This window comes from Mauremys reevesii, linkage group 13 (assembly GCF_016161935.1).
Source record: "Mauremys reevesii isolate NIE-2019 linkage group 13, ASM1616193v1, whole genome shotgun sequence".
In the NCBI taxonomy this organism is placed as follows: domain Eukaryota; kingdom Metazoa; phylum Chordata; order Testudines; family Geoemydidae; genus Mauremys; species Mauremys reevesii.
In genome coordinates this window covers 14,751,865-14,823,252 of record NC_052635.1, presented here as the reverse complement: position 1 = coordinate 14,823,252, position 71,388 = coordinate 14,751,865, and the positions used below count along the sequence as shown (strand labels likewise).

At 50.1% G+C, this 71,388-nt stretch overlaps 2 long non-coding RNA genes across 3 annotated transcripts; one reads left to right on the top strand and one right to left on the bottom strand.

Annotated features, from left to right (window-relative positions):
• Window positions 1-45,140: 45,140 nt before the first annotated feature.
• Window positions 45,141-56,071, top strand: LOC120380877. 2 transcript variants are annotated; one of them, XR_005587868.1, is made up of 4 exons: window positions 45,141-45,291; window positions 45,409-45,546; window positions 45,760-45,871; window positions 56,053-56,071. It is a non-coding gene; the product is annotated as an uncharacterized LOC120380877 (long non-coding RNA). The 2 variants fall into 2 exon arrangements; XR_005587867.1 differs by lacking the exon at window positions 56,053-56,071 and adding an exon at window positions 51,658-51,788.
• A 6,623-nt stretch (window positions 56,072-62,694) lies between these two features.
• Window positions 62,695-69,680, bottom strand: LOC120380878. Its single transcript, XR_005587869.1, has 3 exons — window positions 69,543-69,680; window positions 65,063-65,404; window positions 62,695-63,210 (listed from the first exon to the last, which is right to left on the bottom strand). It is a non-coding gene; the product is annotated as an uncharacterized LOC120380878 (long non-coding RNA).
• Window positions 69,681-71,388: the final 1,708 nt, after the last annotated feature.

The following is a 71,388-nucleotide window of genomic DNA, read 5'->3' as shown; positions in this document are numbered from 1 at the left end:
CCTCATTCTTCTCTTCTGTAAGCTAAACAATCTCAGTTCCCTCAGCCTCTCCTCATAAGTCATGTGCTCCAGCCCCCTAATCATTTTTGTTGCCCTCCGCTGGACTCTCTCCAATTTATTCGTATCCTTCTTGTAGTGTGGGCCCCAAACTGGACACAGTACTCCAAATGAGGCCTCACCCGTGCTGAATAAAGGGGAATGATCACGTCCTTCGATCAGCTGGAAATGCCCCTACTTATACAACCCAAAATGCCATGAGCCTTCTTGGCAACAAGGCCACACTGTTGACTCATATTCAGCTTTTCATCCACCGTAACCCCTAGGTCCATGTTGGCTTTCCCTCAGCCCTTAGTTTAAAAACTGCTTTATGACTTCTTTAATTTTAAGTGCCAGCAATGTGGTTCCATTTTGGTTTAGGTGGAGCCCATCCTGCCTGAATAGACTCCCCTTTCCCAAAAGGTTCTGCAGTTCCAAATAAATCTTACCCTTGTCCCTAAGCCATCGGCTCATTCATGCATTGAGACCCTGCATTTCTGCCTGTCTAACTGGCCATATGTGTGGAACTGGAAGTGTTTCAAAAAATGTTACCATGGAGCCTAAATTTGGCCTCCAGGATCTCTCTCCCATCCGTCCCTATGTTCTTACCCAGGGGGATTCTATGATTCTATGATAGACTCCACTGGGCAATGGCAAACAGGAGAGGAAAAACATTCTTTAGCCACAGGGAATGTGTTGTTCTAAAGCAGACAGAGGAGGAAATAAGGCAGGTGAACCACACCACACTGCTCACCACAATCCAGACAGGACAGGGGTATCCACCAGGAAACACCTGAGAAAGAGGAAGTCACTGAGTAGAAATTGACTTTATATGGGCAAAACCCACTTGTGTGTGTAGTGTTTTTCCTCAGTGGAAGGTTGATCTATTTGGAAGAAGCACATATGTGACACTGATTGGACCAGAGCTGTTCTTCTAGGAGGGGCCACAAGAAAAGGGGACCTGGTAAGACCCACACATGAGAGTGATCCTAGGAAGAGGAGCTTGCGTGTATTTCTTTGTCTCTCTTCACCTTGAGCTCATGGACACCAGGATGGGAGGACTGGAGAGCCCCAAGTCCTGAGGAGTCCCTCTCTTGAAGCACCTGCCATATGGGACCATCAACAAGGACCATCTGTCGGGAATCAGGGCCTGCAGCAGAGCCAGTCTCCAGGCAACCTAACGAGCTCAGGTAGCCTGTACCAAGCTGCCTGATTGGTGGGAAGGGTCGGTAGAGAGGCTCTTAAGCCCAGCAGTGGCAGTTCAGTAGCTGCTCAAAGCTTTTGCCCACAGCTATGGTAGCTCCAGCCTTGGTCCAGCCCAGCTCCTGCCTTGTCTCTCTCCAGGTAACCTGGTTTTGACCCTCAGCTCTGATTCCTCATCTCCAGCTTCGGCTCCGACCCCGATTCTGACCCTGGGTTCCGACTTCTGGCTCCTGCCCCTGGCTCTGACCCTTGGCGCTGGCATTTGGCTCCTGGCTCTGACCCACAGCTCTGGTTCTTGGCTGCAGGTCCTGCTCTGACCACTAGACCTGACCACCCACATCCCGCTCTCTGACACCATCAAGCACGGATAGTCATTAGCCGCCTCTTCCATCTTCTTCCTGTGTTAACCCTGTTACTACGGCACCACCTGGAACGGGACTGATGTTCTGTCTGTGTCTCCAAGATGACAGCTGCAGACAAGAGCTAAGGTCACAGCTGAGACTTGGATAGCACCAACTCATGCATAGGGAGCCACACTGTGAGCTGGATGAAGATCTGTTCTTTGGTTTGTTTCTGTTAAGAAGAGCTACTGCTCAGAATGTGACTTCGGCATTACAGCTGCACCACCTTAGATGACTGCTTAAAGCAAGACACATTAACAACCCCAGGACACTGACATCTTTGACCATTATGTTAGCAACCAGCCACTCAGTATGGGCACCTCTTCAGTTTTACTGAATGCAGGATTTAAAAGGTTAGTTGTGAACAGATACTTCACACTGGTTAATCTTAATGAGAGGGAAGGAACACTGGCCAGAATAGGGAAATAATAGATACAGAATATTTACTAAGTGAGATCTATGCAACTCTGCAGGGCCGGATGAAATTCACCCTAGAGTACTTAAGAAACTAGCTGAAGCAATCTCTGAACCATTAGCGATAATCTTCCAGAACTCATGGAGGGTGGGTGAGGTTCATAACAAGGACAAACTTCAAAAAAAAAGGTTCTCAGGGAAGTAAAGATGGGACAGGATAACTTTAATACCCAAAAAGATACTGGAAAAAATGATTAATCTACCAATTTATTAAAAGCTAGAGGATAATAGGTGATAAGTAAGAACCAAGATGGATTTGTCAAGAACAAGCAGGGGTGGCTCTAGGCACCAGCAAAGCAAGCACCTGCTTGGGGCAGCCCATTTGCCGGGGCAGCAGGGAAGCTGAGAACCAACAGGGGGCTCTGGGAGCTGTAGTTCCTTGGTTAGCTCCCTGCCTATAGAGCCCTGGAGCAGGGAAAGAACTACATTTCCCAGCATTCCCTTGGCCACTACCAACTGGGAAGGAAGGAGGGGGACCTCATGCGGCAGCGTGCTGTGAATAGTAGGGAGACCAGACTTTAACATTCAAAAAACAGGACACTCCATGGGGAGGGAAGCTCCCCCCCACCACCACCATCCACTCCCTCCGACTGCCCCCCACAGAAACCCCAACCCATCCAAACCCCCCCGCTCCCTGTCCCCTGATCACCCCCTGCCGGGACCCCTGCCCCTAACTGCCCCCCAGGACCCCACCCCCTATCTAAGCGCCGCTGGTCCTTGTCTCCTGATTGCCCCAACCCAGGACCCCTGCCCCTAACTGCCCCTTGGGACCCCAGCCCCACCTAAACCTCCCTTCTCCTTGTCCCCAACTGCCCCCTCCTGAGACCCTCCCCAACTTCCCCTAGGACCTCACCCCCTACCTGTCCCCTGACAAACCCCTGGGACTCCCATGCCTATCCAACCACTGCCTGTCCCTTGACGCCCCCCCCCCCGAATCCCTGACCTCTTCTCCAACCCCCCAGCCCCATTACCGTGCCACTCAGACGAGCATGTCTGGCTCAGCGCAGCGCCAGACACGCTGCTGCATACACGCTGCCGTGCTCCCCTGCAGAGCCCACAGCTCCCCCTCCACCCCCACTCCAGCACCTGCCTTCCAGATTTGAACACCTCAAAATTCAGGAGTGCTCAAGCTTAGTTTGGGCAGTTGCTACTTCTTTTCTCCCAAATCAAGTATACTGATCCACTGTAACTTGCTGTAGAAAAACTAGGATAAAATTGAGCAAGAAATGCTTCCCAGCAGTTATTAGGACTGGAATTGCTATTTTCAATAGCCGTTGCCTTTTGTTTGTTTGTTTGTTTAAAAGGAAGACAGTGATATTGCATTGGCAAATTCCCCATAGAAACAAAGAGTGGAACAAAAGAATAATAAAGGCACCTCAACTTTTCCTCATTTATGGAGGACAGTCTTATAATATGCATCCAGATATCCTCCAATCACACAAGCTGAAAATTGTTCCACTTTACTGCAGTTCTGTAACCATATGGGACCCAATCCGGTTTGTGTTCTGTGCACATCCAAAATGACCCACCCTGGGAGCAAGTTTCCAGTGACCCAGGGCTGTGGCGGAAGGAGGGTACGGGTAGGGGGGAGACCCCAGGGCTGGGGTGGCAGGAGGTGTGTGGGGGGGCACTGGTGGGGGGGAAAGCCCAGGGCTGGGGCAGCAGGAGGGTGCAGGGGGAGCCCAGGGCTGGGACGAGGGGCAGCTAAATTTTTTTTTGCTTGGGTCAGCAAAAAACCTAGAGCCGGCCCTGGCCACCTGAATACTACCATTCTGTCCCTCATCAACAGCACGAAAAAATAATGATGTTTCATTGGCAGTTACTTGCATGGCCTATGGCAATAGAGTAATCAAAATTGTACAGCAAAGTTTGTTGCAGTTGCAACTTTAGAATTGGCCATGGATATTAAACCTCACAAACATCTTGAAACAAATACAGCAACGAGGCATAAACCATATTACACCTGTCTTTCTACAATTTTCTAAATTTTAATAGGGTTCCAAGATTGGACAATGCGGACGGCAAAAGCGTATATCTCATGATGGCAGTTCCTAGACGGCTGCAGGAGCCAGTTAAGGTATATTAGGCAAATAGTGTGGGGACGCTTGTAAACAAGCCATATGTCCAGCATTACTCCTCTGTGACTGTGTGAGTGCTACGCCACAATTGATATTAATAACACAAGAAAAGGTTGGGCTTAACTAGGACAAAAAAAACTGGTTAATGAGGTAGTACAAATTCAGGATGGGATCTGTGCTATAGGTTTTCATAATTTTTTCCATAGCTGGCAACATTTGCCCTACAAGTGATGCTGGATTCTGCATACTTGTTACCAGCAGAATACCAAATAGGAGCCCAGGCCTCCTGGCCAACAAGCAAAGGCAGTACTGTCATTGAAATGATCATTCCACATGAACACTTACAAGACTTACTGATTGAGCTGTTCCCCCCAGTGGAACACTTGCAGTTGGATAGACATGATTTGGTGGCGAGAACCAAGGAACCTCTAATACAAATAACTTAATTGATCCAGCAGCAAATGAATGAAATAGAAAATGTACAAAGAGAGGTGGAAAGACTCTGGTGGGCAATTCTGGAGGATGTGACTTTACATCCAGTGGTCCGAACCCTTAGCGTAATCCTAATGGGAGTCCACGCCCTAACAATTGTTATTCTCATGAGAATGTGCTCTTACATGTTATGTCAAACCAAGAAAACTAAGCTACAGTACTGAGTGAAGAAGGGGATGCGAATGTGAATCAGTACCGCTGTGGCAATGAATAATCATTTTAAGGAGTAAGGTGTTAAAGCATATACTTCTAACATATACAGCATATAAGCCCCCGTCATATATGACATATGATCATTTATCAGCCACATAGTAATCACAACATATATTCATTTATATATATCCATATATTTATTTTATTTATAAAATTTAGATTTTTTTTCTTAACAAAGCCCCAAGTGTGGACTAACAAATACCAGCAAAGGCCATCTCATACCATTCAGTGAAGTTAACAACACACAAGCACAGACCCCACAACTCAGTCGAGGTCCCGAAACTAACATTCCCAGGCCCACCATAAGGGACTAATAATAATTGGATAATAAAATTTGTCTATCAGTCGCACGGGAATGTGCCGACTAAGGGACAGATGGGGCATGAGTGTATGGATGGTAAAATAAGGTAACCACATAATAATGTTTAGCCCACTGGGTTCTCTTTACTCCACGCATTATGATTTTCTGGGATGATGGGAAAACATCCTCCCCATAAAAAGACAAAAAGTGGGGGAATGTAGTAAGATGAGGTCCTGAAAGAAAAGTCCTTGTATCAAAGGCCCGGTCTGAGACCTAAGGCCTGAGCTAAGGTAATGGTCAAGACTTTGCTGATATAAAACAAAGTTCAGCTCTGAGCCAGAGGCAGGCCCTGCTCCCAGAATCTGGCATGAAGTGGGCTGATGCTGTAAAAACACACATACCGAAAAGGTTCTGGGCACAAGTGATGTAAAGATGTGCCAGGATGGTACCAGAAAACTCCTGCATGGATTAGACGGTCCAGTGCCAGTCAGCTTCTCCACCTCTGCTTTCCATGATCCTGTCCCATAGCTCAGCTCGCTGCAATAGCTGCCCAGCACGTAGAGCAGTGATACATGGACCTCAGCGGCTCAGGAGCTGAATTAGCCATCACCATTATGCTAAAGAGCCACAGTAGGTGAATTGATTGTTTCATTTCCTATAGTACTATTCATATTTAAACATTATGATGGGAAATATTTCGTTTTTTATCTATATCTATTATTCTCACAACAAATAAGTTAGTAGTTTAGTGCAAGTTGATAACTTAATGGGTTAATAACATAGTAAAAGCATCCACATTGGTTAATAACTTAGATCTGCTAATAATTAAATCACCATGTTTCAATAGCGTGTGCTGCAGAGCTGCAGGAGACACATTGAAAAGCTTCTTGCACCTCGCTAGCGGTAGTCTGAGAATCACTGCTATAGAGATAGCTCCTAAGCTGTCCCATGTGGGGCAGGCTGTGTGACACCCCCCACCCCTCCCATTCCTGTTGTGGATTCTGGGACTCAGCTAGCACTGCTGTTTGCAGATCCAGTGCTCAGTCACGGAGCAGGTGGCATCGTTCCACTTCCCGTCGAAGCGGAGGCTGCGACAGTCCTCCCCTTGCTGCCCAACATTGTTGGGTTCCCCGGGTCCCCAGAACCTGAAATGCAAACTGAAGCCCCATGGAATTAGAGGTGGGTATGGAAGTTCTACAAGGGAGGTGGAGTACCAAAAACTTTGGATGGAAGGACCTTGGTGGATGCCAGCTGCTTCATACAGCTCTAGCTGCCTTTAAATGTCACCATCCAAACAGCAGGGGTTGGCAGGCCTGGTGGTGCAGTCGCTGGGTAAGAGGAAGTTGGATGGATGGAAGAACGCAGAGGATGGGTGGCTGCTCATCACAGCAGAGAGGGCAGTCGGGGCACAAAGAGACCGATGCTTGACTGTGCCTGCACTGCAGAAACATGATTTAGATGGCTCTGCTCCTACTGCAACTCCCACCGGTGGATGCCTGTATCCCAGCACCCCTGCAAATGCTCCACTTGTTCCTGGCTTAAACAGGCTGCCCTGGTGATAATCATCTCCCATCCAATCCCCAGTGTGGCTGGAGTCATAGCAACAGAACAGAGTCCACATGCGTACAGTGTCTCTGGTTTGAAAACCTCCTCCATGCAGGTCGAGTGAAATGAGCCAGCTCCTAGGGGACAGGCCTCCATGTCACCAAGGCCAATGGGCTGTGACTGGTCTGATAGTTTTAGCAGAGAGAGTCAAGGTGGGCATGGACTGATCTACCTACTCAATGCTTGAGGTGGTGCCTGGAGGTCAGGGCCATGGCAGGTTGGTGCTAACCACTGAATAGGGGGAAGCTGGCCCAGCCACTGCTCAAGCCAGAGCTTTTCTCAGCTTGGAGGACATCAGTTTCCAGTGCATTTTACAGGGGAGGAAACTGAGGCATAAAGCAGGGAGAGACATGCCTCACAGTCTGCCAGCAGAGAACACTCATGGGGCTGGGACTAGAACCCAGGCGTGCTGCCTCCTTCTCCATGGCCCTGTCCCCATGGCCACGTTGCTGTTCTCCCCAGCACCTTTCCTTAGCATGACACTCAGAATGCCCCATTGTAAAGCAGCTTTTTGCTCCCCAGGAACATCCCAGGTCCAGTCCCTGCTCTGTGCTGACCCTGGATGACATTAGCATGGAGACAGTAGCAGACTCAACCTTCTTTACATGCTTTAGCCAATAAAGGGGACCAGAAACCCCTCTGGCATTAATTGCAATAGTATCAGTGCTCCATCTGGCTCTTTAAAGCAGAAACAGCTGATTGTAACGGACAGTTCTTTCTCCATAGAGGCCGAACAGAGAGGGACTTGCCTGACAGACAGGGGCTGCCATCCAGCCAGCGCCACTCCCCTTCCTTCGCTGAGTCGCTGAGGCCCAGCCAGTGCACGTTGGGCTCAGTGATGTGGTTAGACAAAAACTTCTATGTGGGAAAACAGGTGAGGGGGGAGGTGAGGAGGTTTCATGGGGCTGGTGTTTGTGGCCAGCAGAGTCTGTAGCTATAGATTGTCACTCCTCCCCGTTTTTCCAAACCTTTACATTAGGGCTGGCCACCCTACATTTCCCATAATGCACCAGGCACTCCCATGATGCATCACTTTCTCTCTTCAAGAGGAGTGACCGTTGTGCATCATGGGAGATGTAGACTGACTAAGTAGCCTGATCTCTAAAGAATAGGGCCTGAGGCATCCAAACTACAGCTCCCATGAGGCACTGCAGCAGCATTTCCAAGTTGAAATGTTTCGATTTTCAGCCAAAACATTGAAATATATATAAAGCTTTGCCCCCCAAAATGAAATTTTCTAAAGGAAAAAAAATGTTCATTTTCTGACCAGCTGTACTTCAAATGCCTCATCCCTGCCCTTTGTCATGCATATCTCCCTTCAGAAGGGAGGTGAACACTGGCCTGTGCGCTGTTTGGTGCAGGTAATTTTCAATCCTGGCTTAACTACATCTCTCGAGGGATGAATGTTTCACTCGAAGGGACACTGCAAGGTCGGCGTAAGTTTTAGTGTAGACTAGGCCTTAGAGCGTGAAACCACACACCATGCTACCTTTCGCGTTACCAGTCACTACTATACCTTGTCTACACATGGAAGCTGACTGGCGTTCAGTGATCCTTCCCTGAGTACTTCAGAATCTGTGACTTCAATTCCAGAATAATTCATGTGCTTCATAAGTGAAGAAATCCTGGAATAAAATCATGCTTGTTCTGAAATAGCCCCAACCTCATTGGGGCACTATCCCAGAATAGCTACTCTGGTCAGCTCTTCCTGTAGATAACTCCGTTTAGACCACTGTGGGCTTTTGCTTTAAATAGGATTAAAGGTTTGGTGTTTGTGGTGGCTAGTGTTTCACTCGACCAGTTTAACACATGCTAAAGTACAACTGCTTTGTCTTGACTCGTTTATTAAACTAAGCTGTATAATGCAACACTTACCAGCTTTAAATTCTAAACAAGGTGTCCAGTGGGCAGGGATCTGAGGGTGTGTGGTTAACATGTCAAATCCTACTATGGCCAAAGTATGCTGTAGCTGACAAGGCTGTGTCTGCACTTGGGGGACACTGGCAGGCTTATCCCCTGCTGAGCTCCTTTGCCCCACTGAGCTCCCACAGCTTCAATATTGTTGGAATTTGACATCAAGGCTCTGGGGCTGCAGGTTTAATATGGTGGCACTTTGTTCCAGGAGCTGAGGTTTCTCCTGTGCCTGCTGGCTTATCCAAAGCAGTGGGAATCAATTCCCTGAAACCCCATAGCATGGACAAGGCCAGATCCCCTGCTACTAAAATCAGTGAGAGCAACCACTGGCTCCTCCTGGACAGGACTGAGCCTTCCTGCTGGCTCCTGCATAAGTAGTTAACACATTTCAAGAGACCATTCATGGTGAAGTGGCCTGTTAACACCCCTCCAGTCATAAGGGGGAAGGCAGCTGTGGGGGATGGGGCATTGTTAGTGGATTATAGCTCCAGTCTCTCTCTCCAGTCCATGATTTTTAGTGTCTAGCAGAGTTAGGAATTTCAGCTTTCAGGCTCATCTTTTGCAGGGGTTGTGCAGGCTTCATCTGAGGACAAGAACTGAGAGGCTGGATACCGAGGACTTGTCCACGGCTTGTGTAATCACAGAACCGCGCTGGGAGAGAGCTCTCCTAATGCTCTAAAAAAACCCACCTCCCTGAGGGGTGTGGCTTCCAGTGCTGGTGCATAGGTTGTATTAGCATGTTACAGTGATGACCCCTGCAGCGCCCAGAAGGAGGGGAGAAGTGTTTTTTCACACTCGGAGCAAGAAAGTTGCAGTGCTGTGAAGTGCCAGTGTAGACTAGCCCAGAGTGTTCTTAGCTTATTTTCCTGTGAGTTCATTTGACAGCCTCATGGCTGGCTGGCTGGCTTCAGAGGTGTTTAATGCCTATCTGATCCGGCGCACATCTAGGACCCATGGATCTTTAAAGCAGAGCTGTGTGTGGGGTTTGCAACTGTTTGGGCAGGGTGTGGTGCTGCTTTGAGTTGGTGTCCTGGTCTGTGGGGAGCTTGCTTCTGATGATCTTGGAGAGGCTGGGGAGTCTGAAGATCAGAAAAGGGAGTTCAGAAAAAATCTTTCCTGGCGAGGTCTCCACTGAGTATGATTCTAACTACAACCCATAGAATTGTAGGAGTGGAAGAGACCTCAAGGTCCTCTAGTCCAGTCCCTTGCGTTCAAGGCAGGAGTAAGTATTATCTAGGCTAGGAGTGGCCAAACTGAGCCAGAAAAGGAGCCAGAATTTACCAATGTACATTGCCAAAGAGCCATAGTAATAATCTCTAAGGTGCCACAAGTACTCCTGTTCTTTTTGTGGATACAGACTAACACGGCTGCTACTCTGAAACCAGTAATAAATCAGCAACCCCGCTGATCAGGGCCTCCCCCTCCTTCCACACACCTCCCCATGAGCTGTTTTGTGGCATGCAGGAGGCTCTCGGGGGGAGGAGCAAGGGGCTGGGAAGGAGTGAAGTAGAGGCAGTAGGGCTGGCTCCAGGCACCAGAGAAGGAAGCAGGTACCTGCCGTGGCCAATAGAAAGGGGCGGCATGTCTGGGGACTTAGGCAATTCAGCAGGGGCCTTTCACTCCCTCTCCTCGAATTCGGTGGCAGCTCAATCAGGTGTTGGTGCATGTTTCTTCACCACTAGGGGTGGCAAAAAATGCTGGAGCCAGCCCTGTGTGTCAGAGCCAGCGGTTCAGCAGTGAGCACCTCCTGGCACACTGGAAAGTTGGTGCCTGTAGCTCCAGCCCCAGAGTTGGTGCCTATACAAGGAACTGCATATTAACTTCTGAAGAGCTGCATGTGCCTCTGGAGCCACAGATTGGCCACCTCTGATCTAGACCATCCCTGACAGGTGTTTGTCTAACCTGGTCTTAAGAATGTCCAATGATGGGGAGTCCACAACCTCACTAGACAATTTATTCCAGTGCTTAACTGCCCTGACAGGAAGTTCTCTCCCTATGGCTAACCTAAATCTCCTTTACTGCTATTTCAGCCCATTGCTTCTTATCCTAGAATATCAGGGTTGGAAGGGACCTCAGGCGGTCATCTAGTCCAACCCCCTGCTCAAAGCAGAACCAACCCCAACTAAATCATCCCAGCCAGGGCTTTGAGAACCCCTACCTTAAAAACCTCTAAGGAAGGAGATTCCACCACCTCCCTAGGTAACCCATTCCAGTGCTTCACCACCCTCCTAGTGAAAGTTTTTTCCCCAATATCCAACCTAAACCTCCCCCACTGCAACTTGAGACCATTACTCCTTGTTCTGTCATCTGGTACCACTGAGAACAGTCTAGATGCATCCTTTTTGGAACCCCCTTTCAGGTAGTTGAAAGCAGCTATCAAATCCCCCCTCATTCTTCTCCTCTGCAGACTAAACAATCCCAGTTCCCTCAGCCTCTCCCCATATGTCATGTGCTCCAGCCCCCTAATAATTTTTGTTGCCCTCTGCTAGATTCTTTCCAATTTTTCCACATCCTTTTTGTAGTGTGGGTCCCAAAACTGGACACAGTACTCCAGATGAGGCCTCACCAATGCCGAATAGAGGTGAATGATCACATCCCTCGATTTGCTGGCAATGCCTCTACTTATACAGCCCAAAATGCCGTTAGCCTTCTTGGCAATAAGGGCACACTGGCTCCTGTCCGGCTTCTTGTCCACTAAGCTCTAGGTCCTTTTCTGCAGAACTGCTGCCTAGCCATTCAGTCCCAGTCTGTAACAGTGCATGGGATTCTTCCATCCTAAGTGCAGGCCTCTCTGTGCACTTGTCCTTGTTGAACCTCAACAGATTTCTTCTGACCCAATCCTCTAATTTGTTTAGGTCCCTCTGTATCCTATCCCTACCCTCCAGTGTATCTACCACTCCTCCCAGTTTAGTGTCGTCTGCAAACTTGCTGAGGGTGCAGTCCTCCAGATCATGAATGAAGATATTGAACAAAACCAGCACCAGGACTGACCCTTGGGGCACTCCGCTTGATACCAGCTGCTAACTGGACATGGAGCCATTGAGCCTGACAATCTAGCCTGCTTTCTAGCCATCTTATGGCAAGAATACTGTGGGAGACTGTATCAGAAGCTTTGCTAAAATCAAGGAATAACAGATTACTACTTTCCCCTCATTCACAGAGCCAGTTCCTCTTCATAGAAGGCAATTAGGTTAGTCAGGCATGACTTGCCCTTGGTGAATCCATGCTGACTGTTCCATGCTTCAGAATTTTTCCAGGGACTGAGGTGATGCTGACTGGTCTGTAATTCCCAGATCCTCCTCCTGCCCTTTTTTAAAAAGATGGGCACTACATTAGTCTTTTTCCAGTCATCCGGGACCTCCCCCAATTGCCATGAGTTTTCAAAGATAATGGCCAATGGCTCTGCATTCACATCTGTCAACTCCTTTAGTACCCTCGGATGCAGCACATCTGGCCCCATGAACTTGTGCTCGTCCAGCTTTTCTAAACAGTCTTGAACCACGTTTTTCTCCACAAAGGACTGGTCACCTCCTTCCCCTACTGTGCTGCCCAGTGCAGTAGTCTGGGAGCTGACCTTGTTCATGAAGATGGGCAAAAAAAGCATTGAGTACATTAGCTGCTTTTCCCCTATGACTGGAGGGGTTTTAACAAGTCACTTCACCTTCAATGGTCCCTTGCTATCAGTAGTTAGCACATATTCTAAACAATCTGTTCCACCTTGTGTTTAGCTGTGATGCTCTGAGTACCTTTCCCAGCTCTGAAATGAGCTCTTTGTGGTTCCAAAGCTTGTCTGTCTCACCAACTGGCTTTGATCCAATAAAAGATATGGCCTCCCTTACCCTGTCTCTCTCATCCTGCGACGAGCGCTGCTACACCAACACTGCAAACATCTCATGAGTTGTCAGCATTGTGGTCAGGAAAAGTCTCTTGCAAACAAGTCTATATCCTGCTCCAACCCTCTGTGCCAGGCCCCCGCCTGTCAATAGGAAGCTTAACTGTTGTGCAGGTAATAAAACCTCTCTGGGCTGTTACTGAGGGCCTGAGCATGGACCGTACAGGTGTTGGCAACGCTTCCAAATCCCAAGAGAGAACCCCTTCCAACAGACCAGCTAGCACCCCTGGCATTGTGATTCCTCTGCATGCTCATGCCCCTTATAACTTGGAAGGGCAGCAGGATCAGGTCTAGCATAGTGGGCACCCATAAGAATGGCCATACTGGGTCAGACCATTGGTTCATCTAGTCCAGTATCTGGTCTTCTGACAGTGGCCAGCAGCAGCTGCTTCAGAGGGAGTGAACAGAACAGGTCAACTTCCAAGTGGTCCACTCCCAGCTTCTAGCAGTTAGAGGCTTAGGACACCCAGAGCATGGAGTTGCATCTTCCTTCTAAAGCACAGCTCAGGAGAACTCTGGAACAGGATCTGTTCCAAGTAAGTGGGCTGGGGAGAGCAGGGCCAATGGCCTCTAGTTCATGTTATCTGTGGGTGTAGAGTCGTGGTGTGTTCAAACCTGTCCAGAAGCCTTTCATTGTGCACTCACACTATGGGCGCAGCGCTGCAGCAGGTGAAAACACACCTCTGCAGCGCTGCCAGTGTAATCAGCCATAGCCTAAGCTTTTCCTCCTCAGATGCATATGAGTCTGCTGCGACTTCTCCTTTTGTTCTTGGCTCCAAGGCAAATTGCACCTTAAGCGCAAGTCAAAGGTAAGAGCTAACTCTCCTCTAACATCTTTTAGCAGCCACTCTGCACCCCTTTGGGAAAAGAGGGCCACAGATCAGGCTGGGTCCCCCACTGGAGTGAATGTCCCAGCTCTACTATCAGAGGGGTAGCAGTGCTAGTGTCAAGAGCTATGGCACTGGTAACTATATTGCAAGTCTCATGATCCTTGGTGGCTTTTTTTTGTAAAGCCCCAGCAGCTGGGAAGCTGAGAGATTTAAAACAAGTGTCTAGCCCTGCTGGCTGAGAGGAAAGGTTGAAAACATGGACTGTGTAAGCCTAAATGCTCAGTAACCAGCAGGCAAAAAGAAACAACTCCTAAGATTTCATGGGGTTTTGGGGCCTGACTCTTAGGCTGGTTTGTGTTTAACACTTGGGGCTGGCCACACTGTCTGGCCAGCTGGGCTCTTGCCCCTCCAACAGCTCTGTGCACTCCTGCAACAGTCACTCTTGGATGCTGCTGTTCTAGTTGGGTGGCCAGAAATCTAACAGAACTTCCCTAGACACACCCCTGCAGTGCCCAGGGCTGTAATGGGCCTGCTTCTGCTCACGTTACAGCTGTTTGACGTTCATCTGAAGGACAAACTCCTGCAGCACAGTACTGGTCACTGACTGACCGGGGAGAGCGCCCCCTGCAGAGCCTCCCCGCTCCCTGCAGTACAGCGCCCCCTAGTGCCGCACTGGGGTCACAGAGCACCCTCTGCTGACTCACTAGCTCCCCCCAGCACCCTGTGGCTTTTCCTTAGAGGTCTCCTATCCAAGCACTGCCTGGGCCCAAACCTCCTTAGCTTGTGAGAGGTGACATGGTCGCTCCTTCCCCCCACGCTTGCTGGGGCCTGAGCCCCTCATCGCCCTGCCCTGTGGGGCACTCCTCAAGGGGGTGAGGGGACACACTTAGTTGCCTTCAGCCTACTGGCTTGGGGATCCTCCAGGCCAAGGATTAACCCCCTGGCCTGAGCTTCTGTCCCTGGCAGATCACAGATGGGAGGCTCCCTGATGGTTCCTCCTGTGGGATTTTGGGGAAGGCAGTTGCGGTAGCCTCAATCCCGTTCCTAATCCAATCAGGGGCACTGCCCCCCGCCCCGCGCCAGCCACAGCTCGTCAGGCCTTAAGCTTCCCTGTACAAGTCAACGCAGTGAATTAATGTAAAAGCCCCTATTATGTGGCATTTGGCTGTATCATAGCCTGGGCCCCCTGCGTGGCTGGGACACAACTCATGGGGCAAGAGGCAGGGCCTGGATCTGCCCGCAGCAGGGAAAGGGCACTGAGGGCAGCCCCACCCCCACCCCCAGTGAGGGGCCCTGGATCCAGCTGCAGGAGGTCTCTGCCCTCCCCACAACAGTGGAGGGGTGGGGAGTTCACAGCAGGGCCCTGAGCGGCTGAGGGGGATGTGGGGAGATGGAGGGGGGGCATCACTGGAGGAGTCCGTGTGCTCTTTGCTGGCTCCCCATGCGCCACCCCAGAAAGGGGGCCCCAGGCTGCTCCCCCCAGTGACTGTCAATCATTCAGTCAGGAGCCGTCCCAGCCCCTCCCCCGCAATGGGGCCTGGCTTGGCCACCAGGTCCAAGTTCCTGTTGCTTGGCCCCTGCTGACCTGTCCTCCCCCCCTGCCCTCCCCACCAGGACATCATTGAGGACAGACTGGACAGGGAGCTGTGGCCCTTCGTCTCAGACCCGGTCCCTTCCACCAGCTCCCAGGCTGCTGTCAGGTAAGGCTGAGCCTGGCTGCGCTGTGGGGGGCAGAGCCCTGCCATCCTCCCCCCCACCCCCCACCTCCCAGGGTGTAGGAGCCTCTGTGCCTGGGAGTGTGTGGGCAGGACCCGGCCCTCTACAGGGGAGGGGGTGCCCAAGAGCCTGGAGCCCTGGACCCCTCTTAGCATGTCTCCCGCCCCCCAGCAGCCCCTCAGCACACCAGGGCCCAGGATGGAGGAAAGGGACTGGCCCAGCTTTAGACAGCACCCCCAGCCAGGGGGGAGGGATAGCTCAGTGGTTTGAGCATTGGCCTGCTAAACCCAGGGTTGTGAGTTCAATCCTTGAGGGGGCCACTTAGGGATCTGGGGCAAAAATTGGTCCTGCTAGTGAAGGCAGGGGGCTGGACTTGATGACCTTTCAAGGTCCCTTTCAGTTCTAGGAGATTGGTATATCTCCAATTATAAAAAACCCAGGGCTGGTGCCACCCTCCCCTACTCCCTCTTGCCTGCTTTGGGACTCCTGTCCCACGGCCTTGGGCAGGGCCTGCCCCCCAGCCTCCTCCAGGCCCTGCCCCTCAGCAAGCCCCTGGTATCCACACTGCCCTTCTCTCCCCTCCCAGCCCCCACTCCAGGCATTGGCACAAGAACAGGCCAGTGGCTGAGTACCCGATGGGCCAGCGCCTCATCATCTATGTGCTGGGTGGGGTGTCCATGTCTGAGATGCGCTGCGCCTACGAAGTGACCCAGGCCAGCGAGGGCAAGTGGGAGGTGGTGATCGGTGAGTGGGGCGAGTCCTGAGGGGAGGGCGGCTGGAATGCCCAGGTCAGGGACAGTCGGGACCCTCTGGGAGGGGGAGGCCTAGGAACTGCCTGCCCAGCACCTACAGGACACCCATGCCACCCTCTGTCCTCCCGCACCCAGGGGGCCTGGGAACAGATGTGCTTATCCCATCTGCTCGCAGCCCCACATGGCCTGTATCTAGCCACCTGATCTCCTGGCCTCGGGCTCTCCTTGCCCAGGGACCATGTGTGGGGGCCCAGTCAGACACCCCCAGGAACACCCATGGGGATATGGCTCATCCCCTGCACACACCCCTCTAAGACCCAAGGGTGAGGAACACTGTCAGCAGGTGGATTCTTGCCTGGCCATGCAGGGTACAGTGGCACGAGGGGTGCGGTGCCAGGCCGCGGTGGGTAGGAGGGGCTGTCTCCTCCCCCCCTGCACTAGAGCAGGGTCCAGCTGCAAGGATGGGGGTGATGGTGATGCCAGCCTGATGCCTGCCCCACTGTGCCCACCACTACCAACCACCTCTCTCCCCCCCAGGTTCCAGTCACATCCTGACCCCCAAGCGCTTCCTGGATGACGTCCAAACCCTCAAACAGCTGGTCCCCAAGGAGGCCTAGAAGCAGCCCCCTCCTCCCAGAGACTCTGCCCCCCACAGCTCGCTGCCCCAGCTCCACCTGCTTTTCTCAACAAGGCACCTTCCCCCCTACTCCTGGCTGAGGTGTCGGTTCTTGGGGGCGGGACAGGAGAGGGGCTGGGACCCCCAGGCTGCTTGGCTGTTAGGGCAGGGGGCAGGCCAGGCCATTTGGATAATTAAAACGCACCAGCAGAGACATCTGCCCAACTGTCTGGTTTATGGGGGTGGGGAATGGTACACGGCCCCAATCTGGCCAGGGCAGGGCCACCACTCTAGATGGAAGTGGGGTGGGAGGTGGGCAGAGCCTGCCCACAGGATGAGGAGGGGAAGGGGGACACCAGTCCGACTTGGAGATCTTGAGGAAGGTGCAGTCACGGTTGGCCTTGATGGTGAAGATGAGGGGCTCCCTGGTCAGCACAGCCAGCTGGCCCCCATCCCGCCAGGCTGCGTCAGGACGAGGCACACGTCCTCCGCCTTGTCGGGCATGCACTGGTAGACGTGTAGGCAGCCCCACAGCATGAAGTAAAGACTGACGTCCTGTTGGGGGGTGGGGTGGAGGATAGAGAGGAACGTCAGCCGCAGCACCAGGGTGAGGAGCAGGCCTGCCCCCAAGGTGCGCACCCACAGACAGGCTGCCAGGAGACCTGGGGGACAGCCTACAGCTCCGGCCGAGCCTGAGCTCTCTGGAGCACCCCACTAACCTCAGCAGAGCCAGCAGAAGGGGAGGAGCGGGAACGCAGCGCGCTCAAGGGAGGCGGTGGAGGTTGGCAGGGATTTGGGGAAGGGGTTGGAATGGGGGCAGAGTTAAGGTGGGGACTTTGGCGAAGGGGTTCGAATGGGGGCAGGGCATGGGTGGGAGGGGGTAGGGCAGGGGTGGAGTCAGGGCAGGGCCGGGCGCAGAGGGGGGCAGCACCCACCGGCGCCAGCAGAAGTCAGCACCTATGGCCTCAGTGCCATTGACCTCCGCAAGGAGGGATTCGGCGTGAGAGGCTGAGGAAGCAGCAAGACCCTGTGCTGCTGGCAGACCAGGAGCCAGCTCATGCCAAGGCCCTGGGGCCTCACTGAACTCTGACAAATGCAGAGCCAGGAACCAGGCTGGCTCACCAGTGTGTTCCCACTGTTAGAACAGATGCGAAGTTGATGCGAATGTGTTTGGTGTTTAGAAATGCTGAAATGCTTGTCAGATGCTGATCTCACTTATCACATCACCGGAGCCCCGTGATGTAGTTACTTCAAGCATTTGCATTGTAAACCGTTATGGAGTCCCCGGGCGATGCTCTGGAACTGCTCCTCACAAAACCAGTCAGGACTTTGGGGAGCCTCCTCTCCCTTGGAGCAGACTGTGTCCAGGGCAAGAAGCTCACATGGCTTCACCTCCTGGGTCTCTCCTTGGAGCATTCAGCGTATGCCCCTCCGTGCACTTCCCACAGCGAGTCCCCCCCAGGCGGGGTCCTGGGGAAGCCACAGGGTCCTGTACCCCCACTTCTCTTTGCAGTCAGACGGGACTCAGCCAGCCAGTAAAACAGAGGTTTATTTAGATGACAGGAACACAGGTCAAAACAGGTCTTGCCACTATAGACAACAGGACCCCCTTTAGTTAGGTCCATCTGGGGCCCCCAGGGAGGCCACAGCCCCGTTGGGAAGCCCAAGCCCCGTCGGGGCGCCCCTCTCCATTTCCCAGCCAGCTTCAAACTGAAACTCCCTCCAGCCTCTCACAGCCTCCCCCAGGCTTTGTCTAGTTTTCCAGGGCAGAGGTGTCACCTGGAACAACCCCCTCCTAGTTCTCAGGTTACGTGCTCAGATATGCTCCCTTCCCAAAGGCATGTCCCAGCCCCACTGCCCTGCAACCTTCCCAGGTCAATACTCCCACTCAGCATTCACATAACACAGCAAGAACATTCGCATTTCATCACATCTCTCCCCTTTGAGACCAAATTGAGCAGGGTCACTTCAGCCAGTGACCTGGGGAAGTTCAAACCTACCTTCATTCCCATGGATGCCCCATCATCCCTACCCCTTCCTGGGGGAGAATTACACCGGGCCCTTCCAGTTTCACGCCCCCCTTTAAGTTGGGTGTGTTCGAGGGCACTCGTAGTCTGCAGGTGGGAAGGCTTATGCAACCTGTGTCCTTTCCCCCCCTCCCCACAATACTCCTGGGGTTCAAACTGGGATGGGGTCTTTTCCCAGTGGTCCAGTCTGGAGGGCTGAGATTCAGGTTCTCTTGGTTAAGAGCCTCCCTTTGACTTGGCCACTCTCTGGAAAGGTTCCTCTGTGCTGGGCAAGGGTCCTAAAGCCATTTTCCCCTTGTCTCGGGCCTTCCTCACCCTCTGGCAGGGGTCACAGGATCGGCAGTACTGTCGGACAGTAGTAAAGACCCCAGGCCAGTAAAAGTTCCGTAGCAGCCTCTGCTGGGTACGCCAGACTCCCTGGTGCCCTGAGAGGGGAATGTCATGGGCCCGGCACAACAGCTGTCAGCGATACTGCCGGGTTACCACCAGCTGCCTCCCTATTCCCCATGACTCCATTTCCCCTCGGGAAGCCCATTCTTGGTACAGGAACCCCTGCTCCCACAGGAACCTTTTCCAGCAACCTCCCCCCATGGTCTGTACCACACTGAGGTCAGCCAGGTCCCTTATCTTCCACAAGGAGGGATTTTTCTGCAACTCGGCCTGGAACACAGCCACTGGGACAGGGATGGAGACCTGCTCTCTCTCACCATCTGGCTCTGAAGTCACAGCCTCCTTGAGCTGTGTCTCTGGGTATTCCCTCCCCATCAGAGTAGGGTCCTGCTCCCCAAGGTCAGGGCACAGTGTCCCTTGCAGGCTCGGGCTATGGCTCACGACCGGGGCACCCTGGGGTAGCTTGGCCAGTTCTCCATGTCCCCCCCCCATTAACACCTCAGTGGGTAAATGGTGGTGCATCTCCACTTCTTTGGGGCCCTCCTTGTCCCCCCATTTCAAGTGTACCTTTGCCACGGGCACCTTGAATGGGGTCCCACCCACCCCTGTCAGGGTCACATAGGTGTTGGGCATCACCTGATCTGGAGCTACCACCTCGGACAGGGCCAGCGTCACCTCAGCGCCTGTGTCCTGGTATCCATAGACTTTCCTCCCATCCAGGGTTACCAGAGGATTCAGAGGGCCTGGGGCAAAGCAATTTCAGGGGCCCGTTCCATAAAAAAAAGTTGCAATACTGTAGAATACTATATTATCCTGGGGCCTCCCGCAGGGCCCGGGGCAAATTGCCCCACCCGGCGGCCCTGGAAATGGGTGACATGGGATAGATCACTTGACGATTACCTGTTCTGTTCATTCCCTCCAAAGCACCTGGTATTGGCCCCTGTCAGAAGACAGGATACTGGGCTAGATGGACCATTGTTCTGACCCAGTATGGCCATTCTTATGTTCTGATTACTCATAATCTTAATCAGTTACTACTGTGCCAACTAAGTGCACGTCATTTAAATTGACCCGCAGAACAGTTATTACAGGCAATAATGCATGAGGACAAAAGCCCTTTGATCCTGGCATTAGTTTGCAGGGTGAGTAGAAGAAAACCTCTGCTTGCTTGCAAAGTGAGCACATTTACTATGGCATCTCAGAGAGATGATGGACATGGGCCCTCTTGATGGAATTTCAATAGAGTCTCTTTTCAGAGTCAAAAGCACTTTGAAGACAATAGTTCTTGCAGTTTGGTTCATTTGATGCAAATTAGTTGCTTTCTGCAGGCTCTGCTCCTGTAGCTTTGTTTAAAGTTGCTATGGAAAATGTAAAGTTCCCAGACTGCTGTTTGCTGGCTTATTACAACCCCTTCCATGCAGGCTGTGCATGGAGCATCTTCCCCATGTCTCCCTCAGATGCATTGTGACAAAATTCCTCCTCTACCTTGTGCTTATTGGCGGATTTGCTCGCCTTACAGGTTTACCCTGTGGATCAGGAAACAGCCCAGCCCAGGTCAATTCCTCATCTGTTTGACCAGGAGTTGGGAGGTCTGGGGGGAACATGGGCCCGCCCTCTACTCCGGGTTCCAGCCCAGGGCCCTGTGGACTGCAGCTGTCTAGAGTGCCTCCTGGGACAGTTGTACAACAGCTCCAACTCCCTGGGCTACTTTCCCACGGCCTCCTCCCAACACCTTCTTTATCCTCACCACAGGACCTTCCTCCTGATGTCTGATAATGCTTGTACAGTCCTCCAGCAGTGTGCCTGCTCCCTCTCGGCTTCTTGTACACCTCTTGCTCCCAGTTCCTCGCACATACTTCCTCTTCTCTGGCTCCCCTGGCCTGACTGGAGTGAGCCCTTTTACAGCACCAGAGGGGCCTTAATTAAAGTCAAGTGCTTAACAGCCTCACCTGACTCTTAGCAGGTTAATTGGAGCCAGGTGTTCTCATAAGCCTGGAGCAGCCCCTGCTCTGGTCACTCAGGGAACAGAAAACTGCTTCTCCAGGGGCCAGTATATCTCCCTTTGACTACTCTGCTGTTCCCAACTGGCCTGGGTCTATCTCAGCATCTAAATACCGACATTGCATCTTCAGTCTTGTCAAGGTTCCTTCCCCACGCTGGACTTTAGAGTACAGATATGAGGACCTGCATATGAACCTCTAAACTGAATTACTAGCTTAGATCTGGTTTTGCTGCCACCACTCCCAAGTACTAACTCCCTTCCCTGGATAGTCTTGAGAGACTTCTTCACCAAGTTCCTGGTGAACACCGATCCAACCTCTTGGATCTTAACACAAGGAGAATTTAAAATTTTTTATTGTTTTGTTTTTGAGTGCAGTTATGCAAGAAAAAAAAACCCCACTACATTTGTAAGTTGCACTTTCATGATAAAGAGATTGCAGTATAGTACCTCTAAGAGGTGAATTGAAAAATACTATTTTTTCCAATCGTTTTTACAGTGCAAATATTTGTAATAAAAAATAGAGCGCTGTTTGCTTTGTATTATGTTGTAATTGATATATTTGAAAGTGTAGGAAAACATCCAAAATATTTAATACATTTCAATTGGCATTCTATTGTTTAACAGTGCACTTAATTACAATTAATTGTTTTGAGTTAATTGCGGGAGTTAACCGCAATAAACCAAGAGCCCTAATTTAAAGAAGTGTTGAAAAATTAAGGAGGGTGCAGAAAAGGGCTACAGAAATGGTTCAAGGGGTGGAGAATGCCTTCAATGCCCTCCAGTGAGAGCCAGGGAGCTCAGGCTGTTCAGCTTCTCAGCACGATTGAGAGGTCTCGGAGAACCTCCCTTGGGAGAAACAGTGGGATCTAAAAGGCTCTTCAGTTTAGATGAGAAAGTTAGAGCAAGAAGCTGTAGCTGAAGGTGAAAGCGGACAGAAACATTCAAATTAGAAACCGGGCACATTTTTCCATGGTGGTGATGGTTAACCCTTGGAATAAACTCCTAGGGGAAGGGAATGGATTCTCCTTCCCTTGGGCTGGCTCTTCAAATCCAGGCTGAGGCCTTTTGGAAGATGCTTTAGTCAAACAGGTTACTAGGCTTGATATGGGGGTAACGGTGAAATTCCTGACCTGTGATAACTAGGTCAGGCTATAAGGAGCCACTAGATCTTACGAGGCGTAAGAACGGCCATACTGGGTCAGACTAATGGTCCATCTGTCAGTGGCCAATGTCAAGTGTCCCAGAGGGAATGAACAGAACCGGTAATCATCAAGCAATCAATCCCTTGTCACTCATTCCCAGCTTCTGGCAATGAAAGGCTAGGGATGCCATCCCTGCCCATCCTGGCTAATAGTTGTTGGAGGATAGATCCTCCATGAACTTATCTAGTTCTTTTGATCCCCATTATAGTCTTGGTCTTCACAACATCCTCTGGCAAGGAGTTCCACAGGTTGACTGTTGTGTGAAGAAAGACTTCCTTTGTTTGTTTTAAAACTGCTGCCTAGTAATTTCACTTGGTGACCCTTAGTTCTTGTGTTGTGAAAATGAGTAAACAACACTTCCTTATTCCCTATCTCCTCACTAGTCATGATTTGATAGAGGTCTATCATATCCCCCCTGCGTTGTCTCTTTTCCAAGCTGAAGAGTCCCAGTCTTATGAAAATCACTCCTCAAAGGCAATGAAGGGTTCATTCCATCCAAGCCATCTCTGCTGGGAAGGAAGAGTAGATGGGAAATGCACTTTTCAGAAGCGCACTGGGGCACTTGTCAGGCCATCAACATGGTCTCTTCTGGAAGCAGAGAACACAACACCACAGTTTACACAAAGGGAGATTTTATTTCTCAATCTGCAGTAAGAACATGTCTAAAACAGCCATTGGGGAATCTACAAGTTTAAAAATATTGACCAAATTTAAAAGCTTCAACTCTCTTCCAGGCTGCTCGTTCCCATAGCAAGAGCCTCACAGAGAGCCTGGAAAGAGATTGAGAGAGAGAGAGAGAGAAAGTCAGGAATGATGACAATACAGGCGGGGGAAGGTACTACATTTATAAACAGCAGGTCCTGCGGTAATGTCACATGCCATCATTGAGGCCTGGTCTACACTGAGGGGAGGGAATAGCGTAGCTGAAGTCGACGTATCTTATTTCAACTTCCCTCCCGTCCTCACGGCACAGAATCAACAGCTGCAGCTCTCTCGTCGACTCCGCTTCCACCTCTTGCCCTGGTGGAGTTCCAGAGTCGACAGGAGCACGTTCGGGGAAATTGATATATCGTGTCTAGACGAGACACGATATATCGATCCCCGATAAATTGATCGCTACCTGCAGATCCAGCGGGTAGTCTGGACATACCCTGAGTTATGCCAAGGTGACAGAAGCTGAAGACCATGTTTCCAGAGTCAGAAGCCAAGGCATTGAATTGAAGGGTTGAGCCACTAGTACAGTTAAAATGATGCACCCTAGTTTTGAGGCAGTTATGCTGGTATAGGAGTGCTAGTCCTGGGATAGCTATTCCTATAGGAGAAGCGGAATAAACTCTACTGGTATAAACATGTAGAACTACATCCACGCTAGGGGTGGTACTGGGGACTACAGTGCTAAGAAGTCACACCCCTCACTGACCTAACTGACCCAGTACAAGATCTGTACACAGACCAGGCCTTAGGGTCACATGTTACTTATACAATTTGGTGTGCACTATATAGCCCCCCTCCCCCGAGAGCTTCTGACTCAAAAGCAACATCAGCCCGTTTCTAGCCATGGAGGAAAGTCCTCTAGGACACCGAGCTTTGAGGAAGTGACACTAGTTCAGTAACATTCACTTTGGGCAGGGAGCAGCTTTGCTGGCATCCTCCACCCTCCTTTGCTCCCTCGTTCCATGGGATTGTTGGCTCCCAGCTACAGGACATGTTCTGCTCATGAAAGCAGTGCGCCTTGAGCAAGTACCTTAGTAACTAGAAATAAAGGGGTTTCTTCCCTTCAGAGACCAGACAGCAAACGTCCTGGAGATGAGTACAAGACACGAGTACAGTAAGACCCGGGGCTGACCCAGTGCAGCTGGGCTCTTGTGATATCTTGATGTTTCGGAAGCTGGTCACCTCCCTTCCCCACCTCCCAGACAGAACAGTTTAGTGCCCCCACCCCATACCATTTCTCCAGGCGAGACCCTTCGGAGTCCACGCTGCTGTGGTGCTCATGGCCTGCACTGGCTGGTTTCTATCCTGGCCTGTCTCACCAACACTGATCAATGAGATGAAAATGGAGAGGAGTTAGTACACATACACCAGGGTGAGCAGCCAGCATGGCCCCTGTCAGGCTGCCAGATAGTCCATAGGACATGCCTGCATCTCAGGACCTGCCTCCATAAGCCCCACCCACATGCAGCTAGATGAGACTTGTCAGCGTGTCCCCACCTTAGTCCAGGTTACCCAGCTCTGAAAGCAGCTCTAAATAGGACCCCCATGGCATCCCCTGGGATCTGCCACTGTCATGTGCTTGATGGGCCTTAGGGATTCTATGCTGTTCCATGCCAGCGAGCACTGGATTGTTCCCCACAACACCCCTGGTAACAGGTAAGTCTTGTCCCCAGGGCAGGGGCAATGCCTTGGCTGTAAGCTGCCATGGGCCTTCCCAGGGCAGCCCACACGTGAGCTTGGACCTTCAGCCCAGGTGAACGATGGCCCCCTCCCACCTTGGCAAACAGCAGCTGTTCAGGCACCTGCATGGATTTTACTCCTGGCCGGGAGGGTTTGTGCAGAATGTGCCCACAGTGGCTGGACCACGAGCTCTCTGGGGCATGAACAGTCTGGCTTGTTTGCCCACCCCCTAGCACAGCGGGGTCTTGCTCCCCATTTGAGGTCCCCAGGTGCTACCACCACTCGGACCCTGCTTAGAAAGCACATTTGCATTAACTGGGTTAACTTGGCATTTCCTGCTGCCATGGGGTACCAGCCATGTGTTAAACAGGAGAAGGAGTGAGACATGTTACACTCACAAACAAGGATTTCAGAGTGAAGCAGCCAACAGCTGACTGCTCCTGCATATCCAGTCTTGCCTTGGAACTGAGCCTGCGTTCCCTTAGGAAACGTTTCACTTCCAGTAAGACACCCCACCCCCCCGCATCTCTGGTGTTCAGCTGTTTGTCCCCCAAAGCTACCATGTGGCTGCATACCCATGCAATCTGCAGCCCTTAGTTAGGCTGTACAGGTGTAATGTGAGCAGAAGCAGGCCTATTACAGCCCTGGGCACTGCAGGGGTGTGTCTAGGGAAGTTCTGTTAGATTTCTGGCCGCCCAACTAGAACAGCAGCATCCAAGAGTGACTATTGCAGGAGTGCACAGAACTGTTGGAGGGGCAAGAGCCCAGCTGGCCAGATGGTGAGGCCAGCCCCAAGTGTTAAACACACTTTAGCAGCCATGTCACTTTGCTAGTCCTCCCGCACACCCTGTGTCATTAACGCCATGGCACAGATGGGGAAACTGAGGCCCAGAGGGGCAAGGGTATAGGAAGTTGGTGGCGGAACTAGGAAGCGATCTTTTGACTCCTAGTCTCCTGCCCTCTGACCACTACACTTCACTCCTTCTCCTCACAGACCGAGGGCTAAAACCCAGCAGTTCTGACTCCCAGCCCCTCCCCCACCTCTAACCCACCAGCCCCCACTGAATGAAGCTGTGTGGGTCACCTGTCTGGAACTGGACTTCGGTTCTGCCCAAGCAGCAGGGAATCCCTTGTCTGTGTCTCATTCTAAAGGTAGTGGTTTCCTTTGGTGCCCTCTGGTGGTGAAATGTGAAATACTTCTCCCTATCAATTATCAGGGGGTAGCCATGTTAGTCTGTATCCACAAAAACAACATGGTGCCCGGTCAGGGCCGGCTCCAGCCACCAGCCTACCAAGCACGTGCTTGGGGAGGCACCTTGGAAGGGGGCAGTGATCTGGGTTTGGTTTTGTAGTTTTTGGTTTGGGCGGCGCACTGCGCCGCTCGTGGGGGCACTTGTGGGCGCCGCGCCGCTCGGAGGGGGAGGGGACATGGGCGGGGCGCCAGGCCACTCGGGGGGGCAGGGCGGTGCTCTTCTTTTGCTTGGGGCAGCAGGTGCCACCCGTCCTGAGCCCTGGCTTCTCTTGCAGGACATGGCTTCCGGTAAGGCTCACATTAGCAAGCCAGCCCCAGGCTTCCACGCCACGGCCGTGGTGGATGGAGCCTTCAAAGAGATCAAACTCTCCGACTACAAAGGTGAGAGAGATGTGCTGAAGGCTCTGCCCTGAGGCACTGGGAGTGGAGCTGCTGGGAGCTCCCCCCACAGCCAGCGCTCCTGCCCTGCTCCCCGCAGCGCCCCCTGCTGGTTCTGTATTAGCAGGACATTCTGTGCATCGAGGAACCCTGGGAATACTGGGGCCCTCTACAGGGGATTCTGCCAGAATCTGTCTGCCTGCATGGCGATGGGGAACGGGGTCACCGCCTCTAGGGCAGGGGTGGGCAAACTACAGCCCGGGGGCCACATCTGGCCCTTCAGATGTTTTAATATAGCCCTCGAGCTCCCACCAGACTTGTCCCGCTCAGCACATGCTGTGGTGCTCCGTGACTCCCAGAAGCAGTGGCGTGTCCCCCTCCAGCTCCTATGCTTAGGGGCAGCTGGGGGTTCTGCATGCTGCCCCCGCCCCAAGCGCCAGCTCTGCAGCACCCATTGACCAGTAACTGCAGCCAATGGGAGCTCCCAGATCCCACTGGATCCCCACCATGACAGATCTGAGATGTTATCTTGGGAGGGGGGCTTGTGCTCCCCCATCCATGGCTTCCATTGAGGTGTGATCCCTCTTCCCCCACAGGGGCCTGTTTATCATTGATGACAAGGGCATCCTGCGGCAGATCACGGTCAGTGACCTGCCGGTGGGGCGCTCGGTGGAGGAGGTGCTGCGTCTGGTGCAGGCGTTCCAGTACACGTACACGCATGGGAGAGGTGAGGCTGGGCTCTGGGGGGAGCTCTCTGGGACCTGGGGTGAAGGCTGAGGCCGGGTTAGGGGAATGCAGGGACCAGCTGCAGCAGTGTGTCTAGATGGGGTGAGTGCCCCACAGCTGGGGGGGTGGGGCAGCAGGTCTGAGTTTGTTCCCCAGGGAGGGGGGGAAGTGAGGGGCTCTCCACGCCAGCTGTTTTGAGCTGGCTGCAGACTCTGTTTATACTGGGGAGTTTCTCTCCAAGGGATAGAGATGCCTCCCCCCACCCCACGCTGGGCAGGAGGGGTGGGCAAGAGCCCCATGCATGGACCTACGGTGCTTGCACCTCCATGCCACCCTGGGCAGACCTGCAAGCTGGAGAGGAAGTGTTGCCTAGCGGTTAGAACACTAGCCTAGGACTTGGCATCAAACCGAGGTTTTCCTTGCTCTGCCTCAGTTTCCCCATCTGCAAAGTAAGTGGGGTTGGGGGGGGGGAATGCAGAGCAGGGATGTCCTGCTCCCTCCTCTGGTCTCCTAACCCCCCTCCCCTGCTTTCTCCACTGTGCCCGGCAGGCTGGCAACCCGGGAGTGACACCATCAAGCCCACGGTGAAGGACAGCAAGGAATACTTCGCCAAGCAGCACTGAGCTCAGGGCAGCTGGTGGAGAACCTGGTCTACTGTGAAGGTGCCCCCCGCCGTGTCCTCCCCCCATTGGAAGGGGATATTTGGTGGGAAGCTTGTGACTAAAATAAAAGGGTTTGTTTGAAAAGGAGCTGGTTTGTGTCTGATCCTTAATTTGGTGGGGGTTGGGCAGAGTCTGATTGACCCTGCTGGGGGGAGGGGGGTCCCCATCCAGCTCCCGAGCCTGGTGCTATGCCCTGTGGATCATCCAACCTGTGACGGGCCCCAGGCTATAGCACCTCAAACCACTAGGTGGTGCTGTCGGCTGCATCTCGCTAGCTCCCTGGTGTGCGGCCAGCTCTGGGGAGGCAAATCCCAGTCTACCAGAACAGCGGGGTCAGCCTGCTCTGGGGGGGGGAGCCGGTTGCAGGGTCTGGGATTCTCTGCTCGGGGGAGACCCCCTGAAGGCTCTTGGCTTCCCTCCCTCCCCCCATCGCAGCACAGCTGCCCCCAGGCTGGAAGGAGCCGGGCTTGCTGGTCCCAGAGGGTCCTGGCTCAGTGTTGCCAGGTTCTCGGGTGGGGGGGCTGGGATCCAGCATGGTGGGGGCAGCTGGGTGGGGCATTGAGTGTTGGGCTTGGATGGGGTGGGGGCAGGGAATTAAGCGCAGCTCATAGCAGGAGCTGGGCACAGCTCATCTACTCCCCCCCCCCTTAAACCCAGCCCCCTGATGCTGGGGGGGGGAGAGACTCTACAGGCATGTCCAGCCTCCGCACCCTATCTGCCCATTTTGTGACTACATGCCTCTTTGCTGAGCCGGGGGTGGGGGGGGCTGAAAGCGGAGCTCTGTGCACCAGGCCGGGTGTCCCACTCCTCCTGACTCCTTACGCTGCTCCCTGTTTCCCTTACAGTGAGGAAGTTCCTAGGCAAAGGCAAAAAAGGCTTCCCAGACAAAAGCAAAGAAGACTTCCTGAAGAAATGGGAGAACCCCTCCCAGGTACTGCGTCCCAACCCAGATCTGTCCCCCACCCCCACCCCAGAAGCAAGGCCCCAGGCTGATTACTCTGCAGTCGCCCCCTGGATCTCTTTCCCCATCACTGAGCCCCCTTGCCAAACAGCCTCCAGTGAGGGTCTGGGGTTATTTTTGTTCCTGGGGGGCAGGACTGAGTGTTCTTCTTGGAGCCGGCCCTGCTTACGGGCCAGCTCCAGCAGGTGCCAACCACTGTAATGGTGCCTCCGGGTTTTCCTGGGTGGTGCTAGTGGGTTAACTTTGAGCCCTGGGGGATGTGTAACGTTCCCAAGTGGCCGGATAGGGAAAAAACTGGTATGGGGGGAGTCTCTCCATCTTGCACCTCTGGAAACAATTGTGGGGCTGGAAGAGAGGCTGAGCCATCAGCGGGGCCCTAGCAAGGTGAATTTTAGGCTGCTGGCTAATTCCTTACTGTCCTGGCACGTGCCCTGCTGTGAACAGCTGCCTTCCCCTGCTGGGAGCGTTTCACCTTTGCTTTGTGCTGGTCAGGACATTGCAGACAGTGGCATAGAGGCGATTTGGCTTGTGGGTCTTAATTCGTGCTTGGGGTTTGTCCAGTGAGTTTCCTCCATGTCCCGCTTCGGCGCTGTGGGGCGAAGCCAGTTTAGCGCAACTTCTAAGGGGGTGGGGAGCCAAGCGACTTCAGGTGGCTGGTAAAAATTGCACCTGGAGGCAGAGCGTCTTTGCTGAGAGGTGGCCCCGCTCCTGCCAAGGTGGCCTCATCCCAGCTGAGCGGAGTGTAAGATCCCCATGCTGGAAGCAGAGACCCTGTCGTGTCAGGTGCTTCACAGACACCTAGTGAGACGTGGGCCCTGCCCTGCCGTGGTTACAGGACCAGGGGCAGGAGCCAGAACTGAGGCATGAAGCCGAAAGTGACTCACCGAAGGTACCTCACAGGCCAGCCGGGGACAGAACCCAGGTCCTTAAACCCCAACCTGCTTTCAGCTCTGAAGACTTGCTTGCCAACCGTTGGCTTGCACCATGGTGGTGAATTCTGGATGCTGGACAAACTGCCTTGGGGTGCAGCTGCCTCTGGGGTGGAGGCTAACAATGGAGGGAGAAAGCGTTTTTCCCCCAGTGACACTAGGGCAAAACTCCCTATTGCTTGGAGCCCTTTGGGGGAGTTCTGTCCACCCCCAGTAGGGCGGCTCTTGTCCGAAAAGACCCCCAAGCAGAGCTATGGGTCCTGCGATGGCTCTGTGCTCTTGTTTGTGGTGTCTGTTCTGTCATGGTAGTGAGAAGACACCCCCCCACCCCCCGCCCGGAGCTTGGTGCTGTACGGCCACAGAAGGAAAACCCAGTAAAATTCTTGCCAGCCCGTATCTCTTCCCCTCTGGCTTAGCTGGCCTCATCCCGCAGCGAAGCCATAAATTTCCAGGTCTCTGAGCTGAAATTAACCAAGGTCCTGTTTAAAATAATGGGGGCTTGGGGGCATCCTGTTCTCTGTCTGCTCAAACAGAATGGACTGAGAGCAGGACTGTCGCTTTCGATGCTGTCAGTGCGGAGTGCTGGGAGGCAGGATTCCTAGGTTCGATCCACAGCTGGGGGAGCGGAGGGAGGGTCTAGTGCATGGTGGACTAGGAATCAGAACTCCTGGGTTCTCTATCCCTAGCTTTGCACTGACCCGGTTTGACAAATCACCAATTAGTGTCATTGATTTGCATGACTTTGGGGGGTGAAAAGTGCTATTGTATGTATAAAGTGCTGCTCGCATACAGGCCAGTTTAAACCAGTGGCAGCCAGTCCCACTTCACAATGTCCCAGATCCACCAACACCCAGGTATGCATCCGAAGTACACAAACACAATGGGCTCTGGCCAGAGGAGCACCCCACCCCTCTGCTTTTGATCAAATGCACCCACCACCATGTACAAAATATACAAATAATCAAAGGGTGTCATGTAAAGCCTTTACTGGATACCTGTGCCACACGGCTCATCATAATCATTACACAGTGACTGGATGGATAATAGATAAGGTGTTATGGTTCCATACTGAAATTGATGCTTTTAAGGTCTGAGTTGGGTCTGGTCACCAGAAAGTGATAAACAAGTTTCTTTCAGGCAGGAGATGCTTATCTGCCTGAATGGCTGTATGTAGATTGAGTAATTATTCACAGTGGATGCTAATCAATAGAGGAAAATTCTAATCAAGTGATTGTGAAGTCTCCAGAGGACATTTGATACAAGAAAAACAAACAAACAATAGGGGGTACCCTGCTTACAAGTGAAGACAATGGATGCTTGGAACCCTATCTGGAGGTCCAGAGGTATCCGGCACCAGGTATCCTTCACCTATTGGACGAACTGCCAGCTGGCTTGTCTTATGAATGGAGGATGACCTTTGGTCTGGGTGTTTCATGCTGGGAGAGAGATTTGGGGGAGCTATCCTTTGTGAGACAGGGGAATGTTTGGTTATCTAAGTTTAAGCTCTAGAAGTGTGTTATGATTTTATTTTTACGTAACCATTTGTTTACATTTATTTTACTTGCTGCTTCTCAACTCTCTGATCTTTGTCAATTGAACTCTGCTTGTTTTCACTATAAATGTATCTAAATGTGTGAAATGGAGCAGTGACGCTGAGGTGAAACTGGTAAGGTGGTGTGTAGCAAACCTATGAATTCTGTGAGTGTCCACTGGAACAGGGGCTGGACATTGTGGGGCTGCAGAGAAGGCTTGGCGGTTGGACCGTACCTATTGCTTATCTGTAGAAGGATAGTGGAACCTGAATGGGGTGAGAAGGGCGTGCTTGTATTTCCTGTGGCTGGCAGAGCACAGAGAAGTCTTCCTCCATGCAAAGGGCAGGTGGTAGTGAGGTACCTCACAACCCTGGAGACCCTCAGGAGGTGGCATAAAGGGTCCATAGCACTTCAGAGAAGGTGCCTGGTCCTTCGTAGTCCAGGGCCCTTTGTTCAAAGTTTACTAGGCCCATCCTCCATCCACTATAAAATCACTTCTCAATGGTCAGATTTCTTGGCTCCATCTCATTCTCCAATTCACTGTCCATCTGGGTTTGGGGACTGAGAGGAATCATCAGACAAAGGTTAAAAAACAACAGCAGAGGAAGTCTGGGTTGTCAATGTTTATAGTTCTCAACAGGGAATTACCTTCCCATGACACCTGAATATTGGAAAGTTTACAAGAGAGAATAAGGAAGAAAAAAAACACCAAACAAATAAACAAACAACCCCCCACAACAACCCCCAAATTCTTGCAATTAACCATCTGCTATAACTCTTCTTTTACACTCAGTTCCTAAGAACATCTCTGGCGATGATAGACGACAGTGCCTGGAGCAGCCAGATAAGCCTTGAGTTGAACCAGCAGATGGTCAGCTATACCAGCCCCTCCCATGAGAAGGTTTGTTCTCTGTTAAGGCTTAGTTTCTAGTTAATTTCCCTTGAAATTCTGATTGGGGGGCTGCATAAGGCTTCTCTCAAGGCTTCATTACTTTATATTTTATTCTGCATATAAAATTTGTTTTCACTTGTTCCCTGCTCTCTTGCCCCCCTGCCCTTCCAATATTTGCTTGGACAGGCTGCTTGTCTGTGCTGCATTGGTGGTTCTCTGGCTGGGCTAGATGATGGGATGTTTCTGCAGTATGGGTGCTTGGACTTGGCTATCTTGTTCTTTCCTGAGTGTTGCTGAGCTGGGTCTGTACTGACTGGCATGTTCTGTTACTGGTATCTCAGTGCTGGTCTCTTTCTTTCAGAGTTTCCTCTATAAGGCACTAGGAACGTCCTTAGCAGTTTGTCAGGACCTGGGCCACGTTAAATCCCAGCTTCATAAATTTTTGACAACAACAGATTATATGGAAGCCCCTGAGAGACAGGTGAGGACTCTGTCCCTCTCCCCACTTTACCAAGTAATCCCTGAATGCTGCCTGTGGGGCTCAGCTCTGAGCTGGCCTGGGATAGATGCCATTTCGCTTCATATCCTCTTCATTGCTGTTTCACTCAGCCCCCGCTGCCCATGGGTCTGACGCCTGACTGGCGCTTTACACCGCTTCAGCTGAAAGGAAGGGACTCGTGGGTTAGATCCTAGCCAGTATTTTTCTTGGGTGACAGGGAGTCATTTCCATCCTCGCATTCTCTGCTGAGAGCCACTTGGACCTCACCCTGAACGCACTTCAGGAGTTTGGGGCTGCAATGAGCAAGGTTAAGATTTCTGGGCTCATCAGCCGCCTGAAGGTAAAGGAGCCAGGGGGTTCTCTCCAACTTCCTCTCCCTCTATAGCAGGGGCAGCAGCCCCGGGGTAGTGTCTGCTCTGCTCAGCTCACATTGTCCCCCAGTGTGCGCGTTCTACGTGATGCCTGCAGTTAAGCAGAGAGGAGCACACTCTGGAGCAGGGATTCTCATGGTTTGAGCGCCCCTCCCATGCACAATGTGTGGGAACTACCTCAGTGGCTTGCATGGAAAAGCATTTAAGGTATTTTTAGCGTTTTTTTAATCCCAGTTATTAGCTGGAAATGAAGAGGGGTTGCAAGCAACATGTGGCCAACCAACCTGCTTTAGGTAGACCACCAGTGGGCTACGGATGACAATTATGGAACCTGTGATTTAGAGCAGTGGTTCTCAACCTGTCCAGATTAGTGTACGCCTTTCAGGAGTCTGATTTGTCTTGTGTACCCCAAATTTCACCTCACTTAAAAACTACTTGCTTACAAAATCAGGCATAAAATTATTAAAAATTATTAAAAAGCACATTATTACTGAAAATTGCTTATTTTCTCATTTTTACCATATAATTATAAAATAAATCAACTGGAATATAAATATTGTACTTGCATTCTTTGTAGTCTGCTGTAAAACTAGGCAAATAGCTAGATGAGTTGATGATAAACCCCCTGGAAGACCTCTGCAGACCCTCAGGGGTACACAAGTAGCCCTGGTTGAAAACCACTGATCTAGAGGCTAGAGCAGGAGACTAGGCCTCTGGGCTTCCACTGCTGGCTCTGCCATTTACTCACTGTGCAGCCTTAGGCAAGACATTTAGCGCCTGATCTTGTACCCACCAGTGTCAATGACTAAGCTCCCATGTACTTCACTGCTGTAGGTTCAGCATTTTAGGCTCTGTGTGTCAGAGTTACCTAGTGGGAATGATGGAGATACTAATATCTCCACACCTCACAGTTATTATATTGCTTAAATACTTTTTACAAGTGGTTTGAGATCTTTGGCTGAAAAGAGCTTTGCAAGTGCAAGCTGCTATTGCTGCTGTGAGGAATTCCTTGGTCAGCAGCAGATCAGAATTCCAAAGCAAAAGGAATCAGAAGAACTTTCTGATTGTCTAGGACTACCACCATGGGAGAAGAGGCAAGACTCGCAGCACCCTGATGCTGACCTACAGCAACGTAGGTGTCCATGCTCCAAAAGATCAGCTTCTCTCCCGAGTAGAGGCAGACATCACAGGGAACATCTTTCTCCATTACAGAGCCAGTTTTCAGGTAAGAGCTTTTGCGTGATAAGTATCACATAACTCAAATTTAAAACTGTAATGGATGGAGTGTGAGCAGTCACATGTTGTATCATTTTTGTTGCTCTTCTTTGTATTTTCTCTAGGTTTTTCTATATTCTTCTGAAATTCTGTAGACCCCAGCTACATAGTAATTCAGATGCAGTGACACTCAGGCTATTCAGAATAACACTCTAACTCCCCTCATATGGATGTGTATCTAGCTCTATCTTTTACTACCCAAGAGAGACTAGTGCTAGCCTGTATTTAGTTGATTTGCTGTCACGCTGTTTCTTGGACTCACTACTTCCCTTACCTCTTATCTGTCGTCTTGTTTGTCTGTGTGCTCCGTTATTTCTGTTCCCCAGGTGCCTGACTGCTGGTCCTGACTCCCATCTCAGTGCAACCTCTCCACATCACTTTGCCATTCAGTTCTGCCTTGTCTAACTGAGACTCTCACTTAGGCATTGCCAAAAACAGTTGAACCAAACTGAGATCTTCCAGTAGTTCACAAATGCAAATATTACGAAGGATGGCCCTTGATATTGACCTCTGGAAAACACCCCCTCTGGATACCTTTCCTGCCTTTTGGAAGATTTAACAATAGTGATTTCTCTCTGCTCCATATTCACCAGCCAGGACGTTTTGAGGTTGTGTGTTATGTGGGACTATCTACATTGCTAATAGCTGTTTTGCATTTTGTTTTTCAGGTGCTGGGCATCACTGTTGCGAACAAGGTACATTCTAAATAATCTGCCCTCAGCTCTTGCATTTTCTATGCACAAGTTGCTTGTTTAAATTGTACAGAGCTTGGTTTCCTTGCTACATCAAGCAGGAGTCCTGGCTGCTCTGGTGTAAGTGGACCTGGATTTATTTGATTAACCTGGGCTTTCTCTTCTTCTGAGGTGGGTGCAGATCCAGAGTCCTCTACCTTCTGGGGTCTGGGGACACCTCTCTCCTTCCCTGAGGCTAGATTTAATTCCTGATCTTTATCGTCTGGACTCTGGTTCTTCTCTCAGTTTCTCATCCACATCCTCTTGTTTCTCCTTCTGGATTATGTAGGACGTGTACCTAAAATTGACCCTCATCCACAATGTCATGGAGATTAGCTGTGCCATCTTGGAGACCAGAGACTCCCAGGAGTTCGAATTCTCATACAAACTGGAGCTCCTTGGCTACATGCTGGTGAGTGATTAGGAGCTTTGAAGATTGAAGTACATGAGAGTTTGTTGTAATGTATTGAGACTGGTTTTCCAGGGAGATGATATTTTATCCAATGGCGGTGACTGTACTACTGCAGTCTTATGAGCTACCTGCATGGCACCCAGAATGCTGGGTCCACTCTGAGCTTGGCAGGGATGCTGACATATTGTGGGCTGTAACTGGAAGGAATGGCTTGTGTCTTGTGAGTTCTCTTTCCGTCCTCTGTACAGCCTGCAGATGGTCCTACGGTCCATTGCTGAGGCAGAGAGCCTGCTGGGCACGGTGTCTGTTTATTCCAGGTCTGGCATATGGCCCTGTTTCAGGGTGTGAGAGGAAGGCCTCTCTGCCTTTCAAATCCATTTCCCATTTTTTTATGTCCCTATTCATGCATTTCAGGACCTCATTAAAAAGGAACCACTGGATTCCCTGGTATCTCCAGGTCGCTACAAGGCAATTTTGGCCATTGGACATCTGAGGTGGGCTATTTTCTGCCATATTTCCTGGCACTGTGATACCTTCTAATTTTGTTAATTCATGAATGTCAGGTTGGAAGCAGCTTAATACCTGCAGGGTTTGGCTCACCAGGGCTTCCCGGGGGGGCAAGTGGGGCAATTTGCCCCAGGCCCTGGGCCCCACAGGGGCCCCTATGAGAGTTTTTCAGGGCCCTTGGAGCGGGGTCCTTCACTCCGGGGGCCCTGGAAAACTCTCACGGGGCCCAGGCCCCCGGAACTTCTTCTGCTCCGGGTCTTCGGCGGCAATTCGGCGACAGGGGGCCCTTCCATCCCAGGACACACTGCCGAAGTGCTGGGTCTTCAGTGGCAATTCCCCATCGCCGAAGACCCCAGGCCCCCTGAATCCTCTGGGTGGCCCTGTGGCTCACATGCTGCTCACCAGCAGGACTTTAATTCTTAAGGATTTGAATGTGTCCATTTGGGGGTTTGTGCTTGAAAGACACAAGATTGGAGGTTGTGGGGCATGCAGTACAATGGAGCAGAGCTCAGATGGGGAGGGAGGTGTCTGGCTAGCTGGCAGGGGGAAGGAAGCTTGTGGGTTTCTCTAAAAAGGGGACTTGAAGTTTTAGCTTTACTTCTAGATGAGCCAATACTTAAGAGAGGTGCAAAGTGAAGGCTTGTTCACATTTGGGGTTCTAGATTGGGACACTCTCAAGTCATTGGACCCGTTTCTTTTACTTGGAGCTGGTACTGAGTCTAATGCATGACTTTTCTCTCTATCTTTCTTCTGCCAGCAAGCTCAAACCATCTCTGACTATCGAGGAAAACCGTGAGCTCCTTTATCAGTGCTTCAGAAGTTTATTTCCCCTTCCTCTCTTGGAGATGATGAAAGAGGAAGGCGAGACAGCAAAGGATGCTCTGCATATACAAGTACGTGACAACAATTCTCCTCTGGCACCATCCACTGTATTTCTGCCCAGCAGGCACTGGGTGATGGCAGTCACACATGGCCTCCCTGGCAAGGTTATGGTTAGCTTTCCCCGGCCTACACACACAAATGATCTGTGCTGAGCCTCACTCCTTCTCTTCTGGTTTCAGTCACTCTACGTGAGGTCCTTGGAAGCCCTTGGCAAGCTAATGGAGACTTTGCTGGAGGAAGAACCAACCACAGACTGGTTCCAGGAAATGTTTGAAGTGAGTAGACCATTGAACCGTGGTGGAGATTGTTTCTTGTGTTACAGCAGGGAAGAGTCAGAGATTTAGGGGGGTCAAGCTTCAGTTGTGGAGGAATTTTCCACAACGGAGTGAATTTTAGGGAGAAAGCACCAAATTCTTCCTGGGATAAGAGGACATGTGCCCCATTGAAATCCACGGAAGCTGTGCCATTTTATGCCAGGGCTGGATTGGGACCAAGTTCTTACAATGTCGTTGACACTACTTGGAGCAGCAAGAAAATCACCACTGCAGTAGCCAAATCCAAGAGAACCAGTTGAAACTGATCAGTTCTTCAAAGAGGAATTAATGAAAATTGAGTTAAGCCCTGTGTATGGAAACTCATTCAGAGGAGACTTCCTGTTCCTCAGACATGAACAGAATGTAATTTTCAATGCATAGACATGACTCTTTACACAGCATATGTACATTTCATAATGATCTTGGTGACATGGGCTTTTCTTTGAGACTCATATGGCAATCTTTCAGTGAACTAGAATGTACATACCATACCCCGTGGCACCCACTCCATGACCTTCACCAGTTAACACTGAGTGATTCTTGAGTCATCAGTTGACTTCAGCTCTGGTAGCCCATTAATGTACATTTCTCACCAATCTCACAACCTTATTAGATTCTATTATTGTTGTGTTTCTTTATTCTGTGCCAACAAGGTGCTCAAATTACAGACTTCATGGTTTTATAATGTCTCTGAGTTTTCCTAGGAAACCAGGATCTAAACTTTGTTCACAGATGGGCAGCAGGTATCAAATAAACATAAGGAAGTACGACTTCACACAACACACGGTCAACCTGTGGAACTCATTGCCAAGGGATGTTGTGAAGGCCAAAAGTATAACTGGGTTAAAAAAATAATTAGATAAGTTCATGGAGGACAGGTCCATCAATGGCTATTAGGCAAGATGATCAGAGATGCAACCCCACGCTCTGAGTGTCCCTAGGCCTCTGACTGCCAGAAGCTGAGACTGGACAACAGGGATTGGATCACTTCATGGTTGCCCTGTTCTGTTCATTTCTTCTGAAGAAGCTGGCATTGACCACTGTTGGAAGACAGTATACTGGACTAGATGGACCATTGGACTGACCCAGTAAGACTGATCTTATGTAGTGGCCACAGTGAGTCAGGTTTTCAAGCATAGGTGCCTAAGTTTTGTCCACAAAACTCGAATTTGTTCCCATGGATGGGTACCAAGCTATGTGAATTCTGGCGCTGCAGACACAAGTGTATATTCTGCTCATCTTGTTGGCCCATGCGCAGGACAGATTTAGGTACCTATATGTGACGGGGTAGTATGCTGTGCCCCAGCCTCTTCCATGAACACAGACTGCTCTGAGTCCCTCCAAAGTGTTCTAGGGATGCCTGCTCCTGAGATCCTGGTGGTAAGGGCTCTGATGACTGTTTGACCCCAATGGATGATCTTAAGTCACCTTTACTCTTGACCTTTGTTTTCTTTCTTCTCCCTCTTGTCACTCAGGGGACTTCTCCATCCTCACCTTCTCTGTGGCTTGTACTTTCATGTCTAGGTTCCTCCAGCCCCTTTACATATATTTCCTCTTTACCTGGCCCTGCAGGTTTTATTTCCACCCTCCTGGGCCTCCATACATGCCTTGGTGTCCCTGTTAGAAAGGGATCCGAGTCCATGCCCAGGAGAAGGCAGTGGGGCAATCCATCCACTATCCCTACATGTTTCTGCCTAAACTTCCCCTTGATTTCCAGAGTCACCTCTGCCATTGGGCAGAATCTATTATCCCCATGTACATATTCAGTTTTGATCCTACCTCTGGGAAGTATCCAGTGGGGTTTCACTAACTCCTGCCTGATTAGCAAACAGGATGAAACTGTGTCCATTAGTCCCTTTGGTGGCTCCTCCCTACCCAGACCAATATGGTAGCTACTTTCTTTTTCCTTCCCTGCCTGGGAGTCTTGTCCCAGCCACAAAACTATGCAAACCCACAGCCCATTTTAGGACAGTCTCTTTTTAGCTGTCCTTCACGTCCATGTCGGAAGCACACTGTAGGCCAAGCTCCCACTACAGTTCCTTGAGGCGCCTTCCTCTGCTTCTTGCTGCCCTTCCCAGCTGAAGGCACTCTGGTCCTTCTCAAATCTAGTCCCTTAAACCACTGACTCACTCTGGGAATGTCAGCCTCTGCAATTCCTTTGTAACTTTAACTGCGGGGTCCAGATTAACTGGCTGGCGCCACGTAACCCATACTCAGGTATGCTCAGGGAGACTCTGAAGAAACTTCCAGAATCATGCAGTCCATGATCTCCCCCAGTTTCAGTATCTGGCTTTACCAATGAGTGGCCCAATCTTTTAATTTCTGTCCAAATGCACAGAGGCCTAATCCCTCAATCCATTTTTCAACTCTACATTTCTGGCAGTACTTTTCTGTGGAGAGGCCCCACCTGGTCCAACATGGCTGCCTTAATTATGTCATAATCTCTTGCCCGCTAATCACTAAGAGCCCTATATGTGCTTCTCTGGTTAAATAGGGTGTGAGTCGAAGGGCCCACATTATTCTGTCCCTATGAGGTCTCACTGCTACTCCTTTAAGAGTAACCAAAAACACATCAGGGTTTGTTGGGATCAAGGAGACGCGGAGTCAAGAGGTTTGTTAAGCAGGCGTCCCGAGCTCTCTTGAGCTGGGTTTTTATTAGTAATTAGATCAAAGAGCATGAGATCATAGTTACTTGTAACATATTGATTGGTTCCCCCACAGCCATCTCCCTTTGTGCAATCTATCATGAATGGTGAAGAGACTACGTGAGCTATTAGAGAGGCTACGTGCGCTATTGCCTAGTCTATGCTTAATCAATAACCTGAGCATTGCTTTACCTTAAGCCAGGAGTAAATGTAATAAACACGTGTGTGGTTTGCCAGCACAGCATGTTTTCACTACATCTCCCCCTTTTTGTTTTTAAGCAATTTGCAGGCATAATGAATGCTCTGTTTTGTATTAAGTCGTTGCCAAGGGCAGCCGTGGACAAATAGGCTAATAAGTGAAGGAATACACTGTAATATGCAGCAACAAACTATTAATCCTGCAGCTATAACAATAACATATGCAAACATTTGCTTGTTCATCATATAAGTGTATGTTGAAGTCAGGGATGGGGTTGCTCAGTCCCTGATGCCACGCCATCCTTGTATGGTCGAACGTATCGTGCAGGTACCCAGAGCGGGCCGCTTGGTGTTGATACAGCTGCGTAACCGCGCCCCCAGGTGATTAGTGGCACAGGTCCGCTCCACTCCGGGCCAGGTAGCTGACGATAGGTTACCTTTGGAGCAGGAAGAACTTCGGTCGTCTGATAATGCCGTTGTGCCCTGGTGAAAAATTGAGAATTGAAAGGTAATAGATTTAAATGATTGAGTGTAAACAGTACTTGAGCCAGCCATTCTTCCTTTTCTGTCAGGCTGCCGGGGACAATTCCCCCTTTTTGTTTTTGCCGCAGGAGAGCAGTTTTTAATGTGCGATTAGCTCGTTCTACAATGGCTTGTCCTTGGGAATTGTATGGGATGCCAAAGGTATGCGTGATTCCCCATCGCGTGCAGAACGCTGCCATCGCTGAAGAGCAATAGGCTGGGCCATTGTCAGTTTTTAAAGCTGATGGCTTTCCCATCACTGCAAAGGAACGAATGAGGTGATTACAGACATGTTTTGCCTTTTCCCCTTTTTGTGGCGTTGCCCATATATATCCAGAATAAGTGTCTATGACTACATGCAAATAGGACCAGGGAGCTAATGGTGGGAACCGAGTGACGTCCATTTGCCACAATTGGTTTGCACCTAGCCCCCGAGGATTTACCCCGATAGCGGGTCCTGCGAGGTTTCCAGTACACTCAGGGCACTGCTGAATAATCGCTTGTGCATCAGATAGTGGTATGGAAAATTGCTTGGCCAATGCCCTAGCATTTTGGTGATGTAAGGAGTGACTTTCCATAGGAGAGCAGGGGAAAGCCTTTAAGGTGTTATCAGCATAGGCATTGCCTTGCGAGATTTCTCCGGGGAAAGGCTGATGACTTCTAACATGTGCAATAAAAAATAGATGTCGTCGGTGCCGTAATATCAGTTGTAGGGAAAGAAATAAACCAAGCAAATTATTATCCAAAGATGCAGTAACACAACTAGAAGCAATATTACTAACAACATTTGCAGCATACAAACTGTCTGTTATGAGGTTAACCGGTTGATCAGAAAATGTGTTAAAGGCAAGAATTAATGCAGCTAGCTCCGCACGCTGAGGAGAGCGTTGCGGTAAGGTAAACTGGGATTTCCACTGGTCATTTTTCTTCCAAGCGACCACCCCTCTAGAGGGGCCACCATCGGTGAAAATGGTAAGAGCTTCTTGTATGGGAACGGAGATACCAAGTAAAATACTTTCAGTGGAATATGCTGAGCAACTTGGAGACGAGGATCCTTGGGAGTATGGTAAGTTACGGACCCAACATAATTGGCTAGGGCTATTTGCACCTCCTCCGAGTGCATACATGCAACTTCCCAGGTGGCGATGGGGATGGGGATAATAATGTTTACTAAATCCATGGCAAACAAGTTTAGTGCTCGATTGCGTCCTTTAGTGATTAATTGAGCAAACATTCCAGACAATGGGACGAGTGTGTTTTTGTGTGTGTGTGGTAAATACATCCACTTGAGGATAAATTCTCTCTCACTTGTATGTTGAAGTAATGCCCCCATGAATTGCTTAGTGTCCCCAAGAATGATTAAGGACGGGGGCACGTCAGGTACTGCTCTATCTACCCATCTGTTTGCCATGGCTTCGTTGACCTTATGCACTACCTCCTGTTGTTCGTTTGTTAGTGATATTATGTCTCCCGGTTGCTTTCCTAATTTTAGGGCATTAAACAGTGGAGTTAGCATAGATGTGGGAATCTTGTAATACGGTCTTATCCAATTTATGGATCCCAGAATTTGCTGTAGTACTACATATGTTAATTTTTTTGGCAAGGTAAGTTTTGGAAGTATGGGCATGGAGTATGCTGCAAGCATTTTATGACCTAAATATTGAAAAGGTTCGGCTTCCTGTATTTTTTCCGGGGCTACTACCAGACCCGATTGACATAAGATATCAGTTAACTCACTTTTCCATGTGGTGGGTAGGGGCCTACCGGCTATTAAGATATCATCCATATAATGGTATACAAGTAGCTTTTTGAACTTATTTCTGAAAGGCTGAAGAGCAGTATTTACAAAATACTGACACATGGTAGGGCTATTTAACATGCCCTGGGGTAACACTTTCCAATGATAACGTGTTGTGGGTTGGGCGTTGTTCAGGACTGGCACTGTGAATGCAAAATACTTTCTATCCTTTTCCTGTAACGGTATTGTAAAGAAACAATCCTTTAAATCAATTATTGCTACCTGGTAGTCATAAGGGATTAAATTTGGATTGGGGAGGCCACACTGCAGGGGGCCCATTGGTTCTAGTATTTTATTAATTTCCCTCAAATCGTGAAGGAGCCTCCATTTTCCTGATTTTTTCTTAATTACAAAAACAGGAGTATTGTACGGGCTTGTAGTATGCTCAATGTGTCCATCTTTTAATTGTTGCTCAACTAATTGCTGCAAAGCTTCTAATTTGTCTTTAGGTAATGGCCATTGTTCTACCCAGACTGGTTTATCAGTTTTCCACTGTAACGGAAGAGCCTGAGGCTTACTCATCTTCCAAAACCAGTTTTGCCCCTATCTGTTCTAACAAATCTCTTCCCCAAATGTTAAACTGTAAAGGCAATATGCAGGGTTGAATATATGCTATTATGGGGCCTTGTTCCTGGGATTTTACCGGTAACCATTGAGAGCTCTTTTTAGATGCTTGGCTTCCTCCTACCCCGAATACCGCAGGGGCTATCTCAGAGGGCCATTTAGGTTCCCAATCCTTTTCAGCTATGACAGAAACATCCGCCCCTGTGTCCAACAAACCGGTCAGCCACTTACCTTGGAGGTTATACTTACGTTGAGGTTTGTGCAGGGATATTCGGTGTACCAACGCCGCCACCTGTGGGTGAAAGGAAGAGTCGCTGTCGCCTTCAGTACGGGTTGATCCAAAGCCTCCTGTATGTGTTACCTGTGATTTTTCTCCAGGGAGCTCATATGGCAACAGTATCAGTTGTGCCCAGGAGTCCCCCCGTCTTAAAGTAAAAGGCAGGTGACTCCAATACTGAACATATATTTTTCCCTGATAATCAGCATCAATCACTCCTGGAACTACCATAATTCCTTGTTTACTTGCTGATGACCGAGGGAGTATAATGCCCACCGTCCCTTCAGGAAGGGGCCCTTTTAGTTGAGTAGGCATTAAAAGAACTTCCCCCGGTAAGAATGAGGATTTTTCTTCTTGATTATACAAGTCTATTCCAGCACTGCCGGTCGTTGCCGGTTGTGCTGTAGTCAATTTTTCCGCCCCCGTTGTTTTTCCGGGGCCCGGGGAGGGCCCGCTCACTGGTTTCCCTGCCCCAGTCCTGATCGACATTGATTTGCCCAATGATACCCCTTGTTGCATTTAGGACATTTTTTGGAGGGCCTACCCCCTTCCTGGGGTTTTCCTTTATGTGCCCCCCCTCCGGGTGCCCTACACTGGCTTTTAAAGTGTCCTGGTTTTTTGCAATTAAAACAATTTCCTGCTGGTTTATTACCTTGTCTTATAGCCCCTGCCAAAAGAGCCATAGCGTGGGTTTGACTACCGACATCCGCGCAAGCCTGAATCATGTCCGCTAAAGTGTACGAGGGGCGATGTATTATAGATTGCAGTACCTTCTTGCAATCAGCATTAGCTTGCTCATAGGCCAGTCGCTGTAAAAGCTCTGTCTGTGCCTCCTCGTTATCGACCTGCCGATGTACTGCTTCCTTGAGCCTATCTATGAACTGCGGATACGGCTCTGTAGGCTGCTGCCGGGTGGCTGTGAAAGACCTAGTCGGTTTCCCACTTACGGGAACCCTTCTGAAAGCTCTCATAACACTAAGTTTAGTACGAATATATGCATCTGGGTCTAACTCCAACTGTCCCTCTATAGTGCTAAATTGGCCTGCTCCATAAATCTGGTCAGGCGTGGCAGCTGGGGTTGAGTATCCCACAGCAGCTAACCTAAACTCACTGTCCCACACCATATACTGGGCGGGGGTCAGCACCATACGAAATAAGTCTTTCCAATCTTGTGGAGCCATAATGTAGCCATTTCCAATTCCTTCTAAGATGCCTGCCACGAAATTAGACCTAATGCCTGTCTCCGTGATAGCTTTTCTCACTTCCCTCAGTACTGTATACGGTAGCGCCGTCCACTGTCTGACGGCATCGCCTCTGTGCATCGACTCCTGCCGCTATAGGCATTAGCATGGGCAACTCCTCCCACTGATGTTCTTCCTCCAAATTCAATTCCCCGCCTCACGCGCCAACGCAACCGCCGCCGGACGCAGCCCCCACGATTCCCCGAAACAAGGCTGATCAGTTCCTTTATCAACGGGGATCCGAGGGCCGCTGCCCGTATCCGACACCGCAGGCGCTGGTGGTAGCACCCGCGGCACGGAGGCGGTGTCGTCAGCGCGAGAAGCGGGCGGCAGTGAGAGACGCCTGTGGCCCCAGTTTTCCACTGCCTCAGTACAGCGCTGCCACATGAGCAGGTGCTGTACTGCTGCTCTCGGTTTCTCAAAGAGCTGTGTTCCTATCTTTTGCCAATCTTCTTGCTGCAGGGACCTCTTCGGGATACCAGGGGCATTGACATTCTATTTCCTTAACAAAATCCTCTACATGCCGCAGCGTAACCGCTGGGCAACCGCTCCTCAATGAGCTTAAATAATTCCTTAGCATGAGCCTTTGTGGCACTGATAAATCGCTCCCATACTCACGAGTGGCTGTTTCAGCGGGTGCACCTAGACTATTCCAGTCGGATGAGCAGGGTCCTCGGATCCGGTGAATCACGTCGGGGTCACCAGATGTTGGGATCAAGGAGACGCGGAGTCAAGAGGTTTGTTAAGCAGGCGTCCCGAGCTCTCTTGAGCTGGGTTTTTATTAGTAATTAGATCAAAGAGCATGAGATCATAGTTACTTGTAACATATTGATTGGTTCCCCCACAGCCATCTCCCTTTGTGCAATCTATCATGAATGGTGAAGAGACTACGTGAGCTATTAGAGAGGCTACGTGCGCTATTGCCTAGTCTATGCTTAATCAATAACCTGAGCATTGCTTTACCTTAAGCCAGGAGTAAATGTAATAAACACGTGTGTGGTTTGCCAGCACAGCATGTTTTCACTACAAGGGTTGTTTGCAGGTCCCATTTTACAGAGTCTGATCTCCTGTGCCTGGTTTCCATTTCCTGTCACAGGACTCAGCAAACTTTGGGGGAGTTGTTGCCAGACCTGGGCTTGCTCCCGTATAAATTCCTGAAGACTCTTTTGCTGTTAAACCTATCAGGTAAGCAAAGTCTGTTTTTTCTGCATGCTGGGATTGTTGGAAGGTTTGTAGGGGTCTTCTACACCAGCAGTTCTCAACTGGACTGATTGCTGCAGTTCTCTGCCTCTCTTTCCCCAGGCTTTCTATCTAAGTATTAGAGTCTGTGCTTTTCAAGGGTGGGAATGAGAGACTGGTGAGAGCACTCAGGGAGCAGAGAACATGGAGTCTGCTTGAAAACCCCCAGACTCACCATGAGGGAGTGTGTCTGCTGGTGAGGTAAGAGATCTAGGAGGCATCATTTTATCCTTGGGAATCAGTAGCAAATAGAGTGGCTGAGAGGGAAACTCCAGTTTATAGCTTTGTGGGGGGGGGGGTGCCCTGGGTGGAAACACACAGCTCCCACCCATAGATATCAGAGCTGTCTGCTCAGAACAGCTGAGTTTTTGAAGTGTGCAATCAACCCCATAAGTGGTTTCTTTTGTCTTCCAGTGTTCTGCTAAGATCTGGACTAATAACACCTGAGATCATCCAGAGCCTCCTCCCCTGGGTGAATTCCCCAACAGAAAACCGCCAAGTCACCAGCACAGCTTTCCTTGCCCAGGTGAAACACAGGGCTCTGAAGAGCAGTTTAATCATTAGACTGTTGTCTGCCTTTCTTTCAGGAGTTGTTCAGTTCAGTTCCTAAGAGTAATTGTCATTTTAGATAGTAGAATGGATCCTCCTTTATATGGAAACCTGGCCAGGAACTTCATTCTACCTTTTGGAGTTATTCTCTCTCAGATATTTTTATTGCTGCTATTGGCTATACTAGCTACACAACCACAGGTGCTGGCTGAGAGAGATACAGAGTTTGAATTACTGGATCTCTTCTGTCAAGTCCTAGTGCTGATACTAACCAACAGCTCCTGATTTTGGTTTAGCTCAGCAGATCTTCTGAATGAACCTAGTGTCCTAATACTATAAAATAAGCAACATACAAACACATTCACATCTATTTTAGATTCTCATTACTGTAGTATCTGAGTACCTCAAAACTCTGTAATGTATGTATCCCCACAACACTCCCGGGAGGTAGGGAAGCACTACTATTTCTATTTTACAGGCAGAGAACTGATGCACAGAAGGGCTAAGTACCTTGCCCAAGGTCACACTTGAAATCCTAGGCTGCTGGACCATCCTCCCTTTCCACAGCCTTCCTCTAACATCTGCATCATATTTCCCACTTATGCTAAGCAACTATCTTAGGGGCTTATCTGGTTCTAAGAAAAACAATCGATCTGTGCCTGTGATGGGCTGTACCTGGGCTTTGAGGCTTTTTACAAGAGGCCCTGTGGTCCTACTACACCCTGCCCCAGGAAAAGAGCCACAAATCTGGGTCTGTCTAGAGAGGCCTCAGGAAAGCAGCCAATCAGAGCCCATCAGGCTCAGCTAAAAGGAGCTGCAGGGCCTTAGCAGGTCAGTTCCTGGCAGGAACTGGAGGAGCAAGAAAGGGTGCTGCTCTCCGGTCACAGAAAGTCAGGGGATAGCTAGAGTTTGATTCTGGAAGCATTTGTTTAAGCTGTGTTTGCAGGAAGAGAGTCCTTAAGAACTTTAACCCTGAGGTGAGAGTGAAGCTGAAAGTGGCTGGTAGGAAGAAGCAACAATGAACTGAAAAAAAGCAGTACCTAGCTACTGTTTACAGGGTCCATGGTTTGGAAGCCAGAGTTATGGGCAGGCCCAGTTCCCCTACCATCTACAGTGGCATAAGCCCCATGAAGGGGGAAAATGCTTATGGAGAGCTTGGACAAAGGGCAGAATTTCAAGGACCCAGAGTTGGGGCTGGAGACCCTAGTGAGGGCAATGGGACTGTTCTTGACTATCCCAGAGGGGTTCATTTGGACTTTGGGACTTAGCCAGAGTCCTAAGCCACAGAAGACTCACTGAGGTTGGCTGGCAGGGTTCCCCAGGGGTGAGAAAACGATTGTGGTACCAGACCCAGCCACTAAGAGGCTCTCAAAAGGTGAGTGGATCCCTATTATAGGGCCCAAAAGGAAAGCTCCATGGTTTTAAGACATTTCTCATTTGTGTGGAATAATAAAGTTCAGGGTTGGCTCTAGGATCCCACTACTCATTGCTGTAGCTCAGCTAACACTGCTGCAGAACACTCTGTGTGTCTGTGCCTGTGTGGTGAAAACCTGGCCCCCTGTAAATACACTCAGAGTCAACCTATGATGCAGCTCTTGTAAAATGCAGCCAATTAACACCACAGTGATCATGGGTGTAAAGCTGTGGCCTCTTTTTGAGGGTCTGCTATTGCCCAAGACCTAAATCAAGCTCAGGCAGTGTTTGGGTGATGTGCTAATTTATGAGCTGCTTGATGCCTGCACAGTATTTGGTATGGCTTTGCCACACATAATGTTGTTCTGTTGTTGATCTTAATTTGTTCTGTGGCATTACATAGTTCGTGGTGTTACTTGTCACATGCATAAACACTCTTCCTATCACTGGTCCATCTGTAGTGGACCTATATGTGGATGCCTTGCCCTGATGTTAACAGCTGCAATGGACAAGCATTATTACAATTACCTGTGCTCCTACACAATGCTGCATTTTTGAAAGGCCCGATTTTATGGAGCCAGGTGTAGACCCTGAGGGGTGCATAACCCCAGCACAGAGACAGGCAAACTCTCTGTGCTGACCAAGCCCTTAGTTTCTTGCAGAGTGGCCTCCTGTTAATGTACTAAAAATTAAGTAGGCCTCAACTGTGTGCTGCTGTATACTTGTGCAATTATACAAGTCCCCAGTTTACACAATGGTATGGAACAGCAGGGGCTTAGTTACATCAGACCCTGAATCAGGGAGAAAGTTCCTTAAATATGTAGCCTTATATTAGTTATATGCTGGTACCTGGTCAAAGGGGGCTTTTTTGCTTGCTTTATTATTCTCTTGTCTGTTTGTTGTGCTGTTAATATGTGTTAATTAATGGCAGTTAAGGACCATCTTGTTCTGTGTTTGTACAGGTCCTAGTACAATGGGAATCTGGTCTGTGACTGGGACTATGAGGCAGTACTGGAATACAAATAATCACATGCTGATCTACAGAAATACTTTTCAAGTATCAGAGGGGTAGCCGTGTTAGTCTGGTTCTGTAGAAGCAGCAAAGAATCCTGTGGCACCTTATAGACTAACAGATGTTTTGCAGCATGAGCTTTCGTGGGTGAATACCCACTTCTTCGGATGCAAGCAGTGCTGCTTGCATCCGAAGAAGTGGGTATTCACCCACGAAAGCTCATGCTGCAAAACATCTGTTAGTCTATAAGGTGCCACAGGATTCTTTGCTGCTTCTACAGAAATACTTTTGTACCCTGGCCATCCCCACTGGCTTAAGAGATTAGTCACTGAAAATGGAAGTATGTGAACTTGACATCTGCAGTTTAACTCAGTCCCTTCATCTCCTGCACTGAGTGTTCTTTCTGCTCAGTACACGCTGTCTGAATGCACAGGAGAACCGTGATGGATGGTGACAAAGGCAAGTGGTGGTTCTTCTCCTTCTCTCATCTCTTTTCAGATCAGGCTGCAAGTAAGACCTGTGACCCATGACCATCCCTGGCTGCCACTCAGATGGACAGCCCTGAGGCTGTGTCCAGGGCACCTTTTATACGCTTGCCCAGGAAACCCCTTAGAAAAGACAGCCCCTGCTTGGGGCTTGGGAAACCCCTTAGGAAAACTGGTTCTGCCTGGAACTTGTTTACAACTTCCAGGAGAACTGTTCAGTGTAAGGGCAGAGGGACCCAGTGCTATGAACTAATGTCTGCAGCCCTTAGTTAAGCAGAATAGAAGTCAGGAGGAATTTACCTGAATGAGGATTGAAGAGTCTGTCCTGCATTCCATGCACCCCTTGGTATCCTCAAAACTTGCTCTGGCTGCAGTTGGCATTTTGTTGTGTCAGAACACAGCCTGAGCCCAGAGAGAGAGCTGCAGTATGTGGCTTTGTGAAGAAAAAGGAGAGTGAGTCACAGTAGTAATAAATCTCTGAGGGCTGGTCTTGTGTTGGGGGTGGCATGCACTGAACAATGTCTACTGACGTGATCATGAAATGCCATATTTCATCAGAGAAGCTATTAAGCTAAATCCCAAATCTAACCTCACTGGGGCAAGATGTTGACTGATGTTACAGATAGAGATTGGCTGCTGCACATCACAGAAGGGCTAATAACTATTTTGTGGTGCCCAGATGGACGTTTTTAGAGTGTTGTTTACAATGAGGGGTCTCAATCTTTCTCTTTTGAAGCGTCCCACCCCCAACATGCTATAGAAACTCCATGACCCAGTGAGGGAAGGCCCTCCAGGATTCAGATGTGGGCGGGGGGCCCTCTGGGCTTCAGCTATGGGCAGGATTCTGCCCGCTGGGACTGGGGGGCTCAGGAGCTCCACAGGATGTGGGAGGGCTCAAGATTTGCCCCGCAGAGCAGGGGGATTGGGGTCCAGTGGGCTGTGGGCCCGCAGTTGAGAACGGCTGATTTACAACACAGCACTACAATAATGAGAGTGAGCGATTACTCCAAAGAGAGAGACAGTTTGTTTGAACATGGGTGTAACTAGCTGCAATTTACATATAAAACAATGTAGATTACAACAGTGATCCAGGAGTTACACTGGCATGGGAGGCAGCTATACTGCCATCACCAGCCATATACCTGCGGTGATTCCCTTAGACAGGAGGAATTCTCTAACATCAAGCTGCAGCTGGTTTAAGTTCACTGAGTGCTAGTTACATGGTGCAAAATGAACTTGGTGGGCCAGAGAATACAGCCCTCTGAGCTCACAAGCCACAACTCTGAGTAGCTGTCTATTAACATTTATTAAAGAGACAAGGTGGGTGAGATCATCGCTTTTATTGGACCAACTTGTAAGTGGGAAGTTGGAAGCAACTTGAAAGTTAGTCAAATAAAAAAATTCCTTACGCACCTTATCTTTCTAATCTCCTGGGACCAACTCGGCTATGACAACACTGCATATTAACATGGATGTCCTGCACTTTCCTTGCATGTAGGATGGTGAATTATACCAACAAACTGAGGCATGAGGAAGTGGACCAAGCAGTAGAGATGACTGTAAATGTCTGAAGTGATATCACACCACTACATTTTGTGACAGTAGACAATGGCAATGCTAATACCATGATTACATTTGCTTCTAAAAGCTGCCTGGTTTCTTTGGTGGTGCTTCCTTAAAGAGTATTTCCAAAAGACATTTTGAAGTGCTAAGGAAAGTAAAAGGCAGCACTGAAATTCATGCTGATCTTCTCATATCCAGTCAGGCTACTCCTCCTATTGATGTGCAGTATCTGGCCCCCATCCTTCCTATCTGGTGACTATTACAAGCCAGTGTAAGCTGAGCTGCTTTAAGGCTGCTCTACTTTATGGCAGCCCAGGGGATGGGGAGAATATAAAGGTGGTGTACAGATACTTTTCTCCTTTCCTGTCACGTCCTGCACAGAGTGCAGCTGAGCAGAAAGCACAGATTGGAGACTGAGTATAAGGCCTCATTCTGCACTCAGATACACAGGTTAAACTTCCATTGAATGCAATGGGAATACCATGGCTGTAACTGAGGGCAGAATTTAGGCTTTAAAAGGAATTACTACTCAAAAGACTTCAGGTTTGGGGCCATAGTGTAAATCTACCCTGTAAGGAAGATACCAGTCTCTTCATAAAACTGATTACTTTTCATAGGAATCATTTAAATTTGTTAAGAAAAATATGGGAACTCACACAGAAACGGTGTTTAATATTTAGAAATGCATGTGTGCAGGACTGATGTGAAAGAAATATTCACAATGTTGAAATTGGATGGCCCAGATCCTTACTTCCTTGTATGTCCCCTTTGACCCACTGCATTGGCTCAGAGGGCAAAAAGGGAACTAAATGTTGCTTTAAAGCGGCAGCTGAAGATTCCCTTGTAAATACTAGGAGGCATCCTGGGGCAGGCTAAGGACCAGGATGGGGGCATGGCAAAGGTATGAGAGGTGGGACTGGAGCATGATGTGCTCTTGCAATCATGGCCAGCAGCATCTTGGGAGTAGCTACCTGGCACAGAAAGTTAAAACTTGGCCCCAGGCAGTTTAAGAGATTGCCTGGGTCAGTAGAAAGGTGGCTTGAACCTACCTGTGAGCCTCTGTTTCCCCAGAACATGAAGCAGAGCTCTGGAAAATCTGGGGGTCTAGCTCTGAGTTGTTTCAAACCACACAGGCATGTGTTAGGTCAACATTAGCAACAAAGAGAAGTTAAGTGAGATGGAAAGTTTGAGGACCATGTTTTTATCTTTGCTCAAATTATGGTAGTTTGAAGTTGAGTTGATTATTTGGTTCCCTCAACTGTCAGCTAAAACCTTTATGTACTTTGCCAGAGCCTGGAGACTTTTTCCCCATTTGATGGGTTTTGTGGTGAGCTGGGTCATGTATATGGACCTGGAGAAGAAAGAGGAGGTGGCATTCATTTGGATGAAGAGGAATTTTGGACAATGGATTATGTCTGGAAAGGCAGGTGTTCTGTTTCACTGATCAGCTCTCCCCCCAAAGTGCAGTGAAGCAACAAGGATTAGCTTCAGACTCTTGCAGCAACTTTATGTACAGTGAATTTCATTGCATATGTCCCACTTGCTGATGCCACCATGGCAATAGGTAACACATGAATACAAGCCAAGTTTGATTTTTTAAAAAAAAATTGCCTCAGGTTAGGCGGTTGTGTTCATATCTAGGTCCCCAAATAAATGGCTTGACTTGTACTAGCACTGAGTGCTAAGAAATTCCCAATAGGTACTCATTTTTAAAAACAATATTGGGCAAAGTCCACTGGGCGTATGAAGTAGTTTTGCTATATAGAAAGAGTAGCAAGCTCCAGCAAATGGGCTGCTTTCAATTATCTTTGCACTATACCCATTTTTGGAGAATGACTTTAGTCTAAATCTAACTTTTCTATGTTGCAGCTGTACGGGTATTGTATTTCCACTAACCCCACCTCCCAGGCACCAGGGAGATGCAAGGGGCTAATTATCTGTATTGTAAAGTTTGAGCTGAGGTTTTGGGGGGGAAAAACCCAGAGCTGACTATGTTGGTCAAAGTAATGTAAAACCTGCTGTCGCTCATTTCTCTCTCTCTCTCTTCCTCTCTCTTTGCAGGAGGAATCATTTTCGTTTGCCTCTAAATGTCACAGAGTTGAGAACCTTTGACCCAGCTGTGAAACTTATTGGCCCACCCCGACCATTTCACCAGTAGCTGCTTTTTTTTCTCCCTTTTCCTTTCGCCGTTAGAACTTTTTCAATCCTAAATTCTCACAGAGGTGGTGAAGGACTCAATTTTTCCTCTGTTTCCATGATTTCTAAAACATGCATTCTTGGAACAAAGTGGCCTGTTCCATGTGGTGCTGGGACTTCTGGGGGTGATGCTGCATTTCGATGTGTAGAGGTCAATGGGGGAGCTCTTAGAGGGGTCACATGACCCTCTTCTGTATGGGTCATCTTGCCCAGAGCTCCCTTCCCCCTGGTTGGTCAAATCCACTCTTGGGAAGGTCTTCTATTGCTGAAACCCATCTTGATTGGCAGGGGGCTATGGAGGTGTCCTGATCACTACACTCTGGAACACGCCCAGATTGGTCAAATCTCCTTGTGTGTGTGTGTGTGTGAGAGAGAGAAACCTATCCTGATTGGTAGAGGCTGGTCGGAGGAGTTCTTAGAGGGGTCACATGACACCCTTTACTTCTAGTCATGTGTCCGTCTTGACCCTGAAAATAGTATCCCTGGGTCAGAGATGTCAGGTTGGAACTGGCCAACTCACTGGGTAGAATGTGCATCTAGGGCTGCATTTGGTGAAGAGAACCCCCACTTGCTGCAGTGCAGTGGGAATCCACATGAAGTTTCCTTAGGATAATTTTCCTAGCCAACAAAGGAGGAATTGTGAGCTGTGTCAGGTCAGCTAATCAAGCGGGGAGGAGCTGGTACAGTCCAGAAAGTGAATCAGTCCTGTCTGGGAAATCAGACCCATGTTGATAAACAGTGTGATTGGAGGTTTTTCCCTGGGAGACTGAGTATTCAGTTAATCTCTTTCCTGCTTAGCCAGCATGAACGCAGAGCTATAAATAGAAATGCAAAGGAGTGAAGTGAGCTACCTGCGAAATACATGGATTCCAGTGATAGCCCTGGTTGGGGAGAGCTCTTTCTGGGGCCAGTGATACCATCTCCTAGAGTCTGTGCTGGCTGGAGGGGATTATGGATAACAAGGACTACTGCCATTGTCCAGACAGGTGCTCAGACACCATGATGATACATGCAGTGTAAACCCCAGACAGGCAGATTAAATAAACAGAAATTGTGGCTCACATGCTGCCAACCACTCATTCTTTGCCCTTGCAGAGTGTGTTCCTCAGTTATCAGCATCCTTTCAGCCTAAGGTTGTCTAATGTTTGCCTAGATGAAGAAAGAAGTTGAGGTCCCATGCTAATACTAAACTTGTTTCCCAATCTAGACAAAACTAAAACTAGAACAGTTGGAGTTGGCAGATTCCGATAAGTGTAGGTCATGGGGTATTGTGGTGATGGCAACGGAGCCTGGGAAAAGCTTGTAAATACCCTAGGCAGACCAGCAGGTTCAGAATATGCATAGAAAGTATATCATTTGTTTTCATCCTCTGAGTACTGTTATGGATCCACAGGCTTTGGTCTATGCCCCAGCAGTCCCTTGGGAGTGACCCCTTCAGTGTGACAGTCCCCAAAGACCCTCACAGTTCCACAAAGGCAGGTCCACAGCCTCCAAGATTGCGAAACTGGGCCTTCAGGCCCCAGCAAACCCTGTCTCTCTCCATTGCTCCCTGCAGGGAACCCAGCCAGTCAGACTCCTGTGGCAGCTTTGTTCTACAGCCCTTCCGGGAGGGCGCAGTGCTCTCAGAGTACTTGCAGTGACACAGGCAGCCTTTCCAAAACAACGTAACAATTTATTAGTTTATTGGCCTAAAGAATCTGAAAGTCTTTAGGTTAACAAAGAAAAGCCAAGGTTAAGGTAGAGTTCAGCCTGGCCAACCCTAGGCCTCGGCTCCCTAGTCCTAAGTGTGTGTGTCTCTCCAAAGGCCAGCTCTTAACCCCGCCACCTTCCACCTTTCCTCTTGTTCTCTAGCTGGACCCTTTGTTCCGAGTACCTGTAGGAAGGTGGGGGAAAACTCCTTGTTGTTGGTTGCTAGATGGGAACATCCCACGCACTGTGGTTCCCATTGTCTTTCCAGATGCTCCATTGATAGGGGGCAGTCTCAGCCAATGTTTAACAACCTCTACCACCCCAGACAGCTGTGTGACACAATGCCTCATGTCCCCTCCTGCCTCAGGAGCACATTTTTAACCCTTTATGTTCCATGCATAGCAATTCAAAGCACAGAGGGAAAATGAGGCATGTGTAAGAATCATAAACATATTATCAAAATTCCCACTTTGTCATATTTACAACCTCAGGGAGGCAAACCAAGACCCTGTGAGGGGAGAGCCCACACTTCACTGGGCTGGTACAGGGGATGGATTCAGTCCTTCTCTTGTTTTTTTGCCTTCAGACAGTTCATTGTTTGGCCAATTTAGCCCAGGTGCTTCTTTCTGGAAATTCCTAGAGATATTTTACTTTTTCTTGTATTAAGCTTATCTTTCACTCTGGGCCAGAAACTGCATGCAACTCCAAGGGGGAAGATTATCACAGCTCCTCCAAGAAGCAAAAATAGTGGGGGCATTTAAGGTGAATCACTCAGGTTGTCAACACCTCCTAAGAGGTGCCACCCTGGGGGCGGTTGTATATACTGGGTTTCCCAGAAACCAACAGACAAAGAAAAAGGTTTTTATATAAAAAAGCTGGGTTTAAACTGACTCAGGGCTGTCTTCTGCCCACGAGGGGCCTCAGCCCTTGTGGAAAGTTTGGAAAGACTTTGGCCTATTAGGGCTCCATAAGACTAATTGGTGATTTCTGGTGTGTTTCGAGTGTTTAAATCTGTTTGTTGTTTTTATTATGGTTTCTCTGTAATGCTTTTATCTTAAAAATAAATGTGCTTGTTTAGAAGGAGCTTTGTGATAATGTGTAACTGCTGGCAGTACACAGTTCCTAGCCCTTGGAGAGAAAGCAAAGCACGGGCCGCTAGGCAGACTGGCTTGCTGGGAATATCACAGTGTAGGGTAGGAAGCTGTGCAGCCCTAAATTCCCTGGTGGAAAAGGAAGTTGGACAAGGGTCCCTGCCAAGAGGCAAGTGACTGCAGGAGAGCTGAAACCTGACTGAGCATTCCTGGAGTGTACCCTAAAGGGGGCAGACAGAAACAGGTGCAGTTACCCTGAAAGCCTGACAACCATGCACCTGGGGATGGATTAGATAGGACAACAGAGTTTTTTCCAGCTCCTATGATGCAGTGGTTGTGGTGTCTCACTGTTCCATGTATACATCATTCCTGGGCATAATTGGTCTTCCTGGGGATCCTTTGGCAAGACATATCTAACCCTTAGATTTTGGCTAATGTTGGCTTTTTGTATTCATCATTTTGTTGTCTGAGTTTCACTACACAAAAGAACGGTTCATCTGAAAAGTAATCTTGTTCTTCAGAGACAAAACCAAGCAGGTGCAGAACTAGCAATATAAGGCTGAGTTTGCTGCTTTCACAGGCTAGGCAAGGTGGGGTGAGCAATGTAGCCACAAGCTCACCACGCAGGCTACACCTTGGTTGGAAGCTCCTTTCTTCACAGATGAATACCTTGATCTTAGCTCTCTCCCTTGTCTCTTCATCACCTCAGCAGCCCTGGGTGCTCTCTCAAGAACTGCACACCTGACTCTGGGATGCTGAGTGCTATCAGCTGCTGAAACCACAGCTTGAACCAAGAAAGCCTTTGCTCTCACTCACTAACTCAAGATCAATTTGTATCTAATAAAAAGAAAAATGAACCAGACTGTTCTCAGTCTTTCTCTTTAAAATTAATGTGTAGCTCAGTAGGCAGGAAGTTATAGGCATGACTGTGACAACCAATTCACTGGCCAGACTCAGCATCTAACTGTGACACTGACAGACTCCAGTCATCAGTGGATGGGATTGAACCTGGGACCTCTGGAGCTAAATGCATGAGCCTCTACTGCATGAACAAAAAGTGATATGGCACTTGGCTGAGGCTGTACCACACTCATTAATCTCTAAGTCAGGGGTTCTCAAACTGGGGGTGGAGACCCCTCAGAGGGTCATAAGGTTATTATGTGGGGGGTCATGAGCTGTCAGCCTCCACCCCAAACCCCCTTTGCCTCCAGGATTTATAATGGTATAAAATATATAAAAAGGTGTTTTTAATTTATTAGAGGGGTCACACTTAGAGGCTTGCTAGGTGAAAGGGGTCACCCATACAAAAGTTTGAGAGTCACTGCTGTAAGTGGTTTCAGTGCTACTACATGGGATAGGGCACCACACCCAGGAAGTGTGTGGGTTACATAATAGTACTAGGAACATGGCTCCAGCTAACTACCCTGAATGGATCCAGTTAAACTAGTTGCACTAAGTAATATCAGCTCCAGGTGAGTTGACACCAGTACCATGAAATACTCTTTCCAGGGGTGCCCAGTGACCAGCTGATGCAGTGAAGCATGTGTCTTGACAAGCTCAAGAACTTCAATGCAGAGGAGGCTTGGAGTTTTTTCAGATCAGCTATACAAAAATGATCTGAAATGTGCATACTAAGAAAAGGGAACAAACACGCAGGGAAAGGCTTCAGCCCCATGTGGATGAATAACCACCTCAAAAAGGTTATTAGGAGTTGATCAGCAAAGACAGCTACATTATGGAGGTTAGAAAATGTTGGAATAAAGTGAGAAAAATTAAAAGTCAAGCTGAACTCTTGTTCAACAAACATGAAATAATAATGAGGGTTTTTTAGTTATATAAACAAAAAAAGAACACAGAAGGATAAGGTTGGGCCAGTATACAATGTGGATGGGAAGGAGGTTAAACCTAATGTAGATATGTCCCTAAAACTAAATGAATAGTTTGCCTTGGTTTTCAGTAACAATGATACTATGAAACATGTGCATGTCGGCAGTATGGCTGATGGAATAGAAAATACCACATGGAAAAAACTTAAAGAGTCTAATGTGCTCAAAATTGGGGGTACCAGATTAACTTTTACCTCAGAATGTTGAAAGAACTGGAGCATAAAATTGCTAGTCCAGGAGCAAAGATCTTTTAATAAATCTGTCTTTTTGGCAGTAGTACTATATGCCTGGAGAATAGCTAACATCAAATTGTGACAGGATCCCCAGGGTGCAGCCTGGGACTGTGGGACCATGGTGCCCCCTTAACTCTCTCTAACATGGGCTGTCTCTCACAATGTCTTGCTAGTGACCAGCAGCAAACCCCTCCAGGTGCTGTTATCATTCAGCACAACCATAGGTGGAGCCCCACACCTAGCTAGATTGTATGGATGCTCCCAAAGCCACTCCTGAATCACACAGAGAAAGGCACCAGAGCCAACTCACCCCAGCTCCCAGCACTGTACCTCAGGAATATACTGTCTTGCACTGCTCCAGATGAGCAATGCAGATTTATTAATTGGTTCATCACTTCATCAATGGAAAGTGGATATACACCAGCCTTTGCAAAACCTGAGCAAATTTGCCACACACTTCATACAAAAACACCGGTAAAAATAAACAGTAAAACAAACGTGTTGACCACAAAAGATAGATTTTAAGTGATAAGCAAAAAGTCAGAGTTAGTTACCAAAATAAAACAAAATATAAGCACAGAGTCTAAACTCTCAATCCTATTAGATGGGGCAACATCTAGATTAAGCAGTTTTTCTCACCCCACTGGATACTGCAGTCCTTAATATACAGGTTTGTCCCCTCAGTTGGAGTCTTCAGAGTGTCCTTGTTGCTTACAGCATAGGTGGGTGAAGGAGAAAGGCCAAGCATGGGCCCCGTGTGTTCGGTTTCATACCCTCAGTCCATGTGTTTGGAAAACACAAGTCCAGGCATGTCAGGGAGCATTGCTGAGTCTCCAGGCAAGGTTGGGCAATTCCCTGATGTGGCCTTATGCTGGTGAGTCATTGCATCGTAGCTCCCTTGCTGGACAATGGTTGTTGATGAGCTGACACCCCGCCCAGGTGTTGGTTACTTTCCTTGCTGTTGCCTCTGGGGAGCTAATATCTGGCTGATTCCTCAACTTACAGCATGTTTTAGTGACAACTATACTACACAATTCTCATAACTTCATATGCATTAATGATATACATATATGGATAGAGAAATGACTTTCAGCAGATCGTAACCTCTCCCCCGTTACCTTACAAGGTGTGCTTTATATGTAAGACCACGATCATATACAAATGAGGAATATGGGGGTTCCAGGATGCTCTCCCAGAATATAGAATGGGACACATAGCTATATTTAAGAAAAGGGGGAAATGTGATTTGGGCAGTTACAGACCTTTTAGTGTGACCTTAGTAGCATGCAAGGTTTTAGAACCAATTGTGAAGGAAAGAATAATTAATAGAGGTACATGGTGAAGGGGATGTAATTCAACATGGGATTATCAAAGGTAGATCATGCCACATGCCCTAATCTGATTTCCTTCTTTGAGAAAATACCTGATTTTTTAGATAAGGGAAGTGCAGTAGAGAGAGGAAGGCCACAGGTTGTGCTGAAAGGTGAATTACTAGACTGGCAAGAGGTTACTAGTGGAATTCCTCAAGGATCAGTCTTGGTACCAATCTTATTCAATATTTTTATTTATGACCTTGGCTCAAAAAGCAGGAACGTGCTAATGTTTGCATGAAGCATATTCCAGTTACGTTATATTCACTCATTAGCATATTTTTATAAAATCATATAGAGTGCACCATCACAGCACCCCATTCCCACCAGCCCCCACGCCTGGGGCCAGCACAGTGATCAGCTCCCCCAGGCCCACAGCTTGGGCTGACACGTGCAACCCTCTCCTGCTGTCCTCACCAGCACCTGCGGCAGAGCATGGCAGAGCCAGGGCAGCATCCTGCCCTCTGCCCAGGGAGGGACTGGAGGCTGGGCCTGTCTGCTGGACCCACCCTTCCGACTGGCATTGACCAGGCCTATGCCTGACTGTCTCAGGCCTGCAACCCCCCTCATGCTTCTGGGGGCAGGCTGAGGGGTACAACGTGTGTGGCTGGGGTCCCCCTGGCTCAAGGTGCAGGCTGGGGGTGCACACTGAGTCCCAGTGGCAGCCCAGCTGTAAGGGCAGCATTGGTGGAAGCTGGCGAGCCCACAGTTGGGCAGGTGTCTCTGCTGGAGCATTTTTAATTCTGCACCCCCAATCCACCACCCACCTGCCTGGCAGCCGCACAGCAATTATCCAAATGGCTGTTAACTGTGGCTGATAATACCCCACGGGGATCAGGAACGGAAAGCTCCGCAGCTGAGCAGATTGGGCTGGGCCCAAGCAGCGGATTGGAGGTGCCTGGGTTTCTCACCCTGTCCATAGCACCCACGCAGCGCTGGCACTGCTCATTTGTCCAGCAGGGAGAGAGGAGCTGGCCCAGGGGGCAGGGGAAACAGGGCCTGCTGGGCTCAAAGGGACTGACCTGTTCCGGGGCACATTCCCCAGCAAGCTGCGTGTGCAATTATTAGCAGGAGTATGAGGGGAGAGAAGGATGGGCAGAGCAGGGCAGGCTGGGAGGCAGGACTCCTAGGTTCTGTGCTGAGCTCTGGGAGGGGAGTAGGGTCTAGATCAGGGGCTGGGAGGCAGGACCCCTGGGTTCCATGCCCAGTTCTGTCCCCAAATCCATGTGAGTCACTCCCACTCTGGGTGCCTGTTATTGAGGTCAGGCTAACGGCATTTTGGGCTGTATAAGTAGGCGCATTGCCAGCAGATCCCCTCTATTCAACATTGGTGAGGTCTCATCTGGAGATGAGAAAAAATTGGAAAGAGTCCAGCAGAGGTCAACAAAAATGATTAGGGGGCTGGAGCACACGACTTATGGCGAGAGGCTGAGGGAACTGGGATTGTTTAGTCTGTAGAAGAGAAGAATGAGGGGGGATTTGATAGCTGCTTTCAACTACCTGAAAGGGGGTTCCAAAGAGAATGGATCTAGACTGTTCTCAGCAGTACCAGTTCACAGAACAAGAAGGAATGGTCTCAAGTTGCAGTGGGGGAGATTTAGGTTGAATATTAGGAAAAACTATTTCACTAGGAGAGTGGTGAAGCACTGGAATGGGTTACCTAGGGAGGTGGTGGAATCTCCTTCCTTAGAGGTTTTTAAGGTCAGGCTTGACAAAGCCCTGGCTGGGATGATTTAGTTGGGTTTGGTCCTGCTTTGAGCAGGGGGTTGGATTAGATGACCTCCTGCGGTCCCTTCCAACCCCGAGATTCTATGACTCTGGTGAAGTCTCCTCTCTGTGAGCACACCATCTTCAGGGCAAGAAGCTCATGCAGCTTCACCTCCTGGGTCTGACCTTGGAGCATTCAGCATCCTATGCCCCTCCATGCACTTCCCACAGCAAATCTGCCCAGGCAGGGTCCTGGGGAAGCCAGAGGGTCCTGCACCCCAACTTCACAGTCCGGTATGACTCTTAGCCAGCCAGTAAAACAGAGGTTTATTAAATGACAGGAACAGGGTCTAAAACAGAGCTTGTAGGTACAGAGAACAGGACCCCTCAGCCGGGTCCATTTTGGGGGGCAGTGAGCCAGACACCCACATCTGCACTCACTCCATGTCCCCAGCCAGCCCCAAACTGAAACTCTCCAGCCCCTCCTCCTCTGGACTTTGTCCCTTTCCTGGGCCAGGAGGTCACCTGATCTCTCTGTTCTCCAACACCTTCAGCTGGCACCTTTTTTGGGGGGGAGGGAGGGGAAGGCACGCAGGTCATTAGCTGCCAGGAGACAGAGTGTGGGCCATTTCCTGTCCAGACAGCATCACATCTGCCCTCTAGGGCTTCGCAACAATCACACCCCCTTCTCCCAGGAAAAGGGAGGCACCTACACAGTATTCAGAGAAAACTGTATGAACATTCCCACTTCATCACACCAGGTAACCTGCCCCACTGTGCCAGACAGTGACCACATCTCCAAGCTAGCCATGAGGATACTTCCTTAGCCTGCAGGAGATGAACAGCTGGCTATGGGTATTGCAGAGGGGAAAGGGATTTCTAGCCACCTCCCATTGTGCGCTGGTACTTCAGCCACTATAGCAAACTCTGCATGTTCACAATTTATACTAGTGCAGCTAAGCCAACACCTGCTGCTGCTACCAGTGTAAGCAGGGGAAATGGTCCTGCTACTGTGGGGAAACTTTCCTGGTGTCTGCACTACCCCAGTGAAGTGGGCTAATGGAAGGATCCGAGTCCTCGCTCCCACTTCCTTTACCCAGAGGCCTCCCTGCCCTCAAGGACTCCCCATGCACTCTTCTGTCTGGCAGAGTCCTCGTAACCCCAACAAGGCTGGGCCCAGGATTCCTGGGGGGGCTGTACCCCCACCCTTGCTGTGGGCACCTAGGACAGGAGCTAGGGTGTCCCCACTCTGGGGTACTTTCTCCGCACTGGACACTTCCCTGACCCACTGATCATTACATAGGATTTAAAGCAAATACACTAATTCCTGATTAAATAAACTGTAAAAAGGAATAAGGAAAAATGGGAAGGTTAAAGGAAACATCACCCCGCTCCGTGGCGGGAACTTCACAAACAGCATCTCTGGGATGTCAGGGCAGTTCACAGTCTGTTCCTCGTAGGTCCCAAGCCACCTTCTCAGGCTCTGGCTGCGCTGCAGGGATGCTGTGGGTTGGATACTTGCTCTGGAGGTGGTCTCAGGCTCTAGGTGGCAGGACCCTTCTTCCCAGCATCACCCCCACCCTATCAGGGTTACAATCCCCCTCCAAGTCTGGCCTGCAGAGCCTCTTGGCTGAGGCATCTCCCTGTGCTGGGCCCACTGCCCAGGGTCCCCCCTTGCTCTCCCCAGCTGCTCACCACACCCGGCTCCGGATTGCTCCAGCCCCAGCTCGACCATTCTACCTCAGCCTGACTGCTGCTCTGCCTCCAGCTCCCTGGACTGCTTTTCTGGCCCCTCTGGCTCTAGCTGCTGCAGCTCTGCTCCCAGGGCAGGTCTGCTCTGCAGGCTGCTTTTCTGGCCTCTCCGGCTCAGGCACAACTCTGCTTGGGCCCCTGCTCTCTCCTTAGCTCAGCCCCACTCTGTCTAACCTAGGCAATTCCAGCTCACCCAGAGAATGGGACCCACCCTGGCCTCCTGACCCTATGACTAGCCTGCCCGCCCCGTCAATTAGGCTGACCTGGAGCATTGCCCCTGGGGACTGTCAGTCTCAGGGTCCTGATTTCCCATCAACCCTTCCCCTTTCTTTGGTACTGGGAGCTAGCAACCAAAACACCCCCACCAGGGGAGGGTAGCTCAGTGGTTTGAACATTGGCCTGCTAAACCCAGGGTTGTGAGTTCAATCCTTGAGGGGGCCCATTTAGGGAACTGGGACAAAAAAAATCTGTCTGGGGATTGGTCCTGCTTTGAGCAGGGGGTTGGACTAGATGACCTGAGGTCCATTCCGATCCTGACAACCCCTTAGACCAGCACTGTGATGTTACAGAGGGATGTGCTGGGCAACAGCGCTCAGAGCCAGTGCACCCACAGTAGTTGTGTGCATACCCTGCACTCATCACGTGAGCTACAGATTGCTTGGGGCTTGTGCTGGTGTCCAGCGCAAAATGACCTAGACCAGCCTCCCTAGGCCGGGGCAGGTCAAGTCAGTCAGCAGGAGCAGACATGTATTAGAGCAGGCGTGTGCCAGCTTCGCACCCCTTGCACCACCAACCGCCCAGCTTACCACTGAACAGCTCTGGTTCCTGGTTGTCTGTGCAGCTGGAGCTCCTGCTTTGGGACTTTGTGGCGAGCATTGTAGGGGCACGTGGCCAGCTCTTTGGCTCTTTTCTTGTTATTCTGGAAGAGAAGCCACAAGGTGCCACTATGCAGAGACAGCCAGGAGGTACTGCCAGAGTATCCTAAAGGGACATTAGTGTAACCTCACTAAGTCACTGAGGGGCCCTGGTGCCACAGGGCAGGCCTGGATCCAAGCTGCCCTGAAGTACAGGTGATTCCAAGGGACAATTCTGCAAATGATCAGCATTTGGGCTGGCCTAGCCCAGGTGAACAGCCAGACCAGAGAGCTCGGCCCAAGAGGCTGGGGCCACACTCATTCATGCAAGGCTCTCATCTTGGGGAAGGGGTAATACACACACACACACACACACACAGGAGCAGGAGGTGGTGTAACTGCTGCCTCTCAGCTGAGATGCTCTGATTTTGCCCCTAGTGAATTATGGGAAGGCATTAGAGGACTATCAGGTTAAGTCTGGCTCTTCAGTGAAGAGAGGGCAGATTACCAAGCGAGGCAATCAGACACTCTCCTACACCACACATGGGGGAAGGGATAGCTCAGTGGTTTGAGCATTGGTCTGCTAAACCCAGGGTTGTGAGTTCAATCCTTAAGGGGGCCCATTTAGGTATCTGGGGTAAAGTTTGTCTGGGGAGTGGTCCTGCTTTGAGCAGGGGGTTGGACTAGATGACCTCCTGAGGTCCCTTCCAACCCTGATATTCTATGATGGGCCAGAGGGTTTGTGTGGATGGACAGGAGCCAGGGTAAGGGCAACACCAGAGATTTTACTGGGCAGTGAAGATAAGCCCCAAGTGTGAGACTCTCACAAATGTAGGTGTGGAAGGGACCTTGATAGGGCATCTAATCCATCCCCTGCATGGAGTCAGGACTAAGCATTAAACACCTGGGCTAGACATCCAACCCATTCTTAAAAAGTCTCCCTAGTGTGACAAAGTTCCTCCTCTACCTTGGTGGGTCCTGCACTCATTGGCAGATTTCCTCACCTCAGTGATCTTCCCTTCTGGTGGAACCCACAGTCTGGGTCAACTCCTCCTATGTCAAATCAGGAGTTGGGAGGAACCCAGGCCCGCCCTCTACTCCAGGTTCCAGCCTAGGATTGCAGCAGTCTATAGTGCCTCTTGTAACAGCTGCATGACAGCTACAACTCCCTGGGCTACTTCCCCATGGCCTCCTCCAAACAGCTTCTTTATCCTCACCACAGGACCTTCCTCCTGGTGTCTGATAATGCTTGATTGTATGATAATGCCTCAATCCTCCAGCAGCACACCCTCTCACTCTCAGCTCCTTGTGTCTCTTGCTCCCAGCTCCTCACACACACTTCTCTCCTCTGCCTCCTCCTCTCCTGACTGGAGTGAGCTCCTTTTTAAGCCAGGTGCCCTGATTAGCCTGCCTTGATTGGCTGCAGGTGTTCTAATCAATGTAGCTATCTCCAGTGCCTTCTAGAAAGATCTTCATTGGCCCCAGGTGCCTTGATTAACCCAGAGCAACTGCCATTTGGTTACCATAGTCCTAGGAATTTCTTTAGCCTGGGGCTAACATACCTGTTCCTCAGTACTTTACTGTAGCCATCTGGCCTTGCCCCAACACACTAGATAATCCTTACCCTCCCTTGCTGCAATATAAGCCCATTATTTCTTGTTCCCCTTATCCACTGAGGACAGAACAATTGATCACTCTGCTCTTTATAACAACTTTCACCTCCTTCAAGACCTATTAGCACCTCCCCCTTCTCCAGACTAAACAAACCCAATTTTCTCAATTGTTCCTTGTAGGTTATGTTTTTCTCCTCTGGACTGTCTCCAATTTGTCTACATCTTTCCTGGAGTGAGAGGCCTAGAATGGGTCTCAGTACTCCAGCTCAGGCCTTATTAGTGTTGAGTACAGGTGAAGACTTACTTTTGTCTTGCTTACAAAAACACTCCTGCTATTACATCGCAGAATAGTATTACATTGTAACTCATATTTAGTCTGTGATCCACTATAAACCCCAGATCCTTTTCTGCAGTGCTCCTTCCTAGGCAGTTATTTCCCATTTGGGGTTTGCACTGGAGGCAGAGGAAAATAGTTGCAGGGAACAAAGACAGGTGGCCATCTCCTCTGGGCACCTCAGACTCTGTCCCACTGGGTAGCTTGCTCTTGCCTCTTTGCATTTGACCAAGTGGTAGGGGAACCTGGAAGCTCGGATCTGGTGATTTTTGTCATAGGGGCATGGGATGAGCCGCTGAGGATCCATCACACCTGCATAACAGAAGCCACACGATACAGTTAGTGAGGCCAGAAAGAGGGGTAGGCTGCCTGTGGTGATGCCTTCATTGGCCTTGGGGACTGTCAAGATCCTGAGACGGAGATCTCACTGGCCCTTTCCTTCGGGCACCGGGAGAGGGTCAACCCAGGAACCCCAGTGAGGGGCCAGCCACCCCCTTACAACAAGACCTGACCATAGGTAAGGGAAGGCCAGCAGCATCCTCCCAGCATCACGTCTCCAGGAGCTGGGGTGTTAGCTAGACACCAGGCTACACAGAGTCAAGGCAAGAGCCATAGGCATTGGTAGCAGTGCCCACCTCCCATGGGGACGGCGGGGAGCTGGCAAAGAGCCGTCCCAGACACACCGGCAGGCAGACAAGGCTGGGAGCATGGTTATCACCAAGAGAAATGGACATTTCAGCTGGCACCCGGCTGGGGATGCAGACAGCTGTTGAAGCACAAGGGCTGGTCTGCCTTACAGGGTCTATAGCAGTGGCTCTCAGCCTGTGTGGCCCAATGAGCCCAGAGCTGCAGCCCATATGACATCCTCACAGGGCCATAGAGGTAGGATTGGATGCAGCCCACAACGGTAAATAGGTTGAGAACCACTGGTCTATAACAGCGTAGCCACGGTGCTGTAATTATGCTGGCGTAACTTCATAGCTCAGACACAGCCCACGCTGTGAGAAGGGCTCCTCCTGTCGCTGCAGGAAAGCCGCCTCCTCCAGCACCTTAGCTGCGGCCACCTCAGTTTGAAGTGTAGGCCAGGCCCCAGTCTCCAGGGGCGGCTCCAGGCACCAGCACAGCAAGCATGTGCCTGAGGTGGGGGGCGGTGACATGCCAGTTGTCGTGAGGGCGGCAGTCGGGGATCCTTCAGCAGTATTTCAACAGGAGGGTTCGCCAGTCCCACGGCTTCGGTGGTGGGTATGCTGAAGGCGTGGGAATGGCAGATCACCTGCAGAATCGCTGCTGAATCCACGTTACCCAGGCAGACCTCCTGCAGAAATGCCACCGAAGGCACCCTGAGTTGACTGCCATGCTTGGAGTGGCAAAAAACAGAGCCGCCCCTGTCAGTCTCCAGTCTGTCTCCAAGTGGAGAGTGTTTGGAGTGCTAAGTGCTGCTTTCTGCATTGTAAGGACTCCTGAAGGTTCTCCAGAGACACCCGGTGGGGCTCCGCCCTAATGTGTGTGCAAAGCACCAAGACAGTTGTGCTTCATTTGAGCAGTGTTGCTTGGCTACACTGGGAAGCTGACTGGCAGGGCTAATCTAGTGTTATACCATTACAACTAAGCCAGTGGATGCCCCTCTCCCCCTCCCTCCAACATCACAAATACCTCACTCTCTCATAGTGCTCTGCAATCTGTTATAAATGGGCATTGGAGGCACATGGAGGGGAAGTGACTTGCTCAGGGTCACCCAACAGGCCAGTGGCAGCATGGGGAATAGAGCCCAGGTCTGTTGAGTCCCAGTCCAGTGCTCTATCCACAGAGAGAACTGTGGGAGGGGGGATAAAGCAAGGCTTCTGGCAAAAGCTTTGCAGAGGCAGGGAGAGGGGAGAATTTCCTTCCCCAGACAAGTCTCTGGCAGTAGATTTGCCTCCGGACACAGCCATGAAAGTAGCACCAACAAGAACCATGCTGATTACAGAGGAACCGCCAGACCTGTCTTGTGACTCATGCTGTCATTTCATAGCCTTGTAAAGCCATCCTGGGCTAGTGGCATTTAACAGCCACTTTGCATTAATGCCTGGGGCTAGGCAGGGCAGATCAGGTCCCCAGTGCCTTACAGCAGTGGTTTCAGCCAGGGGTCCAGGGTGCCCACCAAGCAGGGCCAGCATTAGCTTTGCTGGCACCCAGAAAGCCAAAGCTCCACTCCACAGGGTGGAAGTCAGGGGCTCCAAGCCCCGCCAATCAGGGCTAAAGCTGAAGCGTGAGCAACTTCTCTTCACAGGAAGGCCTGTGGCATAGGGCCCTGGGCAGTTGCCCTGCTTGCGACCCCCTAATGCTGGTCCTGGCTTTTATATGCAGAAAAGGCCATTGTTGTGGTACAAGTGGGCTGTGAAGTTTTTAAACTAGGATGTTGTGGGGGGCTCAGAAAGAAATGATTGAGAACTGGGGAGGCCACATCTGGAGTATTGTTTAGTTTTGGGCCCCCCCCCACTACAGAAGGAATGTGGGCAAATTGAAGAGAGTCCAGCCGAGGGCAGAGACAATGATTAGGCGGCTGGGGACATGATTTATGAGAAGAGGCTAAGGGAACTGGGATTATTTAGTCTACAGAAGAGAAGAGCGGGGGTGGGGGGGAAATTTGATAGCAGCCTTCAACTACCCATAAGGGGATTTCCAAAGAGGATGGAGTTAGGTCAGGGTGGGCAAACTTTTTGGCCTGAGGTCCACATCAGGGAATAGGAATTGTATGGTGGGCCATGAACACTCACAAAATTGGGGTTGGGGTGCAGGAGGGGATGAGGGCTCTGGGGTTGGACTGGAGATGAGGCTTTTGGGGTGTAGGAGGGTGCTCCAGTCTGGGATTGAGGGGTTTGGAGAGTAAGAGGGGGGGGGAGGAGGATCAGAGCTGGGGCAGGGGAGATTCTCAAGGGTGCAGGCTGTGAGTGGCACTTACCTCAAGCAGTGCCCAGAAGTAGCAGCATATCCCTTCTCTGGCTCCTACACAGAGGTGCAGCCAGGTAGCTCTACACCCTGCCCCTTCTGCGGACACTGCCCCTGAAGCTCCCATTGGAGTGCCAGAGGGGACCATTGAAACATGTAGGAGCCAGAGCAGGGCCATGCTGCAGCTTCCGGGAGCCACATGGTGCAGCCCCAACTGGATCACCAGAGCAGGGCAAGCCCCAGACCCCACTTCCCAGTAGGAGCTCACAGGCCAGATCTGGCCCATGGGCTGTAGTTTTCCCACCCTTGAGCTAGGCTGTTCTCAGTGGTGGCAGCTGACAGAACAAGAAGCAATGGTCTCAAGTTGCAGTGGGGGAGGTTTAGGTTGGAGATTAGGAAACACTATTTCACTAGGAGGGTGGTGAAGCACTGGAATGGGCTCCCTAGGGAGATGGTGGAATTTCCATCCTTAAAGATTAAGGCCCAGCTTGACAAAGCCCTGACTGGGATGATTTAGTTGGGTTTGGTCCTGCTTTGAGCAGGGGGTTGGACTAGATACCTCCTGAGGTCTCTTCCAACCCTAATCTTCTATGAACCCCACCTTAGAGGGTCAGCCCAAGAATCTGTAGGGTGACCAGATGTCCCAATTTTATAAGGACAGTGCCAATTTTTGGATCTTCATTATATAGGTTCCTATTACCACCAACCCCCATCCCAATTGCTATCTAGTTACCCTAAGGACCTGGCTCATAGGGGTAAGAAGCCCAGCACACAGACTGCAGCATTACAGCCATGAAATGGGGACAGCATTGCACTGCTCTGTTACCAAGTATCAAGCACTTTGAGCTATATAGGTGTTTTGACTCAGTAGAAAAAAACTTAGCTATCGCTGTTATCACAGCATCAACAGCTCAGGGAGCTAGAAAGCCTCCCACTGAATATTTTGTAAGAGCCTTTGCTCCTCTGTTCCTCTCCTCCTACCCCCACATCCCAGGATCTCAACTCAAGCAGTGATGCCACTCAGTTCAGAAGCTTGGGTTGCCTTTAATTTTTCCAACACCCACCTACTTCCAGTTTTCTCAGGAGGAGGTTTCCACAGCAGCTACTTCCCCTCCCAGCCCCTAACCCTCTGAGTAAAGAGAGGCCAGCATTGGAGCTAGAAACTAGACACCAACTAAAGAATCCCAGAGACACCATCACTTTAAGTGTTTCTCAGGCTAATTTGAAACACCAAACCTTAATCTTGCTCCACCATAACTCTTCCCACAAAGTCTTGCCTGTACTCACCACCTCACAGACAATCCTTTTCTGGGAGTTGTGGCAGTCCTCCCCACCAGACTAACCAGCCACAGCTGCTCTGCTCATTTGGCAGCATCAGCCCCTTTTATAGGCCACTTATTTAGCACAGGTTTCAGAGTAGCAGCCGTGTTAGTCTGTATCCGCAAAATAAATTTGTTAGTCTTTAAGGTGCCACAAGTACTCCTGTTCTTTTTATTTAGCACAGGTGAGGGCAAATTCCTACCTTATCTCTTAGATAAAATCCTCCCTTCAGTCTGTTCCCAAGTATGAAAACGAGTTCCCCTTGGAGGTGGCTATGGCTGGCTTATATGGCTCTTTACTCAGCTCAGACTGGGGGTCCCTGTGCAGGGATGGGGCTCTCCCATTCCCATGGAATCAAAGACAAACAGCCGCATGGTTTAAGTTCTGGAACTGAGTGCAGGTGCCACTGATGGCCTGGCCAATGGCAAAGGAGCTTTCAAAATGCTCAATGATATCATCCTACAGGAGTTGCGTGATGTACACAGACAACACAGGGACACCTTAATGCCAGCTTGGGCTAGGACCGGGGTGCTCCCCTCGTTCAGTAGGGCTGTGCTGGGTCAGTGCCTGGCTGGGAGATCCCTGTGGTTTCCCTAGAGAGCCCTGATGGGTGACAGGCAATTGTGAGAGATTCCAAGGGAATGCAAGTCAATCCTGGGATCCTGGCTATTGACAATCTGGCTCCCTAGTGCCTCTTGGGCTCAGCAAATAAGTCAGGCAGGCAGCGATGCCCAGTGGGGAGAGCACTGGCCTGGGACTCAGGAGTTCTCAGACCTGGCTTCTGTTCCCTGGCCTACTGTGTGACTTAGGGAAGTTGCTTGCCTTCTGTTTCCCCAGCCACCCTGTGTCTGTCCTGTCCATTCAGACTGTGAAGCCCCTGGGGCGGGGAGGTCTCTTGCTCTGTGTCTGTGCAGCGCCTGGCATGACAGGGCCCTAATCTCAGTTGGGCCCCTAGGTGTTCCTGTGATGTATGTGATGGCCTTGCTGGCGGGAGGTGCCAGAGAGTCGGCGCTGGAGGCTCATTCATCTCCTTATCCCCCAACACGCAAATGGCAATGGAAGATTCTCACACTGCTCCGCAAACAACTCAGCTCAGTCTTCACCTTTTTCCTGGCACTGCCAGCCAGGCGGCCAGCCAGGGCCCGTGGCGAAGTGGGGACATTCTGTAATATTTTTGTGACTCCTACCTGTACTGCGGTTTCCCTCTGTACTTTGTGTTGCTACCCAGTGGGTACAAAAGAGTTAAGTCACTGCCTGGGGTGGCAGGATGGATCCTTAAGGAACTGGTGGGAACCCACCCATAACAACAGAGAATCTGAAAAGCCAGTGGAAGCCCCAAGGACTGAACAATTGAGGCTACAGTGTGAGAAGCTCAGGCAGGCAGTATGTGAACTCAGCATGGCTCTGCCTGAAGACAAAGGACTAATCTCCTGTCAGTAAGAGGTGGAGGAAGGGAATCAGAGCTGGCCTTTGGAAGAGGCTAGCTTGCTCTCACCTAGGTCAAACTGAGTGAGACAGAGAGCCAGAATCAGAACTGGCATCCTGAGCACTTGGCTGGTGGATTTCTGTCACTTGGCCAGATGGACTCTGTCTTTAACTTTATTGCTCTCTGCTGACCTAAGGACTTCCCATGCTGGGTTCCAGTTCACTAAAAACCCTGCTCTGTTTTAAAAGGCTGCTGGTGTCGCTTCAAATCCTCCCTGAGAGCACCAGGCCCTGAAGCGGACAACGTCAGTACAAGCCTCTGGCAGGGGTCTGGCTTGGCTGGTTTTGCTGTGGGGAGCCAAGGAGAGAGAGAAGGGTCGAGTTCTGGAGTTATGGAAGCCATGGGCCTGGCCCTGTGGAACTGTGAGGGTCCATGGGGCCCGGCACACTACCAGGGTCACTCCAAAGGGATTGGTTACAGGCTGGCCATAGACTCTGTGGATCCGCAACAGGGCCAGTAGCATAGCTGGGGGAGTGCAGGGGAAGCAGCCGCTTCCCCTCAGCACATTTTCCAAAAGTTGTGCCTTAGTTAGGGGTTACCATGGCACTAGCGGGTGGGGCCC